The sequence below is a fragment of the Lampetra planeri genome, chromosome 47 (assembly GCF_965212315.1).
Source record: "Lampetra planeri chromosome 47, kcLamPlan1.2.h2, whole genome shotgun sequence".
NCBI lineage: Eukaryota > Metazoa > Chordata > Hyperoartia > Petromyzontiformes > Petromyzontidae > Lampetra > Lampetra planeri.
The window spans coordinates 8948716-9020804 of NC_136153.1; the positions used below are offsets into that span (position 1 = coordinate 8948716).

The 72089-nt window shown below is 53.5% G+C and overlaps 1 protein-coding gene and 1 long non-coding RNA gene across 2 annotated transcripts; both read right to left on the minus strand.

The window, feature by feature from the left end:
• Positions 1–18220: 18220 nt before the first annotated feature.
• Positions 18221–50325, minus strand: LOC144733451 (syntaxin-binding protein 5-like). The gene is given in 30 exon segments (XM_078615359.1): positions 18221–19448; positions 20169–20471; positions 22475–22586; positions 22727–22895; positions 23170–23542; positions 24262–24492; positions 24956–25006; positions 25330–25368; positions 25892–25951; positions 27372–27493; positions 28364–28483; positions 29237–29373; positions 29531–29745; positions 29890–29930; positions 30889–30953; positions 31396–31546; positions 32775–32847; positions 34654–34805; positions 35127–35181; positions 35957–36080; positions 36578–36661; positions 37673–37730; positions 37969–38100; positions 39337–39440; positions 40196–40277; positions 42312–42409; positions 48744–48870; positions 48872–49312; positions 49314–49426; positions 50218–50325. Coding segments are annotated over 30 exon segments (4182 nt in total). The 3' UTR covers positions 18221–19206.
• A 19402-nt stretch (positions 50326–69727) lies between these two features.
• LOC144733588 (uncharacterized) lies at positions 69728–72077 on the minus strand. The gene is made up of 2 exons (XR_013588379.1): positions 71570–72077; positions 69728–71383 (listed from the first exon to the last, which is right to left on the minus strand). It is a non-coding gene; the product is annotated as an uncharacterized LOC144733588 (long non-coding RNA).
• Between the last annotated feature and the right edge of the window lie 12 nt (positions 72078–72089).

Here is a 72089-nt window from a genome sequence, read left to right on the forward strand (position 1 = left end):
CCTGTCAAGTAGCGCAGACACACCGAGACGTTTGGCTCCTTGTCCGTAGGCCCGGCGAGGAGAGGGCTCGCTCTGGGGTCAGCCGGACACGTCGAGTCGAGATCAAGGTACGGCCCCAGCAATTGCCTTCTGACGATGGCGTGAACAGATCGCAATTGCCTTCTCGCGCCACTGCTCATAGATGATGACAACTATAATCATCATCATAAACGATGCGAGTCATAACGCGCACGATATTTCACGGAGATATTTGATATCTCAGCGTGGCGAGAGAGAGAGTAGGGAGGAGGGGGCATTGAGCGTCTGGCGATGGTGATGATGCCCGAGTGGCGATGGTGATGATGATAATGGTGATTATGATGGTGATGATGGTAATGATGGTGATAATGATGGTGATTATAATGGTGATTGTGATGGTGATGATGGTAATGATGGTGATAATGATGGTGATTATAATGGTGATTATGATGATGATGGTGATTATGATGGTGATGATGGTGATTATGATGGTGATGATGATGATGGTGATTATAATGGTGATGATGATGATGGTGATTATGATGGTGATGATGGTGATTATGATGGTGATGATGATGATGATGGTGATTATAATGGTGATTATGATGATGATTATGATGGTGATGATGGTGATTATGATGGTGATGATGGTGATTATGATGGTGATTATAATGGTGATTATGATGATGGTGATTACGATGGTGATGATGATGATGGTGATTATGATGGTGATGATGGTGATAATGATGATGGTGATTATGATGGTGATGATGGTGATGATGGTGATGATGATGGTGATTGCAGGACGATCCGCACTGCATCTGTGCAGGCGAACGCCACGCGGCACGACGCGTCTTCGCCAACAGTCGCGCCGTGAATTCACGCCTTTGCGGCCTGACAGAAGGAGAAGAAGAAGCAATCTGCTGTTGTTTAAGTGGTGCCATCTCCACCCATTGTATGTACGTTGAACTTCTTTCGCACCGTACGTAGCCGACCGTGCTAATCGCACTGCCCGGCGAGATTTGTCCGTGACGGCGACCCCGGCGGCCGATCGCAAAAAAATCAAAGCGCACCACAGACGGGTTTTAAGAGGTACACAACATTCTTAAAACAACAGCAGCAGGATTCGTTGATGCTTCCCAGGATGCGGCACCACCGCCGCTGGTGGCATCACGGCGAGCGGCTCCCCGTGACTGTCCCAGCCGTGACCCCCCGCCCCCCTCGGCAATGCCCTCGTGAACTCCACCAACAGCAACGAGAGAGCGAGAGGTCAAGCGCGGTGCTAGAGACTCGAGTTGGTGCCAAAAGGTTGAGTAAGAAAACAAATTCAACACTTCAACAATTACAGCCGATAAATTACATGAGGACCTTTTAATGTTTTTTTGTTTTTCTTTGGGGGGTGGGGGTTTCTTCCTCCCATGGTTCTTTATTTAACCCGAGGGGGGGGGCTGGTGGTGGCTCTGTGTGTGGCCCCGGGCGAGCGTGAATGGCTGTCGTGTCGTGATTACCGCGCCGATTGTTGCGGCCCTTTGGGTCCCTCCCTTGCATCAGGAGGGTCGATTGTGCGGGCGAGAGATTGATGCCGGAACGATTCGATGGCTAACAAGTAAACTAACAAAACAGCGGACAGGAGCAAGGGAGGCGGACGGAGGAGGAGGATGGCTCGGAGGTGCTAAAGGATGCAGGATTTATGCCCGCGTCTGCCCGCGCGCTTCGGCATCTGCCAGCGAGTCAATCTGTCAAGCCCCATCACACCTGGCCCTGTCCAGCGGCCCGCAGTGCCGGTGGCCTCAAGGTGCACCTGGCCTGGCACAGGCACGGCGGTGGCCTGCCGGTGGTCGTGGTATGGAAATAGACGCGCGATACACAACTACTGCGTGGTGTGTGTGTGTGAACGTCTACGTGTTACACTGTGTGTGTGTGTGAACGTCTACGTGTTACACTGTGTGGTGTGTGTGTGAACGTCTACGTGTTGTGGTGTGTGTGTGTGAACGTCTACGTGTTACACTGTGTGGTGTGTGTGTGAACGTCTACGTGTTGTGGTGTGTGGTGTGTGTGTGTGAACGTCTACGTGTTACACTGTGTGTGTGTGTGAACGTCTACGTGTTACACTGTGTGGTGTGTGTGTGAACGTCTACGTGTTGTGGTGTGTGGTGTGTGTGTGTGAACGTCTACGTGTTACACTGTGTGTGTGTGTGAACGTCTACGTGTTACACTGTGTGGTGTGTGTCTTTGGCTTCATAGGTGCTCGCAAACAGTACTTGATCTGTCTTATTTTGAGTGTCTGTGCTCGTGTCGGTGTACGTGGGGAGCGGTGGTGTAGCGGTTAGCGCGCTGCGCTACGAACCTGGGTCCCGATTCCCTCTCACGGCCAACACCACTGACGATTATCTGAACCGGGCCTGGGCCTCCCCTAGATCGATTCAGGCTCAAATGGGTACCTGGTGCTGTGTCGCCACTGGGGAGACAAAGCCGGCCAACCCCACCCCTCGTGCGTTGTACTGGCCTCCATAGGTGCTCGCTGGACAGCACTTGCCCCAGCAGTCTAGTGAAGGCGACACGGGGGGATCTTGCGTGTTGTCTTTGTGCGCGCGAGCGTTAACTCATACACACACACGTGAGTGAACATTGACACACGTGGTCTCAATGCAGCTTGGTGATCGTCGGATGTCACAGGACAATGGCATTGGACATCTGACCCCGACGGCCTCCGATGTGTATATTTGTGTGTGTGTGTGTCTGTCTGAACGCATGAAGTCAACCAACTTCATTTGCCAGATGAATAATAACCCACCGCGGGAATGGAAACGTCCTTCCACCCTGCCTTGTCTCATCAGCTCAAGGTGTCTCAGCAAGTGCTGGACATTCTCCGTGACAGGGGCCGGAGTCTCTGGATAAGATGACAGCTGTTGACAAGAATGATGATGATGGTTGGGATGAGTCAAGCCCTGACCAGGATTTGAACTCCCACTTCCTGGTTATGAGACTGCAGAAAGCAAGGGCTGTCAGCAGCACAGACTGTGCAAATCACGGCACAAGAGGCGAGATGTGGCCAACGCCACGCACGGCCGCCTTCATATTTACAGTGCTGATGTGTACACACTATCACTAGCACTATCACTAGCACTATCACTAGCTCTATCACTATAGCTACCCCTATCACTAGCACTAGCACTGTCACTACCACTATCACTGGCCATGTCACTACCCCTATCACTACCACTATCACTATAACTACCCTTATCATTACCACTATCACTAGCACTATCACTATAACTACCCTTATCATTACCACTATCACTAGCACTATCACTATAGCTACCCCTATCATTACCACTATCACTACCACTATCACTATAGCTACCCCTATCATTACCACTATCACTATAGCTACCCTTATCATTACCACTATCACTAGCACTATCACTATAGCTACCCTTATCATTACCACTATCACTACCACTATCACTATAGCTACCCTTATCATTACCACTATCACTAGCACTATCACTATAGCTACCCCTATCATTACCACTATCACTAGCACTATCACTATAGCTAGCACTATCACTACCACTATCTCTACCATTACCTCTATAGCTACTCCTATCACTACTCCTACCTCTACCACTACCCCTCTCCCTATCCCTATCACGACCCCTGAACCCAATTAGGTGCAGAGATCAGAAGCGGAGGAGGGTGGGGGTATTGTAATTATATGATAGATTGGCAATCCGTTAATGAGTACGCGTGTACTCTATACGGGATTGTGGCTGTAAGAAGTGTGGCTGAATGGCGCGATCGGGTTCAGTGATGACGTCGTCCTGCTGATGCTGCTCGCGGATGGCTTCACGATTCTGGCGAATCGCCCGACGATGCTGGTTGTGATTACCAGCGAAACGTCGTACTACTCAAATTGTAAATGTTGTGCATTCACTCTCCAACACACCGCTGGGTTGAAGTAGTAAACTAATTGGCGCGTTTTACTCACGTGACAAATCCCTCACTAATTGGCTGTGTCGGGTGGTGGAGGGTTACGACACATTTCTACTTACGCGATCCATATTATGAATATATTCATTATAAAGGTCAACACAATCAACGAAACATAAACGTCAACGTGGACTCTTACGAGATTCGCACCAAATCCGCGCGTGTCAGTGAAGGGTCACGTGGCTCGCTGGGACCGAGCCGCGCGGGCCTCCCTCGGGGCACGGCGGCCCACGCGGCCCGGGGCGATGTCCGGGCTGGAAGTGGGAAGAGAGATCGAATGGTCAACGGGCCGCCCAAACTGGCCAGCTTCATTAATTCATTCTCAGTCGTTCACAATTAAGAATACAAAATAAATGGCCTCGTTTCACACGCACCCGCGATTCCAAATGTGGGGGACAAAGCGAACCCCCCCCCCTTGCCCCTCCCCCCAAATAAAGAAGTGAAACTCCGCCCACGCATTGATTGGATTGACAACACCCCCCCCCCCCCCAGAAAATTAACATAAACAGTGGACACAGTGTCGGGGTGTCCAGCAGGCGGGAGTGGGTGGGGGGAGGGGGTGAGTCGCCCCCCAGCCCCCCCCCAGCCCCCCACCCAATGCGAGGATGCTTCAGCCACCTCGTGATTGAACTTGTAAATGATCGTGACGACGGCTGTCGGGTGACCGGCACGAGGCACAGAGGCAATCCGGCATTAAGGTTAATACTGCTCGCGCAATGCGCATAGGTGCAAGGCGCAATGTCTATGCAATATGCAAAAAGCCCGCGCATTCAATCAGCTGCTTGTGTTAGCGGCTGTAAATCAAATGAGCACTTTTAATCTGCAGAGCACTCGCGCAAAGAGTCAGGGGTTCAACACGCACATGCATACAAGGCAAGGACAAAGACCCCCCGTATAGCCTGAACAGACTGTTGGGGCAAGTGCTGTTAGCGAGCACCTGTGAAGGCCGGAACGGCACACGAGGGGGTGGGTGGCCAGCACCACGCCCGGCCGCCTTTGTCTCCCCGGTGGCGATGTTTACACACCGTACCGGGTACTCATTTGAGGCTGAGTCGACCTAGGGGAGGCCCAGGACCGGTTCAGATAATCGTCACCGGTGTTGGCCGTGAGCGGGAATTGAATCCGGGTCGCCAGGTTCGTAGCGCAGCGTAGCGCTAACCGCGACACTACCGCGTTACGAACACAGACACATACACAGACACACACAGACAGACACAGACACACACACAGACACTCACACACACACAAACACACACACACAGACATTCTCCTCTCTACACAGACACACACACAGACACACACACACAGACACACAGACACATACACACACAGACAGACACACACACACAGACACACACACACAGACACTCACACAGACACTCACACAGACACTCACACACCTTAATAGACGAGCGCCTATTAAGGGCTAGTGACTGCGCGGCAAGGGGTTGATGTGCTTCGCAACAAGCCCGGCCGCCTTTGTCTCCCCATTGCTGACGTCTTCCGCGCTGCACTCGGCGCCCGTTTTGAGGCTGAGTCGACCTAGGGGAGGCCCAGAACCGGTTCAGAGTTTTGTTCCACGCGTGATGGTCGTTCGCTGGGAATCGAACCCAGGTGGCTGGGCTCGTAGCGTAGTGCGCTAACCACTGCACCACCGCTCCCACTATACCCCGACGTGCTTGCCACTGGATGTGTGTGTGCATATGGGGAGCAGTAGTGTCGAGTTGGATTTCCGCTCACGAACAACATCAATGACGATTATCTGAACCGATCATGGGCGTCCCCTAGATTGACTCAGCCTTAAATGACTACCTGGTGCGGTTTACAAATATCGGCACTGGGGAGACAAAGGCGGTCGGGCGTAATGCCGGCCACCCACCCCTTCGTGTGCCGTGCCGGCCTTCATAGACGCTCGCTAAACAGCACTTGCCCCCACAGTCTATTACAGGCCATTGCAGGCTGTACGGGGGATCTTTGTCTGTGTTGAGCGAGTGTCTACGTGGATGGATACAAATTGTATCCATTTCACGTTTACAGTTTTAATTCGCAAGACACGAATGCCTGAGGAGCAATGCCTCCTCCGTCTTCCTCGCCTTCTGCTGGCAATTTCATGGCACCTTGCAATCTCAACGTAGCCCTTATTATTATATACTTGTGAAGCCCTTTTGTGCTTGTTACTATTTTATATGAATGCAGCAGTTAGCATTGTTTCGGGTATTGGTGTTGTGGGCGCTTGCAATTGCCTTGCACACATGATGATTACAACCGGTGGGGAAATTAATCCATCAATCAATTCTTTATTTCATGTCCTGTAGATGTTGTTTATTACAGGGCACAATTGAATTCGTGAGAAACGTTGGGCTCTCGATGGATTGAAGTCGCTAACAGCAAACTCGACATAAGAACAACGTCCATGTTTTTTTTCCTGAAGAACAGTTTTTGAATCGGCATCGGAGCATTGCAAGGCTCCGATGCCGTGTGTGCGTTGAACTTCTTTCGCGCCGTACGAAGCCAACCGCGCTAATAGGAGGTGCGGGGGAAGGAGAACAAACTAACACACAAAAAGCGGTTCTAAAGAAATTGAGTTTGTCAATCGAGTTGATTTTAAAGTGCATCGCTCCAGTGGCTTCCTAATATCAGAAGGAAGGGCGTTCCGGGCAATCGTAGAAGCGCATCTGAAAGCGCGCGATGCGGTGAGCGTCTTTGTTTGACGGCTGCTGCGAGGATGATCTGAGTTGGCGTGATGATTTTATCCTCCTCGACGAGAGCAGCAGAGGTGTTGTGGCTCATTTGCGACAAGCGCTCTGTGTGCAACGAGTTGCGACCTTTGCTGTATTCGTTCAGCAACCCGAAGTCAATGCAGCTGAGCGAGCAGCGGACGCACGCGGTCGGATCTTGCAATTCCCCGTCACGACACGTGGCCAAATCATTGTGTGCACCCTGCAGCTTGGTCATGTTTGTGTTTGGCAGGCGTCCCATAGAGTGGCGAGTTGCAACCATGACCCGCAACGGCATGGGGGGAAGGCCCCCTGCCCCCCCCCATCATCCAGCAGTGGATGAACACAAAGGCCACCTATTGTAGAGATGGCAAGCTCGGGTGTTGGGGACGTTAAGCAGGCAATCGGGCAAGAGGGAGAGAGCCACGTGACCGTCTATAGGCGCGTGCGCCGCAGCAGCAACTGGTGCTGGCACCGCGGCAAGGCAGCGACAGCATCAGTCCGAGCGGTGTATTGAGACGGCGCGTGTGGGAGCGACTCACCTGACCACCGCCACTCATGTGCAGTGGCCATCGCACATTTCGCTGTCGTTGTGGTCACATAAAAGCAATCGGTACCACCACAGTGAGTCCCGTTGTTGTTGTTGTTCATTGTGCTTGTTGTTGTTGTTCATTGTGCTTGTTGTTGTTGTTCATTGTGCTTGTTGTTGTTGTTCATTGTGCTTGTTGTTGTTGTTCATTGTGTTGTTGTTGTTCATTGTGCTTGTTGTTGTTGTTCATTGTGTTGTTGTTGTTCATTGTGCTTGTTGTTGTTATTCATTGTGCTTGTTGTTGTTGTTCATTGTGTTGTTGTTGTTCATTGTGCTTGTTGTTGTTGTTCATTGTGCTTGTTGTTGTTGTTCATTGTGTTGTTGTTGTTGTTGTTCATTGTGCTTGTTGTTGTTGTTCATTGTGCTTGTTGTTGTTGTTCATTGTGTTGTTGTTGTTGTTCATTGTGCTTGTTGTTGTTGTTCATTGTGTTGTTGTTGTTGTTGTTCATTGTGCTTGTTGTTGTTGTTCATTGTGCTTGTTGTTGTTGTTCATTGTGCTTGTTGTTGTTGTTCATTGTGCTTGTTGTTGTTGTTCATTGTGCTTGTTGTTGTTCATTGTGCTTGTTGTTGTTGTTGTTGTTCATTGTGCTTGTGCATCACTGCCAACGCAGCGACAGCAGCAGCACCACCACGACCACAAAGTGAAACACCCACGGGGGATCTTTGTTGTTTTGTTGCTGCTGTTGCCCTCCCCGCCATCGGTGCGGATCAGCGAGTGTCTCCCCCGTGTGTAAACACTGACGACGCTGTTGGCGCTCGGTGGGATCGAGGTGGCTTAGGGAACGACAGCCGAAGGACTGCGGCGGTCTGGACTCAGCGTCCCGTGCGCCCTGGGCCGCGCTGCCCTCCGTGTCAGCGAGCTGCGGGGCGAGACGGGGGCGTTGACGCCGACCACGAACGATGCCCTCTGCTGGCGACTGCACCCGCCAAACAAACCGACCCAGCAGATGCCCCCCCCCCACCCCCCCGTCTCTCTCGACCAATTCTCTCTCCAAAATATTAATTGAAGTAATGTATTTATTTCATTGCCTGGGGGGAAGTGGGGGGATATATGAAAATATGTGCCTATACATATAGATGCGTGTGTACTTTCAAACAGCCGCTGAGCACAGAGCTCAAAAGCTCCAAAAGTTAAGCGGCCAGCAACAGGCAGCTCTATTATCAAAGTTGTAAACGACGAGGGTGCTACGCGTTTCGTGAATCTAGCAAAGTTCTTCTCGTTAGAACTTGGAAAGAGACACGTTTGGAATGACTTCATTCGGTCGTGGATGCTATCATTGTTGATTTGTGAAAAGGTACAACAGACCGCGTGTCTCTGCTTTAACGAGCGCGAGACGGTACTCACGCATCCATTGGTGGCGCCCCTGAGCGAATAGCCGCCAATTCCACGTTCCCGTGGCAGGGCCCAGTCAATCGATGCTGATTTCCCCACAATGTGGTGCTCGTTTTCTTTTATTGAACCTCGAAAGTCAATGGTAATGATGGGCTGGGGAAAAAATAATACGAATGAAAAAACATATTGAATAAAAATGCTTCCCGACTCAACGAATCATTGGGGTGACGCTCATTACCGGTGGCCCCAAGCCAGTGGTGGAAATTCCACATTCCTTTGGCGGTGTCAAGCACAACCATACAATTACCGCTATTACCACAGCCTGTAACCAGATCACCCAGAATGCAACTGATCTTGTCATATCTCGGAAGTTAAGCAGGCTGGAGCCTGGCGAGCGATCCGACTGGCTGCTTGTTACAGGCAGCCCCTGGGCTTCATTGTGAGTCGACCTAGGGGAGGCCCAGAACGGGTTTCAGATATTCCCCACTAACGTTGGGCCGCGCGCGGGGATCGAACTCGTCAAGGCGCGTCCCTCCGGGTTCCCAGACGCATTGCGCCGCCGCCGCTCGTTAGCGTGCAGACGCGAGCGGAGGCGAGCGCGCGCATCTCTGAATAAATAGACAAGATGCATGGGGCAATGATGGGGCAGATGGTGGCATTCAGACGACGGCGTTGGCGTGTGTCCCTTGTCCCGACCGGCCAGTCAAACACCACCGGTGAATCCAGAACGCATTCACTCTATTCCCGATTTTATGACTTTATTGCTCCCAGCCTCATTGTGGCGGTCTTGAATTGTCCTGCCCAGCGGTTGGCCAGGGCAGGTCTTGTTAGCAGCCGAATGTCGGCATTCATTAACCGGGGTTCAACTTTCCCCGGGCACAATGTTCATAATGGCCGGTTCAACGGAGAGAGAAAGTAGAGACATCTGTTCATTAACCACAGCAATAATTTAGGAGTCGATTGGTGTCATTGTCGGCGGGTGAAAGCGGGTAACAGGGGCGATACAAATGGTAATTAATGGGCAGGAAAGGAGCGATTCGGTGGCAACAAGAGGGGGGGAAATATACTTTAGGGTCATCGTCATTCATTCCGAGTGCTATAAACAAGAAAGAAAGCCGCTGTCGTTATGAATGCGGAGATGCACGAACATAAATGTTATTGTTAACACACAGTCGTCTTATGAAAGGGAAGTTATTGTAATATTAATGTAAAAAAAAACAAATGCTTCCCCGCGCTATCGTGGTCCACGTGGAACGGCGGGCCAACATTGGTCCACTGGTTCCAACTGCCAACGTTGGCGCGCAACGTTGGCATGTCTACTGGGATGTTGGTCATGTTTTTTTTCCCCATACTTCACCACGCTGGTCAACGCAGGTTAGTGACCGACAGGTAAGAGGCCAGAGAAGGTTCGGGTATCACTCGCCACTGATGTTAGCCGTGGCCGGGAATCGAACTCAGGTGGCCGGTGGTTCAGAGTGCGGCGCGCTAACCACCGTGTCACCCGATCCACCAATCATCGTTCACGCCGCTCACACGGCCACTCCGAGGTTCCCCTTGGGCTTCAGCGTTGACTACTCCGGGCTCGTAGAGGCAGACTAAGGCTGCATACGACCTGGTAAGGAAAGTTATTGTCATCATGAATACAATACACGATCTTATAGACAGATATTGTCATCATTAACAGATGCAGTCTAAATGTGATTTTATCATGAAGACAGAGAGTCTTGGTACATGAGCATTTATATATAGAGGCCGTTTGAGTAAATCCACTGCTGGATGAGGGCCTCCTGCCGTTTTCTGGACCTTGAGGAATATTTTGACCATACTTCACGCGGAAACTATGATGTCACTTCCTACAACCAACTAACCACAACTTCACTGACCTACCAACGAACCCACCTACTCACCCGCCCCCACCTTCAACCAATCGCCTACCCACCTATAACCCCGTTCACCCACAGGCGCGCACACCCACTCTCGAGATAACACCGAGGTGCGAAGGACACTGCTTTAGCTCCACCTCTTGGTGATCCATCCCAAACTAGCATCACAGGGTTTTTGCATATTCCTACAACCAATCACCTACCCACCCACCTACCTATTCACCTACACACCCACCTACTCAACCACCTCCCCACCTACCCATCCACCTACCTACCCACCCACATATTTACCTACCCACCTACTCACCCATATACTCACCCACCTACTCACTCACCCAACCACCTACCCACCCACCTACCTACCCACATACTCACCCACCTACTCGCTCACCCAACCATCTATCCACCCACTTACCTACCCACCCACCCTTCTACCTAGTCACCCACCTACTCACTCAACCAACCACCTACCCACCCACCTACCCACCCACGCAACTACCCACTCACCCAACCACCCACCTGGCGGCCACTCTCAACACGACACCGAGACCAGAACAGCGTCACAACTCCGCTGGACTCCTCGCATCAGCATCAGTCCGGAGTGGAGGGAGCCGGGGTGGGGGCAGGAGGGGGGGCGTGGAGGTGGTGGGGGTGGTGGTCAGACATGGGTGGGTGGTGGTGGCGAAGTAGCGAGACAAAGGCAGAGTTGGGTCGGCGTGCCTGACAGCTCAATGCATTCACACAGCACTCGTCTTCACGGGGGGCGGCATTGTCTCCTGGCCATAAACACCGCCCCCGCGTTAACGCGCCCGGCCGATGGGGTTCTGGCTGCTTCTCCCAGAGGGGCGGTGCCTTTGCGCGTGCTGCTGCTGATGCTGCTGCTGATGCTGCCGCCCTCCTCCCTCCCTCCCTCGACGATGATCCGTGCGCGCCGCGCGCTCCCTGCACTTTTTTTAAACCCGTGGGTAGCAATGAGCCGCGCGGTTTCGCACAAGAACAATCGGCGACACAAAAGGAGACAATTATTAACCCGGCGAAGGGCTTTGAAGAGGTGGGGTCCCTGCTCAACTACAAAGTAAACAGTGACCCTTTGAAAGGGGTCACTGCAGGCAGACGCCCCCCCCCCCCCCCCGAGTCCTGTCATTGCCCCGACTGTGGAGACTCACTCGCTCGCTCACACCGCCTCCTGCCATGGGAACGTGGAGTGTCTTGCCACCGCTCGCTCGGAGACGCTGCATGAAGGCGTCGCTGTCCAATGCTCGCGCTGAGCCGTGAGATGTTCGCTGCGGGCTATGATTGTGGATGTGTCTCTCTCTCCTTCTTCGTGTGTGTTGCTGTAGAGAGCGGCTTCTTCACCTGGGGGTGCGAGACAAGGCCAGATATTTCGAGAAGGTAAATCATTGAAAACACAAATTAAGCACGGTCACGTAAGTACAACAACCACCGTGTCCCATCAAACGTGTGGAGTTATGAACACAAGACATTGTTGCAGTAAACGGCGAGACAACCCCGCTGTTGTAGGGCACCTGCTGTGATGTTTAAACCGAGCTGCTCCAGTTGTTCAATCGCCGCTATCGATGACCGCTATCCCCGCCTCCGTGTTTGTGTCTCGGGCAAGGGCTCCTCGCTTCTGAGTTCCGTGCCTCCGTGCCTGGGTTGGTGGCCACGGTCTCCGCACGCTGCCGCGACTGCCTTGCGTCGTGTGCGGACGCAGCACAGAGGGTTGTGTCAATGAGCCTTGCGGAAGATTCTATATCAATATCATTATACTCTACTGATACGGTTAATAAAAACAGTCATCGTTCTGACGGCTCATCTTGTCATACGTCTATATTCGACTGGCACTGTTGTGTCACTGAAAATCTTCCGTCGATCTGCGTGTGAAAGGTCATGGACATGCGACCGTGTCTCAAGATGCGTCCCGAAGAACGACGCTGTACCACGTGCGTCACGTGACTGCGTAAGCAGCAGTCACTATCCCCCACACCACACTCATAACCATTATCCGGTGACGCTGCTGCTCCTGTTGCGTTGGCAGCGGCGCACAAACACAATCAACAACAATAACCCAACACACGTTCGCCAATTATACTTTTAGGGCCTTTAAAATAAAGCAAATATAATAGGCAACGTTGCGGGCAATGGCAATTATTCGGAGCACGTGAAAATATAAAATAATTTAATTCAATATTCTACAAATACGTTTAGTTTGCAGAACAAAATAACATAATAGTTGAAGAGCCACAACTTGAAAACACAGCAGAATGAGATTCATAATTCAACTTTTTTTGGGTCAGATCGCGTGAGTAACATGTGTGCCGTGTACCCTCCTCCACCCGACGCAGCCAATGACTGGTTGTCACGTGAACAACAATGCATGAGCACTGCGGCAGCGTCACCGGCGTCGTGTGGAGTCGGGGGAGCGATCCGCACACCGCTTGGCAAGCTGGACGTGGACGTCTCGCTGGGAGCGACCGCCAGCATCATCAGGCAGTGGCCAGAATTCTGAAAATCTCTTCGAGGCTCGGTGCACTTTGAGGCTATCACGTGAAGTGTCGAAGCCTCGCTGGACCCAGGTGCTCTGGCTTCACAGACTGAGACGACTCCCAGATGCATCGCCTCTGATCCACACTGCCACCGCGGGCGCGTTAAAGCTGCCCGGCCCTCCACTCATCATTGCTGTAGGTCCGACACGGCCATTATGCACCTCCCAAGGCACCTATACAATGTGGAGGTCTATCATTCACCACAAGTCATTGGCTCTTACGCTGGCAATCTAAAGCACGTTTCAAAGATTCGCCGCTTTCAGGGACGTTTAAGTTTATTTATATGCATAATCTGATTACTATTCTTTTTTTTAAGGATTAGGGGCGGGCGAGGGGGAGCTGCCTGCAATTGTGCTCGATGTGCATTGACGGAGGGGATTCGCAAGGCGGGCATGCTGCTATTGTGACGAGCGCTCTGCGTCGCACGCCCGAGGGGGGGGGGGCGGGCGGTGCGGCTCAACGCGCTCGCGGACAAAGCGGCGGCGGCGGCAGCGGCAGCAGCAGCGGCGTCGTCGGCCGCTGTCGCCACGCGCGTCTCCCGCGCCAAGCGTGCCCCGCGATGCACCCGGGGCCGCGTGCTCTGCCCAAAGTCAGTTACCACCCGTCCTGCTGTTTTCCAGGCTTGCGGCAGGACGGGGAAGTATGGTCTTCCACAAAGAGGGACCGCCGCTCCAAGAGGAACCACTCCAACAGGGGCCGCGTCAATAGTAGGGGCCGCCCCATTAGAGGCCGCTTCAATAGGCCTCTCTAACCCAAGACTAGCGGGCGGTCCTTCATACTCTCTGCGCGGTGGCTTGCCGTGTACCCGGTATTCTAAATGTATTTATAAACAGATTAGCCTCAGTGCTGGGCGAGACCATGTTAAATTGAAGACGAGATTTAATCATGGGGGGGGGGGGGGGTTTGTCCGTGCAATGATTGGGCAACCAGGCTGAGACGCCCAACGCGCTGCACCGACAGGTTCATCAGCGGGCGGCTGACACTCAGATTTCAACGCAACAGTTCAGCAATGCCAGCTCAGTGTGTCTGACGCCGCGGCCAATATGAGCCTCACGACAGAGGGAGACCCAGGCAATGGGCTTGAACATATGTTGTTAGGGGCACTGACTCCCTTGTGAACTTCCCCGATCCAACCAGGCACCTCCAATACATAATTCCCACTGCATTCCCATTACCTCGTGATGGCATTAGCATTCCTTTTTTTTCTTAACTCCTGCGGACAAATTTCACTCCGGAACCCGGCAACATTGTGTTCGCTCTCCACCGTGCTCCCCATCTGTGCGAGGAAACCTCCCCCACCCCACCCCGCACACCATTCAGGACAAGTTGCGACATTTTAGTCCTGAATGGGCGACAGTCAATGGCGCTATGAGTGCGCATACCGATTTAGGGATTTATCAGCCGATTTCTCTTGAGCAGGGCCTTCGAATGAGGGATTAGAGTGTGGGGGGGGGGGGGTGAGCTGCGTGTGGCCTCCACCGTGTGGGCCGTGGACACGCGCACACAGCGCCAATCCAGGCTAAGCCCTATGGTACACAGCCCTCATTGGGATGCAAACGGGACCGGCGGCGGATCCTAGGCATAGGGCGCCTCATGGCTCAGAGGGATTAGCATTAACATGACAAATCGAGAGCAGTTCCACTCTGATCTCTTTCTACCCGAGAAAGGGAACGGACGATAGAGAGAGAGAGAGCGCGCCAGAGACACACAGAGAGAGGATTACAATGATTTGCTTCGCTGAACTCGTAACGATTGCAAACCCGCGATTGGAAAAGTAAACTTTTTGAAACTAAGCGATGTTTGCGAAGGGAGGAATGGACGAGTGACAGAGAGAGAGACGTATCCACACGAAGTGCATCTGGAACGATGCTTCGCCTACAGCACTCGTTATCCATGCACTATGAGAGAAATGTCAGCGTGCAGGCTGGAGGACTGTTCGGCGAATTTGAATTGTAGCGCTTGTGAATAGTCGAAAGGAGGAAGCCGTGGACTGTTGGCTATGTCTGTAGCCCAGCGCGCTAACCGTTGCGCCGCCGCTCCCCCTGAAGCGTTAGAGCATTCACCTGGTGCCACATAACGAGTCATAGGCGCACGCGCACATCTCATTCGTAAATGGAAAATTAAAGACACGCCGCCGTTCGTGCTATCGTGGCCACGCAACCGAAAACTACGGACCACATCGTGAACTCAGAGAGATCCAGGGAGATCCAGGGAGATCCAGAGAGATTCGAGAAAGAAAAGCCGCAGTGATGTGACTGTGACCATGCGACCCAATAAGGCCACTGCAGTTGAAGTGTCTCCTGCAGCCCTCTCGTCGTAACCAGCGGACCTCACACGTTGGCAATGAGCTCCTGCACATCTCGCTGCCACACGCAGGAACAGAATAGAATAAGGAGTCAAATGTTTTCAAGAGTGGCGATTGAGTAACATGTTTTATTTCGGCTGCACGCTGGTAATTGGGCATATTTGGTGAAAAAGGAATGTATACACGAAACTCCCTGGGCATCAACTGGCACCACTTAAAGTACCAAGACTTGAACATTGTCAATAAGTGTGAGTTACCCGATAACCCCACGCATGTCACATGGTCATGGGTGAGGTTACTGGCCACGGAAAATCATTGGTACCAGTAAAGTTACTCCACTTCTGGTTGGTACCGACATGTTGAGACGTCTGCTCTGTGCTCATGGGGCTATGCTTCTCAAGCATCATTTTCAGAAGGGTCCTGCATTAAAAAAATCGGCCAATTCACGATGCATTTCTTACGCTCTCCAATTCAAGCTGAACGCATCGATGCGTTGCCTCCGTCCGTCGGTGTAAAGCGAATCGACGGCACCATCCGGCACGAGCGAAACTTGGGTGTGTAGTTGTGCGAAGTTGTGCGACTCGGGGTGGAGTTCTCCTCGAGAAAACTGCCCCCCGTGATCTCAGGGTTTCCCCAGGAGAGCCGCCGCCGCATCAAGAGGGTTGGTCTCTATGAAGAGGATGATCCCTGTCGTAGGAATATGGAATTTCCACCACTGGTTCAGAAGCACAAGTGCAGACGAACATTGCACATTTGAGCTGGGACAGGTTCACTTTAACATGAATATAATAGCTATGATGCAACTACTGTATGGATGTTTCTACACAAAGACAAAGATCCCCCGTATAGCCTGAACAGACCTTTGGGGTAAGTGCTGTGAGCACCTATGTGCTGTAAGTGACCACCACTACGCCAGGCCGCCTTTGTCTCCCTAGTGGCGACGGTATTACACACCGCAACAGGTACTCATTTGATCCCGAGTCGACTTAGGGGAGGCCCAGGATCGGTTCAAATAATCTTCATTTGTGTAGAACATGAGCGGGAATCGAACTCACGTACACACACACGTACACACAGAGGCATGCATGTGGAATTATGAAAATGCAGAGTGTGCACAAGCACTCGCCTGACACGACCCCCTTGCATACCGAGACAGGGAAGTCCTCACCCTCCTCCAGCCACCCAGCCACTCAGCCACTCAACCACTCAGCCACCCAACCACTCAACCACTTAGCCACCCAGCCACCCAACCACCCAACCACCCAGCCACCCAACCACCCAACCACCCAACCACCCAACCACCCAGCCACCCAACCACCCAGCCACCCAACCACCCAGCCACTTAGCCACCCAGCCACCCAACCACCCAGCCACCCAACCACCCAACCACCCAGCCACCCAACCACCCAGCCACCCAACCACCCAACCAACCACCCAGCCACCCAACCACCCAGCCACCCAACCACCCAAACAAACACCCAGCCACCCAACCACCCAGCCACCCAACCACGCAACCACTCAGCCACCCAGCCACCCAACCACTCAGCCACCCAGCCACCCAACCACCCAACCACTCAGCCACCCAGCCACCCAACCACCCAGCCACCCAACCACGCAACCACCCAGCCACCCAACCACGCAACCACCCAGCCACCCAACCACTCAGCCACCCAACCACCCAGAGCTATCCTCTTATTCCCTAAGAAACCGACAGAGCGTGCAATCCATGGTGCGACATACAGATGAGGTTCCCACTCAAGTAGTCGACTCGAGATCGCTTAAAACACCCAACACTCACCAACCTCCATGAGCGGGACCCGCAGTGAGGTTCTGCACGCATAGTGCGGCATCTCTAAACACCTTAACATCTCCACCTCGTGTCAACCATTACAATGCCCAACTGTAGATGTTTGTTTTGTTCTCAGCCGAGGGCGGCACCCCCCCCCCTGGTGACCGCTGTCCCCCTGTCCGGCACAACGCGAGACGCAACAACGACTCAGAGGAGGAGGAGCAGCCACGCGGCGGGGAGCCGGCGCTACCACCAATTGCCCGAGCTTTGCGCTCCTCTACGTGTTAAGGTGTTACCGGCCAATTAATGAGTTCTTACACGTGGGATGAAAAAAAACCGGAGCAGCTGGAGAAAACCCCCTTTCATGCGAGGAAGCAACACTCTATCGGTCTCTATCCCATATACCGTTGGCACAAGGTGGGGCTCCACACGCCTGCTGCACCGCCGCCTTCTGGCGAGCCCGGCGTTGTTCCTCCTCTGGAGGGCCGCGAAGTTCGTTGCGTTGATGGTGGCATTAGTCGCTTGATTTCTCACTTTCACAGAGAGGGTGGGGGGGGGGGTGTGGGAGTTGCTTGCTGTCTTCCACTCCAGAGCCAGGGATAAAAGAAGCCGAGCCAAGGGATATCCCAAACACCCACCCCTTCCCACGCCCCCATTCGCCCCTATCGAGTCGCACGCTGGTCGAAACGCGAAGAGATTAAGTGTGGAGGAATGTCATCAATGCAATTGTGCCCACCGTAATCATAACACCTTCAAGCCGAGGCTTAGACGCCAGGATTCGAACAGCGCTGGGCTCAGTGCCCAGCCGTGGTCGCCAGGCCCTGCCCATTGCAGCTCACGAGCGGCGTGAGGATTGTCCTGTAGTGACACCTAGCGCGGCAGTGCGAGTGTGCACACGCAAACCCAACAGCGCGTGCGCCCCGCAGCAGCAAGGCGACACCTCTGGGGAGGGGGGGGGGATCCACTTTCTATAAAACTTTTTAGATGCAAGCCTTCTAAAAGGCTCTCATTTAGTTGACGCACAAGCAGACACACATAACGCCGAGCTTTTACAATCGATTTATTAGGCAGCCACACACCCTGCGTTCACATTGCACGCAATCACGAATACTCGGCACTTTTTTAACAACAATTTTTGTGTGACGAACTCGGGGCCAGAGTGCCACGACTGCCCCGAGTCCCTCGGAGGACGCTCGCTGGACAGCGCCCGCCTCCACAGTCGTCTTGTACGGCTCCCCGCCTCACGACACGTGGAGTTGACGTTGTCTGTTCGTCTTGTACGGCTGCCCGCCTCACGACACGTGGAGTTGACGTTGTCTGTTCGTCTTGTACGGCTGCCCGCCTCACGACACGTGGAGTTGACGTTGTCTGTTCGTCTTGTACGGCTGCCCGCCTCACGACACGTGGAGTTGACGTTGTCTGTTCGTCTTGTACGGCTGCCCGCCTCACGAGACGTGGAGTTGACGTGCGTGCAATAAAAACTTGCGTCGAGGTGCACCTAGCCTGGCACAAAGCGCCGCGGTGGCGTCAACGCCACTCAAGCAGCAAATCGCCGTGTTCTGTGTTGTGTGGCGTGCTGTGCTGTGCAGTATATTCAGGCTGGGCAGTGCTTTCGCAACAAACGTTGTCAGCGATCTGTGCGCACGCTTGCTAGTCGGGAAAAGCCAATCGATTTACACTCGCCACCGTTTTCTGTATTTGTTGTGATTATGTTGACACTTGTTCACCCAGCAAAAACTTTTTTTCAGGAAGGGAAGAAGGGGTGCAATGTGGTTACTGCTGCCGCTGCTGTGTTGAACCCAGTTGAGTCATTTCCAGGAACATTGTTCAGCATTTGAGGCACGGCTTGTTGGCCAACACCACTTACATTTGTTGCTGCTGCTGTTGTGTTTGCTACGAGAGGAGACCGAGCTGACCCAGCGGAAGCCCCGTGCGGAACAAGCGGGGAGAGAACTCGACTTGGACACGTGGACAAGCCCCACGAATCGGAGGAATCAAACCCAGCGTGGCCTCTCCTGGCCGCGAGAGCCGATTTACCACTTGCGCTGCCAGTCCATCGAACAACACGCAGGGGGTGATGGGGGAGGGCCCCGCAGGCCACACACAGGCGGCACGTCTGCTGGACACGCTGCTACCGCTGCTGGGCCGGCTCCCTCCCCGTGGCCGCCGCGGCCACCACAACGGCGGCGGCGGAGCGCCCCACGTCGCGGGTTGTGTCGTGGCCCAGCTTTCTTCACTTGTGGGAGAATCGCCTGCCCTGGCGCTCCCTCATAAGCTGGCGGAGAAAAAACAACAGGAAGGCAACCGTGTTGTGTTTTACCACAGCGGTACAATTACTGTTCTTGTTGTTGTTGATTTAATTTCTTTTTTTCTTTTCTTTTTTACCTAAGTGACTTTACCGAAAAAACCAAAGAGTATCTTAACCCCTGTTTTATTTCCAGAAAGGGTAAAACCTATTTTTATTTTTCATTCGACATACCTTCCCACACGCAATGCATTGTGTTGGTGTGATGCATTGTGGGTCACGAAATAATCAAATAATACACAAGGGTTTCTTTCACCACGGAAAAATATCGCAATTTATTCCATCAGCCTACAGAGCTTTTGGGATTGTTAAAGACAGGTGTACAGGTGAGGAGGTGGTAGGCAGACGTACAGGCAATAGAGGAAAACAAACAAGATGGGCAGACATGGAGACACGAACGGGCAGGTAGAAACACAGGCAGGTAGACAGACAAACGCACAAAGAGCGACAGATCCAAAGACAGGTGGGTGGGTGGATATGTGGGTGGATATGTGGGTGGACGTCTGGGTGGGCGGGCAGGTGGATAGGTGGGCAGGCAGATGAACAGGTGAGCAGGTGGGAAAACTCACAGGTAAAGCAGACACAAGGCAAAAGGCTCGTTGGACAGGTAGGTGGAGAGGAGTCCCACTCCTTGATGAAACAAAATCATTATTTCACTCTCGTGCGGTGAAACAGGGCCCCCCTGCACACCTGTGAATCTGGTCAGCAACAACCTCCTCACCTGCTCGCTTAGCTGCAGCAGTTTTCCAGCACTGCTCTCCATCTCCGCGGTTTTGATCACCGTGTCTTGCAGCACATCCCCGCGTTCCGCGATGCTCTTGCACAGACGTTCAAAGGGCGACGTCTCGCCCTTGATGAGCGACGGCGACCCAGGCCCCGGCCCGAGATCCCGGGCGGTATTCCGGGATCCCCCGTCGGAGCAGAGGGGGCGCCGAGGCTGGCTGCCAGGGCTCGGGCGCGACGGGGCGGGGTGGCTGGGTATCGTGTCGCCGACTGGGGAGGCGCGCCAGAGACAGAGACACGCGGCGGACGTTACGGTTGGCCCCTCGGCGAGCGCTATTCGTTGGTTCCGCGAAAACCAACGCCGTTCATTGAAATGATCGTCAATCGGATAGAGGACATGCACGTTTAAAGGGGCTTCATTCGTTACAAGGCGATCGGAAGTTGACCTTTTTCACCCTACAAACATAGTTTATAACACTTAAACACGCAATTTTAGTAAGTAAACGTTATACGAACATATTAATAGAAACATGGATAAATAATGAATAAATTGAGCATACAATTGTAATTCTTACCTTAGGCTAAGAATAAGGATGGCTTAAGGGGCTAGGGGAGAAGTTGGGATTGGGAGAAAATAGATTTTTTGAAGGAATCTCCTCTTCAATTCGAACCTCTGGCAGGTTCAGGAGCGGAGGTCTGCTGTCAAGTTGACTTAGGAGCCCTCCGATTGGCCGAAATTGGCGGCCACGTGGTATCGTTAAACATCGTTAATCGCAAATGTATCGTGAATATAAACAATGGGGACCCTATGGGAGGCGGATCATTGCTTCTAGATATTGTTAATTCGATGGCATCGCAAACCGAGGGACCACCGTACTATTATTATTATGACTCGTGTAATTGCCCGTCATATGATGGGTTCATAAAAATAACATTTAATGATAACGTCTAAAATTTTAAGATTATTTTGAATTTATTTAATCTAAAATGTCTCGATCACATTTGGTGTAAAATTGATGATCATCTCCCAAAATATTTCCTTGAGATTAATTTTGTTGAATCGGCACTTTGATGTTGGTTGGATTTTTGCATCTTGACAAAGCAACAAATTAATAATTAGTTACGATTTTAATAAGCCCTTCATGAATTTTTTTTTAAATTGCATTAAAAATCCATGTAGCCTGCCGAGCAGCATTACACACAGCGTCGAGTGTCAGGCGTTAGGCACAGATCACCAAAACGACATGTCTAATAGGGACTACCAGGGCATCCTTATAATCCTATATCATTATTGGATTGCTTGCTTTCCCATGAAAGCTTCAACCGAGTCTCGCGAGTTATTTTCAGGAGGGTCCTAATAAGTTTCCGCTATAAGAATAATTAACATTTGCTTGTAAGGCGACTTTAACTAATGTCTCAAGGCGCCTTGTAAGAAAAATGGTAAAGAAAGGCCAAGAGAGAAGGAGTAAGGGTGGGGGTACCATGTTGTTGCTGCTGCTACTGCTGCTGCTGCGGAATCCCAATTTGTGTTAATTTGCAGGTCACTTTTCAGCAGTGGGAAGATTTGGCCAATACCGGTGACGCTCGGTGGGTGTGTTGTCTTTTTAGGGAGGGAAACCGGAGGAGCCGGAGGAAACTCCCACACGGCACAGGGCGGTGACGCGGCCCAGCAAGTCGCGAGGGCTCGCCGATTGCTGCAGAGATCTGCCGTTCGAATTCAGCGGCCGCTCCGGTCAATACTGCGGCGCGCACTAAACCGTGGCCCTGCGACGTGACGTCCACTTCGCGAACGACGTCAAAGATCCCGTGACCCAAAATAGGACATTTTTTTGCCAGCATTAATAAAACAGCTGTGTCAAGATGTTAAAACACCAAACAGAATCCTTATCCAAGGAATCCTGTCTGCACTAACCACACGTACCTGTGGTGAACATGCAAAAAACATGCTCTGATAATATGTGTGCATTGTCTTTGGAACTGATTAGTCTACACTGAAGACAGCCTTCTTCATGGCCTCGTCTCACCAGTGTCAGACCAGAGAACGCCAAAATGCGAACAGTACAAAGACAACGGCACTATCAGAGCATTGATCCCGTGACGCAATTCGTGAGAGGAGGCCACCGCAGACTGCCGTGGACTGCGTCTGTGAAACACCACGGCGCCCTCCTTCACGACGACAGAGCCTCGCGCTACGAGGATGGCGTGAACGCTGAAAACTCTCAACTGGAGCAATGATGATGATGATTATTTACGAATATGTTTAAACCACTTACAGAGCTCCCTCTTGTCCAGTGAGAAGCCCCAGGATTTGAAGAGCTTCTTGAAGAACTGGTTATTCGTGGGCTCGGGATGCGGCACGGAAATGAAAAGGTCTCCTCTGTACTCCTGAGACAATAAGAAAAATTAAAGAACCATTCGGCAAAAGGCCCACGTGTACCTGTGCATGTATATGTGTGCGTATGTGTGCGTATCTGTGTCTGTCTCCACGCGTGTCTCTGCGTCCCCGCGTGACGCTGCCGCCGCACCGCATCAATAGCGCCTTGCTCCGCGCCCACCAGCGCCGCCCTGCACATCTCCCCGGGGCCGTCCATGTAGAGCACGTGCCCGCCGTCGGCGAAGCAGGCGGTGCGAGCGGCCCTCAGGCCCAGCACGGGCAGCAGGGACACGCAGAGCAGCTGCGCCAGCGCTGGCAACCTGCCGGGGGGGGGGGGGGGGGGGGGGGGGGGGGGGGGGTCATGCCGTCACCAACTTCGCCGGTACCGTCCGCGTCGTCACCGCCACGTCCATCATCGTGGGCAGCGGAAACACCGAGAGCAAGGAGACCGGGGGGCGGGGGGGGGATTTACCAACGTCATCATAATCCGTGCCATCGCTACGGACATCATCACTACCGACATCATCACTACCGTCACCGCCGCCGCCGTCAGCCTCCACTACCGCCACCGTCACCGCCGCCGCCACCACTCACTGGAACACGGCGACGTTGCCGTCCACGCGCAGGCAGGCGAGGCGCGTCTCCCCATCCACGTCCACCGCGCTGGCCCTTATCGCCACCGGCGCGCCCGCGTCGCACAGCGAGCGTTTGTACGACGCCTTGGCGCCCCACACGCGCGCCTGCCGCTCGGCGCATGCCAGCACCAGCCCAGCGCCGCCCGGCGCGCCCACGGCCTCCGCCGCCGCGCCGGCAAACTCGGCGAAGGATCCGGTGGAGCCGGAGCGACGCTGCGCGGTGAAGGCCCTGGCGGGACCCTGCCACGATGAGCCGCCGGGCTCCAGTAGCCGGGCGTCGCGGTCCAGGAGAGCGAGGCACAGCACGGGGCCACCCAGGGTCTTCACCTTCCCTGCAGCGGCGGTGGGAAGGTGACGATGAGGAGGAGGGGGGGAGGAGGAGGAGGACGAGGATGAGGAGCTCCTGCGTCACACTCTCTCACTGCGGCGGAGTCACTCTGCGGAGCGTCGATGTTCAAACGACGTTCGGAAGCGCATCGGCCTCGACGGCCCAAGCCGGCTTCTGCTTCTGCTTCTGCTGCTGCTGCGATGTGAAGCTGACCAGTTGTCAATGCCCTTCACAACCGTCACACTTTTCTGTGACTTCTATAACAAATAAAAAGTGTGAAAACGGAGGAAATCCTATACACCCGCGCCGGTTCCCATCGGCTTGATACACGATGTACGTAGCATTTTATATTCATTCACGCAATTTTTATATATATACTTTATAAATTTAGGATTCAGAGGGAAAAATGAAGGTTGTGAAAGAATTCACCAGCGAGCGGGCTTCACGTAGCAGTTGGTTTGGTAAGCCTGGGTGACGCAGCTGTGAACACCGAGTTGATACTGAACTTCAGACTGCCGTCGGTCACTCGCTTGGCAATGGAATTAAAAAAACAATGTTATTGCAAATACTCGGTCTGCCGCTTACGAGTGCGGCACCGAGCAGTGGCGAACGACGCTTGACGTTCCGTCGTGCGTGGCCGTGGTGGACCGTGGGCTTGAAACTAAAAAATCTACTCGCACCGCCGTCCGACGAGACGACAAAAACAAACGACAGCCAACTCACGGTTTAGGCCGAGGACGGCCGGCTGGCTGGAACGCCGATCCCCCCGCGGCGACTTCAGCGCGAGGCTGGTGACCGTGCCCCTGCCGGTCGCCGCCCACACGTGGCCGGGGCGGGCGGCGCCGTTGGACTCGCCGAAGCAAAGGCGGCTCACGGCCAGCGGCTCGCGGTCGGCCGTGGCCTCCGACGACGGCGGCGGGCGCTCCTCCACGGCGGCGGCGGCGGGGCCCTCCGCTGTGGAGACCGGGGGGTGCGTGAAGAAGCTGTGCGCGCGTTACGCGATTCTGATTTTCAGAAGTACTAAGTAAAAAGCGTGGCAACGTTATTGTGCGACGAATCTTGCAGAATTTACCGGCGAGGTGTGCGGAAAGAGAAACTATAATTTTGCGGGATAAGACAAGGCAGTCGCCCCTTCCCTTCCCACCCCCGACGCGCACGTGTATAGCCGAAAGCATTTGGGCAAGCGCTGGCCCAGACGCCAGCTACAATCGACGCTCCCGAAGTCGTGATTCGAGAAAGCGTGCGAGAGACGTCGAGCGAGAGGCTATCGCTGCGACAGCTTGCGGGGGGGGGACGAGGAGCAAGGCGCACGAGCAGCGCCACGTCTCGCGCGTTTGTGCCATCGAGTCCGAGGCTTCACTTGCTTCAGAGTCACGGAGAGCGGCAATGTTATCCGATAGGGGTAGAGTGGGCGTACCTTTAGGGGACTCCTGGTCTGCAGAAGTACTTTTTCTCCTCCCCTTCATGACTGCAAACCATCAGCACAGTGGGCGGCGGGGGGGGGGAGAGAGGATCCGCGGCACTTTATGTACCGCTAACGTTTGTATGTAAGCTAACGTTTGTATGTAATCTGAAGTTATGTAAGATAACATTTTATATACGCTAAAGTTGTTATGTACACTAAAGTTGTTATGTAGGCAAGAGAAGGGGAGCTGTAAACTTTGAAACAAAAACGTCCCAATCATTTAAAAAGTGAATTAATGGGAACCACTTCAAATGCGTGTTAATACAAATTAAATGACCCCACGCATCCCGATTGTTTTGGCCCACCCTGCGTGTAACGGGTTGTACCTTTCTCCATCATCACGCTCAGACGCCGCGGGGAGTACACTGGAAAGACACGCAGGGTCACGAGGGTCACGCTGCGGGTCGCGAGGGTCACACTGCGGGTCGCGAGGGTCACACTGCGGGTCGCGAGGGTCACACTGCGGGTCGCGAGGGTCACACTGCGGGTCGCGAGGGTCACACTGCAGGTCGCGAGGGTCACACTGCGGGTCGCGAGGGTCACACTGCAGGTCGCGAGGGTCACACTGCGGGTCGTGAGGGTCACGCGGCGGGTCGCGAGGGTCACGCGGCGGGTCGCGACTCTGGCAAGGCGGAGGGGGGTCGGCAAAAGGCTCGTGGCCTGCCCTGGCTGGTGTGGTGCAGCCACGTGGTGGGATGGCGATGATGATGATGATGGTGCATTGATTACCATGGTGATGATGCCATGATTGATTAATGATGATTCATTGATTATAATCACGATGATGCAATGATGATGATTCTATGTCACGGTGATGATGGCATGATTGATGATGATAATGGTTACAATGCATCGATGGTGACGACGATAGAGTCTCTGGGCACAGACCTGGAGAAGATTTTGGATGGTCTTCTTCCAGTGAACCATCGGTGCTCTCTACAGAGCTCTCTGTAGGGAAATGTCAATCATTGTTAATGTATCGGCATCATCAGCAGCAGCAGCAGCAGGAGAATCAATAACATCACCCTGGCTAGTATTGTCACAACCATAACATGCATCGTCATCATCATTCAATGCTAAAGTGTCTCCCTCCTCAAATGACCATTGGTGGACATTCCACATTGCCATGGCAGTAGCGGTAGCCAGTCTGTTACCTGGAGAGTTGCTGTTGACTTCCTATTGGACAGAACGTATTTTAACTACCAGTGATTGCGTGCCGTGCTATGAACCCCGAATTCTGAGTTTGATTCCCGGCCATGGCTAACATCGGTGATTGTTTGTTTTCTTAACAATATTGCATGACACGTTTTATTCCAGTGCTGGTATTCTCGGTATTAATAATGTTCCCTTTCAGACGGTGGTTAGTCTTCTTCTTCTTAACCTGGGGGGTGCGAGATGCCCTTCCTGGGGGTGCAAGACATGGCCGGGTTTTTTTTAAGGTAAATCATCGAAACGAAAATTAAGCAACGGCAAAGTAAATACAACTACTTTGTTTCATCAAACCCTACTTATTTAGTAACATATATATGTTTAACGATTTAGAATCAAAGGGATGCAAGGCTGCAGAAACGGTTAAGAACCACAGCTCTAAAACATGACGATCACGGCGCACCATCACGAGTGGCACCACATGAAGTCACCAATTTTCGTGTCGCTCAAATTTCTGCTGCTGTTGCAAATGTCGTTGGCAAGTCGCCACTGCTTCTTCTTGCATGCTTCAGTGGTCATCATAGTGCAAGTGTAATATTGTTTCCGCATTTAAGTACACGGGCACATTTGCATTTTCTCGTGCTGTTATCTCCAAATGTATTTTAAGGTTTTTAACTTTACCGCTTTCATTTCACCGGTGGTGAGCGATTTCTGAACCGGGCCTGGGTTCCCTCCGCCCCACGCGGACCAGCGTGGTGAAGTATGGCACAACAATCCCCATGGCCGACGCGGCGTGGAGAAGCCTTCATCCGGCAGTGGATTGTGCATAATAAGCTGATCATTTATTTTAAATCGGCCGGGTGGCTCGGGAGCAGATGCGATCAGCTCGCAATCGGAAGGTTTCAAAGTAAAATTGCTGGTTTGGACGTTGACTCAGCCCTTCATCCAACCATGCGAGGGTTGATAAAATAAGTACAATTTTGTGGGGAAGCCAACAGTTTTTTCCTATGCAGAGACTCGCCCTCGCCATAGGAAGGTGAAATTTCCACCACTGGCTCTGCAGGGCTCCAGACGAGAGATGAGCGCCTACAGCTCGACGCTCATGAGCGGAAAATTACTCCGACTTTGTATTTATCGACTCCAGATGGATGGTGATGAGGTATTGAGTTGGCACTGCATGTGATTGGAACTCGCGGCTGTGCGTGTGATGGTTAATTACCTCTGTTGGTATTGATCGGGGCATCTGTGCCTCCCAGCACAACAGACATGCTGAAGCTGGCCAGCACACTCTTCTGTTTGAAGTCCACCACCGTCACTCCGAAGTTGTGGCCTATTGCCACACTGTGAAAACACACAACCCCAGGTCATTAATGTCAAATTACACTGGCAATAATTGAGTGAGTGAATACACACAAGTCTAACCTGAGTGCACACGTGACATTTACGATGATGATGATGATGATGCTTCTAATAATGATGCAACTCATGAATGATGATACGGTTCAAAGATGATGATGATGATGATGAGGAATCTCAAATATATGAGGATGATGTTGAAGATTTAGTCATAATAAGAGATTGATGACCATAATGATTCAGTCACACTGATGTCAGCTATCCGTAGAGGCTGATGATCTTCAAGGCGGTTGTGAAGATGATACATCTCAATGCATGAGGACGATGATCTATTCATGCCGAAGCTGATGATACTGATGGTGGTGGTGGTGGTTATGGTGGTGATGGTGGTGGTGATAGTGGTAATGGTAGTGATGGTGGTAATGGTAGTGATGGTGGTGATGGTGGTGGTAATGGCAGTGGTGGTGGTGATGGTGGTGATGGTGGTAATGGTGATGGTGGTGGTGATGGTGGTAATGGTAGTGGTGGTGGTGATGGTGGTGATGGTGATGGTGGTGGTGATGGTGGTAATGGTAGTGATGGTGGTGGTGATAGTGGTAATGGTAGTGATGGTGGTAATGGTAGTGATGGTGGTAATGGTAGTGATGGTGGTAATGGTAGTGATGGTGGTGGTAATGGCAGTGGTGGTGGTGATGGTGGTGATGGTGGTTGTGGTGATGGTGATGGTGGTAGTGGTAGTGATGGTGTTTGTGGTGATGGTGGTGATGGTGGTGATGGTGGTGATGGTGGTGGTGGTTATGGTAGTGATGGTGGTTGTGGTGATGGTGGTTGTGGTGATGGTGGTGGTCCACCCACAGGTTGTGCTCGGAGCACAGTCCCACGCTGGACACAGAAGCGGCGCTGCCGGCCCCAACGACTCGAACCATGGCCTCCAGCTGGTAGCCAGCGGCCTGGCGCAGTGCACCCCTGCAGAGCCTGCAGAGTCACTCACAGAGAGACACCCACAGAGACACACACAGAGAGACACACCAACAGCGTCACCCACAGAGACACCCACAGAGAGACACCAACAGCGTCACCCACAGAGACACCCACAGAGCCACCCACAGAGAGACACCAACAGAGTCACCAACAGCGTCACCCACAGAGACAAAAAAAAGACAAAAAAAAGACAAAGATCCCCCGTATAGCCTTAACAGACTGTAGGGGCAAGTGCTGTTAGCGAGCACCTATGAAGGCCGGAACAGTACACGAGGGGGTGGGTGGCCAGCACCACGCCCGACCGCCTTTGTCTCCCCAGTGGCGATGTTTACACACCGCACCAGGTACTCATTTAAGGCTGAGTCGACCTAGGGGAGGCCCAGGACCGGTTCAGATAATCGTCACTGGTGTTAGCCGTGAGCGGGAATCGAACCCGGGTCGCCAGGTTTATAGCGCAGCGCGCTAACCGCTACATTACCGCTCCCCACAGAGACACCCACAGAGTCACCCACAGAGTCACCCACAGAGTCACCCACAGAGCCACCCACAGAGACACCCACAGAGACACCCACAGAGACAGACACAGAGAGACACCCACAGAGACACCCACAGAGAGACACCCACAGCGTCACGCACACGGCGCCGCTCCGGACTCCCCCTAGCGTGAAGCCCGTGACGGTGACGTCCCCGCGAGCGACGCGCTCCCCGCTCTCCGTGTTGGTGCCACCGGCGGCGTTTGTTGCCGACCTGAGACCGTCGACTTCGGAGCTCGGCCCCTCGTTGGAGTCGCCGCACGGCGTGCCGTTCGGCCGCGGCGGCGGCGCGGGATCGGAGGCCGGCACGTCCGGGGAGTCGTTGCGGCCGGGCCTTCCGACGTCTACAACCTGCGTGGGTGGCCACAGACCGATCGGCGGTCAACACGCGCAAGCGGGGGCGGGCCGCCAGCTGTAGAAGCGACGTGGCGAGCGACGCCTCCGTTCTCGCGAGCACCATGGGAGGGAGGGAGGGGAGCACGAAGATGTTTTGCGGAGCAGCACTCACGCCGATGGCGCCGTGCGCCTCGCGGTCGCGGAGCGCGTAGAGGAGCACGTGGGCGCAGGCGAGCGCCACGCACACCACGTGGCTCCGGCGGCACAGACACAGGTGCCGGATCGCGAGGCCACCGTCGCCGCCGCCCCCGCCGGTATCGGAGAGCGTCGAGTCCTCTCGCTCGAACACAGCCCCCGCATCCACCTCCGCCAGCAGCGCCAGCGTGCCTGCTCCCCGGCGCGGACGACACCCGCGGAAGGAAGGCTACAGCGGCACCGTCGGGAACGCGGCTTTACAAATCAAGGGGAACGGCGGTTGAACGCGATCCACGCGGATGAGAGTGCACGGTCAGAGATCATCCCCCCACTTACCTCCCGATCCGTCCCAAATCTTCAAAGTTCCATCGGAGTGGCTTCGTGAGACATGTGGGACAGAGACAGGCGTGCAGTGTTATTGTTCTTGCGAGTGTTGTTATCACCATGCACCGATGCACAACTACACGGGAGGCTACTCCGGTGCGTTTCTCGCGAGGTTGACCCGCGTTGCTCGGAGCGAAGTCTGACGTTTCACTCCACGCACCGCTGGGAGCTTCTTCCGGGAGCCACACCCTGGCAGCATACCACGTGTGGCGTGCCGTGCACGGAAACATTTTCACGGGTCGAAATGAAGCCCCCAAGGTGAAGCAAAAAAATATCCAGACAGGCGCGATGCTGTCCCCATAGCTACGCCGACCACCGGTCCCACTGCCGGCTACCCTTGTCACGAGCGCCAACGACCCACGCAGCGAGTGCCGTCACGCTCCCAGTCGAGGTGCGGTTAATGCGGTCTCTACAGCAGGTGAGAGTGCAGCAAAATAAATCAAACGTTGTGCTGCACTTCTACGGTCTAGCCGTCTGTGCCACACCCTCCGCCCTCAACCGACCCACACCAGACAAGCGCTTGTCACGTGGGGTCAAGCTGACCCCTACGACCTGCACAGTCCGGGGGGGGGGCAGGCCCCTCGTCCAGCAGTAGAGTGGCAACAGTCCGTACGTACGTACCTACATGCGTGTGTGTGCGAGCGTGTTGTACTAGGCGAGCGGTAGTGTAGCGGTAAGCACGCTGCGCTATGAACCCGGCGACCCGAGTTTCATTCCCGCTCACGGCCACCACCCATTGAAGATTATCTGAATCGGCCCCGCGCCTCCCCTAGGTCGACTCAGCCTCAAACGAGTACCTGGTTGGGAGGATTGCTGGCCACCCCACCCCCCTCGTGCGCTCGATAACGCCACTTGCCCCAACAGTCGGTTAAGGCTATGTTGGGCGGTGGGGGGGGAGGTGATCTTTATCTCGAACAAACGGGGTGAAGGAGACCCGATGTCTCTTCTCACCCGGTGAGGATGGCCTCCGCAGAGTCCGGCTTCTCCAGGCTGGGCTTGCCCCCTCGTAGCGGCCACTGCAAGCGAAAAGAACGGCGCCCGTTTCATTCGGAGGCCTTTCACGAGATCGGTCGCATCTTGCGTCACGTCCAGTTTGGTTTTTGTTTTTTTAACGACAGCGTTCCACCACCACCACTCTTGCAAACGAGACTGCACCCCGATCCCTTGAGTTCTCAACGGGGGCAAAAAATTTAAATAAAAACTTTCCACTTCACATTTAAACTCTCACGCACATCGCGGTTGGGTCTGTGACGTTCGCAGCCGCCGCACGGAAGCGGCCAAAACCACGGACGAGCGGGAGGGGAGGAAGGCAGCCAGAAGCGTCGCAACCGACGATTGCCCCAAGCTCTGGGGTCCTATGTCCCCCCCCCCCCCCCCCAGTAATCTTGGAGCCCTGGGCCCGTTGGCACGCTCGCCGGGTTGGGGCGTCTGGCCAGCCCCACCGCCGCGGCGGCTCACCTGCCTGCCGACGCTCCTCTGCCGAGCCTTGGACCCACTGGCACCGCTAAGGGCGGCGAGGAAGTCCGGGGAGCAGGGGCAGCAGTACAGGCAGGAGGTGACGTCCGGCCGCTGCAGCCTCAGGGAAGCCGGGCTCTCCAACACGGGGCAGCTGTGGGCAGCAGGGTGGGAGGAGGCAGCGCTTGCGATTAGCGACGTACTCAACACGTCCGTCAACAACACTGCGTGTGCATGTGTGCGCGTGTGTGTGTGTGCATGTGTGCGCGTGTGTGTGCATGTGTGCGTGTGTGTGCGCGTGTGTGTGTGCGGGGTGGATGGAGGCAGCCGCACCGGGGGGGCGGGCGAGGGGGGAGGGGGGGGAGTTAACTGCCACGCCGGGAGGTTGAACCGACCCGCTGGGGTGCTGACCGCAGTTGACATTTACAGCCGGAGTTATTTCTTCATTTTCGTCTCTTCCCTGAACCTCGTCAACGTCGCCACGGCGTCGTCACCGGCCCAAGAGGAGTCCATTGAAAAAGCTCTCTCGCGCGGCGGTCGTGATCCCTCGCGTTCAGGGAACGCTCCACAGAAGTGGATATCACAGAGCTGCCTCGGGAATCCCTTTCCGAGTGACCTTTGGTCGACATCGTGGAGGGGCGGCACTTCACCACCCCGGCCCCCGCCATCAACAGCAGGAGCGTTCATCACGTGACGCACAACAATTATAAACAGATTTTTCTTTTTGTTCTCAAAGCTGAAATTTTTGCCAAATCAAAAGTGTCAAACGCTGCACTTGGGAATCGAACCCAGGATTTCAGCCCGATGACCCGAGTCTCCACAGCCACATCGGCGCATGTAGCATTGGTTTTTAGTCCATTCATCATTGCTGGCCAGGTGTGTATGATTACGTAACATTGTGTGTCGGTTATACAAATGTGTGTTTGCCTTAGTGGTATAGCTGTGCGTGCGCGGGCATGTGTATGAATGTGCGTGCGTACGTACGTGTGTTAATAGTTATCTGTGCACAACTGTACATATCTGGAAGTGCGTTCACGTGCATGTGTGGGGAGTGGTGGCCCACTGCGCGACCAACTCGGTGAACTGAATTTGATTCCCGCTCACGGCCAACACCAGTGACGATTATCGGAACAGGTCCTGGGCCTCCCCTGGGTCGACTCGGCCTCAATTGAGTACATGGTGCGGTGTGTAAACATCGCTACTCGGCAGACAAAGACCTAAGAGAAGACGGACCACGACTACTGTTGATGGATTTTTTTTTGTCGGCACAGCGCACGTTTCTGCCAATTGTTTTGAAAACGGATTGTGTCTCTGTCCCGAGCTGCGCATTCCCCATCAGCGAGAGCTGATCAGCGTAGCGCACGGGGGGGGGGGGGGTTCACCTTTCCTTCTCGAGATCGATCATCAGCAGCTCCTCCTCCAGGAGAACCGCCACCGCAAAGGGTTTCTGCAAATCTGCAACGCAAAGACGAACAACCCCCAGCGCAGCCTCCAGCGGACTGTTGGAGCAAGTGGGCAAGTGGGGTCCGTGAGAGCGGCACCCCGTGAAGACGTGGCACGGTTCGCGAGAGCGGCACCCCGTGAAGACGCGGCACGGCACGCACAGGGGGTGGGCCTTGGCCAGCACCACGCTCGGCCGCATTTTGTCTCTCCCGAGTGGCGACGTTCACTACACGCCACACCGGGTACTCATTTTTAGGCTGAGTCGACCTAGCGGTGAGGCCCAAGACTGGTTCAGATAATCGTCACTGGTGTTGACCGCGAGCGGTAACAGAAACCCGGGTCGCCGGGTTCACAGCGCGGCGTGCTCACACACGTGCACCCACACACACACAAACAACAACAACAACCACTGTTCACCATGGAGCGGCGGTGATGTCACCACAGCGCTTGCGCCGTGCAAGGTGCACTCTGAGGACACGTGAAGTGTTGAAGGAGGTCACAGAACGGACCCAGGTGCCATGGGTCGACTGACCGAGATGACTGGCATATGCACCACCTGTGCTCCCCACTGTGCCAACTCGCTGCGTTTTAGCCGCCCGGTTACACACACACACATGCACACAACAACAACAACAACAACCGCCATTCGCCACTAAGTGGCGGTGACGTCACCACGACGCTTGTGCCAGGCCATGTGCACCCTGAGGCCACGTGAAGTGTCGAACGCCCGCTGGCAGGAGGTCACGGGGCAGACCCAGGTGCCACGGGTCGACTGACCGAGATGACCGAGATGACTGGCTGATGCACCACCTGTGCCCCCTACTGTGCCAACTTGCTGTGCTTTAGCCACCCGGCGCTCCGCTCGTTGTTGTGAGCGTCGCTCCTCCGCCCTCCGTTGTTGTTGGAGGGCGACTGCCTCCAACTGCCCAGTAGCGTCCTTCACGAGCCTCCTCCACTGAGGCCGATCTTGACACCGCTGGTACCAGTCATCGGCAAGTCCACTCAGCTCCACGTCCTCCTGTACCACATCACTCCATCTCTTCTCTAGCCCGTGCCGCGCCCGTTTAGCCCCCTCGATCCGGCCGAACAAAAGCTGTTTAGGCATGCGGTGGCTGGGCATGCGGGCTACATGACCCAGCCAACGCAGCCTTGCCTGCCGGAGGAGCTCACTGATGGGACTTTGCCCAGATCTTTCAAGGACTTGTGAGCTCCTCACACAATCCAGCCTGGTTAAACCCAGGATGGATCGTAGGCAGGCCAGCCTAAATGTTTCCAACCGGCGAAGATGCTCCACTAGGGGGGTCCACGTTTCGCAAGCGTAGAGAAGGGAGGGAATGACCGTGGCCGAGAAGACCTGAAGCTTCGTGCGGAGCGACAGACCAGGTAGCTTCCACACAGCGTTACGCAACCGATGAAAAGATATTGCCGCTCGACTGATTCAGAGTGAGACCTCTGCTGATAAACTGGAGCCGGTCATGAGCACACTGCCCAGGTATGGGAAACTCTCTACTCTCTCCACAACTGCCCCATCACCGATTGGGAGTTGTGGGGGCGGAGTGCCCGATGGTACAAAATACCCAGGCAGGTGCTTAGTTTTGGTGGGGCTGATGGTAAGGCCCCACCTCTTAGTGGCACACTCCAGTCTCAGCAGCAGCGTCTCCAACTCCTCTTCTGAATGAGCAGCTATTACCAAATCATCGGCATACATAACGTGGTTGACCAATAGGGAGCCATCCCTTGATCGCACCCGGGCGCGCACACACACACGCGCACACACACACGTGCACACACACGTGCACACACACGTGGCGACCTCACCGCCAGCGTACGGGGAGTTGCTGAGCATCACAAAGTCCACGATGTCCGAATCCATGTCGGTGGTGTGGACGTTGCTGCCGCAGACGATGAAGATGCTCCTCTGGGCACCGCTGGTCTCTGCCGAACTCCCCGTGAACACGACCACCGACTCCCTGTGAACACGACCATCAACTCCCCGGTGAACACGACCAGACTCCCTGGTGAACACAATCACAGACTCCCGGCGAACACGAACGTTCGCCTCCCGAACGCTCGTTAGGCAAAGCGGCCGCGGCCGGCAGCCATGGAACCCCAAGTGCGATCCACACACGGAGACTCGGCCTCGAAGCGCTCCTCTGCCGATGATTTGTTGATGAAGCAGCCACGTCCACGGAGGGAGTTACGCGCGCGGTATTGAGCCGGCGCACCTGAGCTGGAGCCAAGCCCGAGCCGAGCCGCGGCTACAATGAGAGACTCCGGGTGTGGTGACTCACCCAGACGCACAGCTCCTGTGGTCAACCTTCATGATAGGGCCGCTCCACTCGGCATCTTGACGGAAGGGAGACAAACGAAGCAACGGCCAGTTCACTCACTCCCCTGTAGCGACTTAGACAGACGCACAACACGCAGTGATTTAACACACCGTGATTTAACACACCGTGATTTAACACACCGTGATTTAACACACACATGCACAGTCTAACACATGGGCTTTCGCGACACACCGGTGGGCTGAAGCAGTAAACTAATTGGCGCGTTGTTTACATGACAAACCTTACTGGCTGTGTTGGGTGGTGGAGGGTTACGACACATTTATACTTACGCGATCTAACCCCACAACCTGTATTATGCACAAAGATCCCCCGTGTAGCCTTAACAGACTGTTGGGGCAAGTGCTGTTAGCGAGCACCTATGAAGGCCGGCACGGCACACGAGGGGGTGGGTGGCCAGCACCACGTCCGTCCGCCTTTGTCTCCTCAGTAGCGATGTTCACTACACACCACACCAGGTACTAATTTGAGGCTGAATCGACCTAGAGGAGGCCCATGAGCAGTTCAGATAATCGTCACTGGTGTTGGCCATGAGCAGGAATCGAACCCAGGTCGCCGGGTTCATAGCGCAGCGTAGCGCAAGTCCACTCAGCTCCACATCCTCCTGTACCACATCACTCCATCTCTTCTCTAGCCCGTGCCGCGCCCGTTTAGCCCCCTCGATCCGGCCGAACAAAAGCTGTTTAGGCATGCGGTGGCTGGGCATTATTATGAACACACACACATGCACATGCACCCACATGCATGCACGCAAAGACACCGGGGGCATGTACCATGTGGCATGGTTAGGCAGCCGAGTTTTCTGGGATTCCGCAAGCTCCAGGTGCCAACGGTGCCATCCTCCAACCCGCACACCACCTGCTCCCCATTGCTCTGCCAAGCCATCGAGTGCAGGTCCTGTGGCACAGGTGAACACACGCAGGTGGAACGAACCGCACGCAGGACGAGCCGCACTCACTCGTAGAAGGCATCTCGAGTCCACTCCACGCTGGTTTCCATCTCCACGTTTTGGAGCCAACCTTTCAAATCAATGGTTGTTAACCTGGGGTGCACGCACCCGCTGGATAACGTGAGATGCCCTTTCTGGGGGTACGAGACATACAGAAAGGTAATCAATAAAACTAAATTGGCAGCCTTCACACGGACTCACACTATTATGTGAGCAATCGCGACTAATGCCATCAACCCGGCCATTGAACATTGGGATCAATGGTCTCCAGAACAACAACTTAAGAAGCCACCACAACGGTCCCCTCCAGGGCCAGGCGACACGCCAGATAGATCCTCTAACTCAGTGCTTCTGAACCTGGGATGCGTGCACCCCCTGGGGTCGCGAGATGCTCTCTGCGCCTCTGCCCCACCACCTTGTGTATAACCGGCGCTGTAGAGGGTACCTGGTCACAGTCGTATCTGTAGTGAGGCTTCCGTGACTTGATATCCCACAGCACAATGATCCCGGTCTCATAGCCTACGAGAAGCTGAACACGCACTGAGGTTAGCAACGCGGCCGCCTTTGCTGCTGCGACTTCTCACGGCCGCCACCGCCGCTCTGGTGTTTGCCTCCCACGCGCGTCGCTCGGCACGGCGATGCCCGACGTTTCGCTCCGCGTGCCGCTTTTGTGGCAGTTTCTTCTGGAAGCGAGAGTGGCCGTTCTGCCCCGTTCGATTCCTGGAAGGAGCCCCCAGCACGTGCCGGCAAAACGTCGGGACACCGTGCCGAAGAGCCAGCGCAGTGCGACAGGAAAATGCAACGGAGCGCTATTGAGGGTGGCGACTCCACATTCGGGTCAACAAGTAGCTGTATGTCCAGTAACAACGACAACTTACGTGTGTAACGTAACTAACATCTCTCAGTGTAGAGTTACGCGCGTAGGCCATTCTGTCGCCGGCGTCACGGCCTAAATTCGTCAAGTTTCGAAAATGTCACCCGCGAAAAGATATTCAGTGGCAATAACCACAGCGATCATCGGCCCCCTGCTGTGCACGCACCTCCTGAAAAAGAGCCGTGGGACTCGTCGAGACCTTTCTGGGTAACCAAGCGGAGTGAAGCAAGCGAGGAGCCGGAGGGAGCAACGGCACTCCGATTCAAATGCAAACCCGTTCAATGTCCAACGTGAACTCAACGCTAAAGATCGCGACTCGTCGTGTGGGGTGAGGCTGCGCACGATGATCTGGGAGACCCTCCACCACCCGACACGGCCAGAGCCGTTGAGTTGTCGCAAACCAGTTTCACGAATCACACGGCACGGCGTTTCGCTGGAAGCTACGCTGAGCCACTTTAGAGGGGGGATCCAGGAAAGTCGGAATAAAATCCAGGAAGTAAAATGATGATTGGCACGTTGTTAAATGCTTGTGCACCGCGCGACAATTTCGTTTCTCTGGCTGTGTAGGGTGGCGGAGGGCCTTACAACACAAATCTGGTCGGATCATTACCTGGCCCTAACCTGACACTCGATTACTCGATGTCATCCATGCGTAACGACGATTACCTTGTCTTCATCGAGAGGATTCTCGCTGATGTGAATCACGTCTCCAGGATGGGAAGGCCTGAAATTAAAGACGATCTTATTAAGATGTTATTGTCAACAACAGCCATCATCTACCCACTGCTGGATGAAGATCTCCCCGCCCACCCCACACCATCGCCATCACCATCTCTCACAGTCCCACGATGCCACCACCACCACCACCACCCTGTGGCTGTATGCCGAGCGACGCGCGCATCACTCCGCCACAACCACTTCGGGCAAACGACGACGAGCCCGCGAGCGGACGTTGCACTCACCCCGCGGCGTCGTTCCACATGATGCTGTACTGGGACTGCGCGAAGCTCTCCACGGCGACCACGTGCACGTTGCCCTTGGCTGTGCCCACGTACAGCCACTTGCTCCGGAACGGCAGGTGGCTGCTCGTGATGCTGAAACGCAACGAGACGGACGCGGCCGCTGTCAGGGTCGTGCGGACAAGCTTCCAAGTGAATCCATGGTCGTTGAAAATACATCTCTGGAATGGTCTCGGGTAGGCTCTCTCCCGGACACGAGGGGACGAGCCGCGTGTGACGCGGTGGGTCCAGCGGGAGCGCGTTCGCCGCTCGTTGCAGAGGGTATGCGGTGCGACTCTGGCAGGCTGCCCCGGTTAATGCTGCCTGTTAAAGTGCCCGACGGCCATCTTCAATTCGCAGTGGACGTTACAAAGATCCCGTGACCGTCGTTCTGAGAAGAGTAGGCCATTGCTTGTCGGGGCGTCAGGGTCCAGGTATTTTTACGAATTAGAAAATGACACCACAAATTACTCAGTTGTGATTTAGATAAAGATTCCCCCATATAGCCTTAACAGACTGTTGGGGCGAGTGCTGTTAGTAACCACCTATGAAGGCCGGCATGGCGCACGAGGGGGTGTGGGTGGCCAACACCATTCCCGACCGTACCAGGTACTCATTTAAGGGCCGAGTCGACCTGGGGGAGGCCCAGGACTGGTTCAAATAATCGTCACCGGTGTTGGCCATGAGCGGGAATCAAACTCTGGTCGCCAGGTTCGTAGCACAGCGCGCTAACCACTCCACGACACACATTAGCAGCAGCAATCATTGCCTCCGAACTGGCAGAATAATTCCCGATTGTAGGGCCTGGTGCCAAGTCATCATGTGCTGCCACTGGGGGGTACCCTTAGAAATGTTTAAACTATAAAAACTATAAAAAAAAAACTATAAACTGTTCTTTATTTTACCCGGTAAGGCCCTACTGATCTATGTAGCTCTGTTTCAGAAGCGACCGGGCTCTCACAAATGACAGCTCAATGAGGTGGCTCACCATCGCGTGGACATTTATAGCAGCCAAATGTTCTAAACGCGTCACGTTGATTCCAATTGTGGAGGGGAAAAACCGGAGGACCCAGAGAAAAAGTCCTCGCGACCACGGGCAAATATACAGCAGGCGTCAGGGTCGGGATCGAACCCACGATCCCCTGTACACCAGGCGAGGTAGTCAACGTCTCACCACCGTTTGAGATGCGATGTAAGTTGCTCTGAGGACACCACAGCACGTGCCATGCCCCGGCCTTCATAGGTGCCCGCCAACAGGACTTGTCCCGATAGTCTGTTTAGAGGCTACCTGGGGTATCGTTGTCCGTGTTACCCGTCGGTGTTGAGCCTCACCTTGCCTTGGGCTCCAGCGTGAGCGAGTGGACCAGGACCGGATTGTGTTGTCGCAGACTCCACATGTGCAGCTTGTCATCGGAACACACGCTAACCAGCACTCCCTGAGACACACAACACAGATCCCCCGTATACCCTCAAGAGACTGTTGGGGCAAGTGCTGTTAGCGAGCAGCACCTATGAAGGCCAGCACGGCACAAGACGGGGTGGGTGGCCACACAAACACAGCAACTGCACACAGAGATACAAACACAGCCATATGATGTACACACACAGATACAAACATAGCCACATGATGTACACACACAGATACAAACAAAGCCACATGATGTACACACACAGATACAAACACAGTCACATGGTGTACACACACAGATACAAACACAGCCACATGGTGTACACACACAGATACAAACACAGCCACATGATGTACACACACAGTCACATGATGTATACACACAGATACAAACACAGACACATGGTGTACCCGCGGGACCAGAAGTTTAACCTTGCGCCCTGCGAATGGTCGCACCGTTCATGAACCGCCGGTCCGAGCCGGATCCTGATGCGCCGAGCGAGACCGGCACTCGACGGTTTGGTTTTCTGGCTCGGCACGGCAAAAAGAACAGGTCGGTGGAAAAAAATAAACACCCGACCCGTAGTAGGCAGTACCGGATTATCCTAGTAGCAAAAGTAGCTACATATGCAACAGGCCCCGCACTAGCATCATCCGCCACTGGGAGTAGGGCGAGGGTGCCGCGCGGGCACGGCTCGGCACGGCTCGGACGCGGCGGTGGGGAAGGGGCGCGTGTGCGAGGTGGCCGCCACGGCTCGGCTCGCATGCGGCAGAGGGGCTCACCTCGTTGACGAGGAAGTGCAGCTGAAGGACCCCGGCCTGCGACTCGTGCTCGCAGAACCTCTCCACGCCTGGCTGGCCGAAGCTGAGTAAGCGGTCAAGGCGGCAAGCATCATGATCAGCAGCAGCATCATCATGATCAGCAGCATCATCATAAGAAGCAGCATCACCATCATCAGCACCATCAGCATCATCATCATAATGGGTATGGCGGTGATGCGGCCTAAAGGTTGCAGAGCGTCCCAGTGGGTGTGAAGGATGAATGGCGAGAGTCGGCCGTCGTATGACGGCGTCAGGGTCAACTGATTTTCTTTTTCTCCACCACTCGGTGGTGGATTGCTTCCAGCTCTGGCTAGCATTACACCCACGCGGCCTGCCTCCCACCCCAACCCTGCCCCTCGCAATAAACCTCTCACCCTCACAGAGACCCGTTGTGAAGCGTTTCGTTGGTGAAAGCCTCCGTATGAAATGAGCGACCAAGAGGCGGACGGGTTTGTCGTTTTTGTTCAGAACAGCGCTGATCTCCCTTTGTGAACAGAAGAACCATGGACGGCTCTTGATTCCACGCTCGAGGGATTTCGTTCATGCACCTGGCGCGAGACATGAAGGACGAGCTTGTGGCGGTGATCGACCTCTCTCGCGACGATGCTCAACAAGTTGCCAAGGACAGGAAGAAGTGGAGAGGAACTCATTGTGGCTTTACATCCCATAGAGGATGAATAGGATTCACCAACGAACTAATAAAAGTTGAGTGAATGTTGTCGCAACAGCTGGTCCCCGCTTCCTTTGATGGTGTCCGGAATCATCCCGTCTGGTCCGGGAGGCTTCTTCCCCCATTGTATCCCTCTGTCGAAGGGCAGAGTTGACGACTTCTGCACATCTCACGTCTGCAGCCTTCCTCCTCCTCTCCCGAGTCCGTGTGGGTCGCTCCCAGTTTTCTGGCTGCGTTCGCTTTGTTGGGCGACATCGGTTTTGTTCATCCCTTCATCTATTTTCAGTCTGTTCGTCAAGCGATGCGGCCGTGGGTGTTTCGCGCGTTGCCGACCGGCTCCCCGATTCCAGTAGTGGGCGACGCACATGGTACCGACACTCGTGGAACGCCTCGCGCACGGCGCGACTGTGATCGTAGCGAAGAGCCGTCGTGGACGCCCGTGGAATAGCAGAGACGGGCAGCTCTTCGGGCACCTTCCCGCCGAAACAAACCGAATTCAATCTTTGGGTCTACGTATCGCGAGAACCAACGGCAACACGGGCCCCGACCGGCAGACGGCGAACGCCCGCTCGCAGGCCAGGGCGGCGCGGCCACCTGGCGCCCGTGCCGCTCCGTGCGCACCGCGAGGCCTCCTGCCAATCCACCGCCGGGACGAGGATCTTCCACATGCCGCGTCGCTCACGAGGGTCGTTCCGCCACGCTCCGCCACGCGGGTCAACGCGGGACGCCCAGGGCCCGTTGGGAGACCGCTCGCTCCGGCCTCCCAAGTGCGGAGCGACTCGGGCTGCCGCCTCCGGCGTCACCGCCCCCCGCCAGCCACGCGGCTCTTTGGTAGAGCGAGCAGCTCGCAATCGGAAGGTCACGAGATAAAGTCCCAGTTGCGGGGGTTAACTAAGCCCATCATACCTCCCGGGGTCAATAAACATAGTACCACTTTGTGGGAAAGTCAACAGCGGTAGTCGGGCTATAAGCTGGCCAACCAACCACAAGAATTTGGAATTTGCTCAATTGAGCAAGAAATCTCATGGACGCCTCTGCTTTGCGCCGTGACCCCGTCTCACACGCACCCCACCCCTCCCCCCTCACCTCAACCGCGGAGTCAGGTAGCCACCCTGCCTGTGGTAAATGTTGGTCATTCTTCTTTCGTAATGCACGGTGATATTTGCAACGTTATCTGTGTGGATATCGAGGATACCCAGGCATTTGGTAGCCTCTGTGGAGGCTGGGTGGACGTCCGTGAAATTGCCGACGAATCGGTAGTGCGGTGGGCAGGGTGGGGTCACGCGACCAGCAGTGTGGGTGCCGTGGGCAGGGTGGGGTCACGCGACCCGCGGTGTGGGTGCCGTGGGCAGGGGTGGGGTCACGCGGTCCCTGGTGTTTGCGCCGTGGTGGCGCGTGCGAGGATACACGCAGAGCGAGCCGGAGCGAGTGCCCACCGCGAGCAGCCGCTGCACCGGGTCGTACGCCATGCACGACGGGTGGCATGGGAAGCCGCTGCGCAGCGTCTGTGGGGAGCCATGGCAAAAACCGTGAGCACGGCGGCGCCGGCGATCGCGACGATCGTGGTGGTGGTGGTGGTGGTGCTCACTGTGTCATGGCGACTGTTGGTGCAAGGGAGTTACGACGAGGAACCACGGACGAGCGGGAAAGGTGGTAGCAGCAGCCAGTTGGTGAGCCGCCGCCAACAATTTCCCGAGCTCTGCGGTCCTCAATATATTATGATGGTTTTCAGCCACTTAATGAGTGTTCACATGTGGGAGGAAAGCCGAGCACCGAGAGAATTCCCACACGTGCGAGGGGACGACACTCTCTCCCACACATTGACAGTCCCCTGTGTCGACCGAGCCTCAAATGAGTAGCTGGTGCGGTGTGTAAACATCGCGGCCGGGCGTGGTGCAGGCCACCCACCCCCCTCGTGCATGCCGTGCCACCCTTCACAGGTGCTACTCGCCAACAGCACTCTCGCCGAAGGTCTGTTGAGGCTACACGGGGGATCTTAGTTCATAACGACGGTGAGGATGGTGCCGCTCTGCAGTTGGGCGCGTGAGTCAGCGATTGCGGACCGGGACCTTTATCTTTGGCTCACGAGAAAAAAGCAAACAAACCAGAGATTAAGTCATTTATATGCAAAATCATGAGCACTCGCTCATTTCTGATTGCAGGAGGAGCTGATCTTATTTTTAAATGCCCACGGTTATCACGATTTACAGTTGTATTGCTCATGTGTGGCCGGGTTCAAGTGTGTTTGGAGATCATAAATCACACACGGCCATTTCTCACTCTAGGGCTGTTCGTGTCTCTCTCTCTGCTGCTGCTGTTTACTCGGCAAACATGGAACAACGGACCCCTTAAATCATGGCGCATGCCATAAACCAAAACACGATCGCCGATAGAGCTGATTTCATGCACCTACCACTCACTCGCACACGCACACGGATAACGCACAGATCGTCGAGGACCCGACGCCTTCCCTTTGGCACGATCACGTTTGTGCCCGCCGCCTATTTTAAAAGGGGGCCTTGCAATATATTTGAAGCCCACAAAGTACCGCAGTCGATCGACGGAGCGTCCCGCATCTCCGCTGAGCTCATCCCGCTGTCCGCGTTTGTCGCGCGATTAGTCGCACAGAAGCCATTGCTGCAGGCGCCCCATCGTCATCGTCATCATCATTGTCATCATCATCATCGTCACCATCATCATCGTCACCATCGTCATCGTCATCATCATTGTCATCATCATCATCACCATCATCATCGTCACCATCGTCATCGTCACCATCGTCATCGTCATCATCATTGTCATCACCGTTGGCTTTTATCGCGCTTTGTCTGCATTCTATGTATGGTGCGAGTGCAGTTGTTAATGTTGTATGTTGGACTTCTTTCGCACCATACATAGCCATACACGAGCTACTATATTTATATTGGACACCCAGACCCAGGGCTTGAATCCAGCTTCTCAGCAATGCTGTCTCAGTCGTCCTGACATGGCCATTATGAACTCCTGTAACGTGCACATTTCACAGCACCGAAATCGCTCGGCTTGTAATAGCTGCCCCCCGGATGAGGCAGCTGAATGTTTATAGAAAGTGACGCGGGCCCCGTGAGCGGCGCGAATCCCTCGCACGTCGCTCGCAGCAATACCCACGGCAGCTCGTCACGCGCATCGGCGGCCCAACAGGTCGCCGTCGGTTTTCCTTACGAAGGTCTGTTTCAACAGGTTACCGTGGCAGCCCACTTAAATACAGGTCCGGTGACATTTAACAACATTAACATTTAATTATATGCCTCGGATTTCGGCGTCAGGATTGTTCATAATGGGCCATGTCACCGGCGACTGGGCTAAGAGCATCCACATTCGCCGACTCCACGGGGGAAACGAAGCTGGTGTCCAACTTCTTGGGACCGACCAAAGGCGACTCTCGGCGTTACTTGATTGGTGGCTCCGACACGGCCATTGTGACACCTCCCCCACCCTCTCCCAGATCACTTCAATGGAATTTCAGTGAGGAGTCATCGGATTCATCTTGCCAGTCCACCATCAACACCACAACCACATCAACACCACCACCACAAACACCATCAACACCATCACCACCATCAACAACCACCACCCCAACCATCGTCACCACCACCACAACCGCTGTTACCATCAAAACCATCTTCACCACCATCAACACCACAACCATAATCACCACCACCATCGTCACCACCACCAACACCACAACCACAATCACTACCATCGTCACCACCACCGCCACCACCAAGACCGCCGCCACCACCACAACCACTGCCACCATCATCATCGCCATTGCCAACCCCATCGCCAACACCATCAACACCACCATCATCACCACTCCAGAGCTAATGGAATGAACAGTAGTAGTATTTTGTGGGAAATCAACATTGCTTTTCTTCTGCATGTACTGACCCCTGCCGTGGTAATGTGTAATTTTCTCCCCTACGCAGATCAGCACTGCCCCATTGCACGGTTGAATGGGGAGTTACTTTGATGCAATGTTCTCATGATCACCACCATCACCATCGGCCATCATCTATCCACTGTTGGATGAAGGACTGACCCGAAGCAGCTGCCACCTCCCACAATGGTCAACACTGCGGACTTACAATAAATATATATATAACCAGCGACGTTTCGGGCAATGGCCCTCTATTTCTCAAAACGTCACTAATTATATATACTTATTGTTTTAAGGCAGTGTTGTTGTTAATTGCGTAGGGGTGTAGTGGGTGACGTCACGTCACGCTCGTCCTCGGAGAGTGGCGTCAGAACGTGACGTCCTTGGGGGACGGTGACGTCATGCCCCCGGGGGGGGGGGATTTAAAGGGCGACCCGGGATGTAACCGGGGTTGGTCGGGGGTGGGAGTGGAGACTCGGGTAGTTGATCCTCACACGAGGCTAGGGGAGGCTACTCCGCCCGACCGGCCGAGGTTGGGGTAGTACCGGCCCGGGGTAGTACCGGCCCGGGGCAGGGAGGAGAGAGCCGAGTTAGTCCGGGTTGTAGGGATCACAGTCCCCTGTCCCTTGGGGAGTTATCGGCTAGGGGGGGAGGGGGGTTCGGCGTAAGCCCTTAACAACGTGGCGTGAGCCCCTAACCGCAACCTGCCCCGGAGTCGTGAATTGCGCCACAACATTTGTGCACCGATCTCAACGCAGCAGCAGCGGCATCACCAGAATAATTTGTGGGATTTAATAAAACCAACTGACACTGGCTAGCGAACCGATTTCACCGCTCCATCTCCTCTGGAACGCGTTCCACTCTCTTGGCTGTCTCCCCGTCAATTATTATTCATCACTTCCAGTCCGAACACTTTTAATTACACTTTAAATCATCAAACTCAGCACATTCCCCAAAAACACTGTAGCCTTGAAACGGAATATATATATTTTCCTAAACTAAATTATGTTTTATTTTACCAGGTAAGGCTCACGGACATATCTAGCTCCTTTTCAGAAGCGACCTGGCGATCACAAATGATAGCTCAACGAGGTGGGTCACCATCGCGTCAGGGTCGGGATTGAACCCGCGACCTCCTGTGTACCAGACGAGGTAGGTAACATCTCGCCTGCGTGGCTCCCATAAATATTAGACATTCATGTGTCACGTTTTGTGGCAATGGCCCTGCGATAACGCCCCACTGCCCACGCAGTACAAACCAATTACTACTATTATTTTTATTACACGCTTTTATTTAACTCACTCCGTCTGTTGTATCCGCAAAAAAGAAATCTTGTAACTCTATTTTTACCCACTTTCCAATGTGCTATCGACTGCTAACTTGAAATACCGATGTCATACTGATGACAACACGATATTCTATCATAAAAAAATCCAAAACATATGTTGTTTTACATTTTACACGCTTTTATTTAACTTACTGTGTGTTGTCGTATCCTAAAATCTTGTAACTCAATTTCAACCGTATTCCCAATGTCGTATCGACTGCAAACTTGGTATAGGTATGTCATACTGATGACAAGACTATAATCTATCATTGAAAAAAAAATTAACGATCTTTTTTACGGCTCTTAATTGTAGACGCTCAACTCACGTTGCCTGTCAATCACCACGTGGTCCCTGACGTCACGACCAGCCTCGGGGAGCCACGCCGAGGGGCGGGGGATGTGGAAGGAGGGGAGGGGCGATGGGGGAAGGGGGCAGGGGGAGGGGCAGCTCGGACAGTACATTTCATTAAAGCGTGTTTTTTTAAAAAGTATTTTTAAATATTTTACTTGTTTAACATCACCATATAATATCATTAAGGCAAATGCATGCGCCTACGCGAGTAGTCATAAATGGGTAACATTTACATTAATTACGCAAACATATCCCTCTTCAAACAAGGGTGGCGCTGTGCTCATCTCCATTGACAGTGGTGGAAATTCCTCATTCCTATGGCGGTCGCCACTCTTCACGTAGAACAACTGGAACTTCGCCCGAAAATACTGGTTGATGTAATTAATTACCAGCGAAACGTCGCACTACTCAAATTGTAATTGTTGTGGATTCACTCTCCAACACACCCGTGGGCTGAAGTAGTAAACTAATTGGCGCGTGTTGCTCACGTGACAAACCCTAATGGCTGTGTCGGGTGGTGGAGGGTTACGACACATTAACACTTACACGATCTAATCCCACACCCTTCATTATGAATAACAACTGCTGTAGACTTGCCACAGTGCAGTGATAAAGTTACCAATCGCCCTTCGGTAGCCATGGTGGGGTTGAAATAATCGCACGCGCTGCATGCCTGTGTGCATACACATCATGCATTTTGACGAATATACAAGCATTGTTAAGCTCTCAATAAGGATTTGGACAATCATCTCAATGCAGGACGCTCCTGAAAATACATCTTTAGACTTTAGTGAGGATTTCCTGTATAAAAAAAGGGGTTAAGGTGCAGCCCTGCAATGTCTTGCTCACGCCACTGCTGGCAGAAGGGTCTGCACTGAAGGGAGCCCTTTAGAGATCCCCTCTGGAGGGTATTTGACCTGCTCTTCCACGCCGGGCGGTTAATTGGTCAGGGCGGATATGTGACGGTCGCATTGCTTTGCAACAATTGGGAGGTCGGCGTCGTCTGCTGGAATGTTGCTAACCGTCCACAGCGAACACGCCTCCACGCATGTCCCCCCCCCCCCCCTTGGTGTGGCCGCACTGCAACACAGCTCTTGCTCAACTTGTCAACATTGCTCGACTTAACGTGGCGCCTACACAAGGAACCCGGACCCCCCCCCCCCCGTCTCGTACCCTGGCGATCGTCTGTAGCAGTGCCGGACTAAGCTCGTGCGGGGCCTGTAGCACATGTTGTTATAAAGGGGCCCTAAATATATTTTTCAAAACGTAAATATTGAAACGCATAAATGTTTAACTTGAATAGTAAAGTAATTGTATTTTTTATTTGCTATGCAGCCAGATAATACGACAAATAGCTAACATTAAACACCCGGTCGTTCATAAAAGTTGAAGGCGGTATAGTACTATAGTAATAGAGCAAGTGCAGAATCACTGAACATTCAGCGCGGGGCACTTGAAAGTGCGGGGCCCGTAGCTACATGTGTAGCTACTTTTGCTACAGGATAATCCGGCACTAGTCCCGTGGACGTCATTAACGAGTCGATCTCCGGGCGCGGCAGCTGAAACAATTAGACGTCATTAAGTCCCCCAGCCCACATTGTCCGCCCTGGCCACGGCAGCGTGACAACAACATTGCCACGGCAAACCAGCGCAGGTGACGGCGATCGGGAGGCTCGAGTGGGTGGGGTAAAATGTGGGTACGCAGACCTCTTTTTTCCCCAAGAAGAGTCGGGCAACCTTGATTTTAGGAGGGCAAAAGCTAGAGAGGGGCTGGCTCTCTTAAGAGCCGCTTCGATGGTGCAGCTCTTCCACCAGCAGTGGCCTTGCTGTGCACACAAAGATGCCCCGTATAGCCTGTACAGACTGTTGGGGCAAACGCTGTTAGCGAGTAGCACACCTATGAAGCCGGCATGGCACACGAGGGGGGTGGGTGGTCAGCACCACGCCCGCCCGCCTTTGTCTCCCCAGTGGCGATGTTTACACACCTCACCAGGTACTCATTTGAGGCTGAGTCGACCTAGGGGAGGCCCAGGACCGGTTCAGATAATCGTCACTGGGTGTTCGCCGTGAGCGGGAATCGAACTCGGGTAGCCGGGGTCCGTAGCGCGGCGCGCGAACCGCGACACCACCGCTCCCCCCACTCGCACACAGACGCAGAGCGAGAGGGTGCAGCGGGCAGGAGCAGATGTACAGGCAGCGGCACTTGGAACAAACACGACTTAGCCCCCTCCCCCCCTCACCTTGAACGCGCGGAGCTCCTCGGCCTTCGCTCCCTGCTCCTTCGCTCCCTGCTCCTTGGCTCCCCGGGTCTTCGTCACGAACTCGAAATAAGAAGTGCGGCGAGCAGCCATCGCGGCGGGGGGGGGGGGCGCGCAGCGCTGCGGATAACCGCGACCTCAGCTCGCGACCGAACTCATGCGCTTCGCAAGTGGCGCGGCGCCGGGCGGTTGCTGGTTCAGTCGCCACAGCGAGGCAGGGGCCACAGCGAGGCAGTCGCCACAGCGAGGCAGGGGCCACAGCGAGGCAGGGGCCACAGCGAGGCAGGGGCCGGCAGCGAGGCAGGGGCCACAGCGAGGCAGGGGCCACAGCGAGGCAGGGGCCGGCAGCGAGGCAGGGGCCACAGCGAGGCAGGGGCCACAGCGAGGCAGTCGCCACAGCGAGGCAGGGGCCGGCAGCGAGGCAGGGGCCACAGCGAGGCAGGGGCCACAGCGAGGCAGTCGCCACAGCGAGGCAGGGGCCGGCAGCGAGGCAGTCACGGGCTGTCAGCTGCAAATATATCCCCGGGTAGCGCCAACCCACCCTCTTCCACGGGGGGGGGGGTCTCAGGAGCAACAAAAATCCGGTTTGTCAAAAAACCGGCACCAACACCACACCCTTTAACGTAAATATATAAATAACTGGGCGTTTTGTTGTGTGTGTGGATCTAAAAACACGTTTTGTTTTATTTAAGCTGTCAGGTGCGTACGCTCGTTTGCGATCCACCAAGAATGTCGCGTCTCTGTGCTACTGACTGGTCTCTGCTGCTTCGACACACAGAGAGAGAGAGAGTTCGTGTCTTTCTGTTCCTGTTCCTCCTCTATTGAAGCAGCGGAGACCGACAGTGGCTTTACAATATGGTCCAGAGTGAGATAAAAAAGAAAATGCAAGAGCTAAAAAAACAACTTCCTGCTGCTGCTGCATGCTTGATTGCCAGAATTGTAAAATGTGCTATCACGTGGCGCAATGTCAATAAGATTTCATGGGAAAGGCTTTGCTTTATTATTGGCTCTAAGGCTTGTGTGATTCATTGAAGCCCAGGGTCCATTTATCCAATTCCTGGGTGTAGTCAGTGACCTATCTTGCCGTTGCTATGCGCTCAAAACATGCCCTTAAATCTGTCACAGACGGCACCTTGGTAGGCACACGGCGTGGAGGGTTACATGGTCGAGAGATTTGATTTCGTGCGTTGTGTGGGTTTTTATCGATGTGCCAGTTGTGTTGTTATGGGAGTCATCTCGCTGTCGTGAGCCTACAAGACCCGTCTCTCTATCAACTCCTACAGTCGCCAGAGCTCCTTTCCAGGCAGGGGACGGCTCTGTAAATATGACGCCACAGAACCAATTCAATAGGGGGCCGCTCCAATAAGGGGTCGTTCCAATAGGGGCACTCCAACATGGGACCACTCCAATAGGGCCGCTCCTATAGGGGCCGCTCCAATGGGCCACCCGCCCCCACCGCGAGAGGGCGCTGCTTGACGCTCTTGGGGAGCGCCTCGCCGCCCGTCAGCCGTCCCGATGGAAAAGCAAAAAATCCATTCGACCTGGAGTCACCATCGGCGGCCATGTATCTATCCACTGCTGGATGGAGATCTCCCCCCCACGCGAAACCCTCACGCTCCGGCGCTGCCGCCGTCCGTCTCATTCCTGCACGCGAGCAGATCCCATCGCTCCGTCTCCGCGGCGGTCGACCCTTCGGAGTGGCCGGCACTCCATCGCCGCGCCTGTGCCCATGGGCGATCGTCCCTCTTTCTTCTGTCGATGCTTCTCCTTCGAGCCCATTCAACTCTTACGGATTGTCAACAGGAGGTCGCTGATGACGAGGTGTCGTTCCCTGATACCCGCGTGTCGCCTTTGTCTCCCTCTCGGTGTGACGGGGTTACGGTCATAACGAATCGTGCATCACTGCACGCTGTTGTCGTGCACTTTTTGTTGTTGTCAGTCTCAGTGAATCATAAACACGGACATTCATGTATGACTGGATTAAGCAGAAGTTAATTAAACATTTTACATCTTAAAAAATTAACAGGTATTTTAGTGCAGTCATTGGTGACCTGGCAGAGACCACCAATGCGCTAAACCTGAGAACCCGGTTTGATCACAGGCGGCAACTCTAAATTCAAACCCAGGGTCTCAGTGATGCTGGCTCAGTGGCTCCGACATGACCCCCCCCCCCCCCCCAGAGCCATAGAGGCCCCGTCTACATTGTACGAGCTGCCGTGGAGCATTATGGGTAAAAGAAAATAGAGCAAAAGTGACGTCTCCATGAATAAATAAAATTCGTCCATCAAACTGTTGGCTTTTGATGCCAATATTCGCCACTATTCTGGACTAATTTCGACCTTCCGGGTCTCATAAAATACGTTCTGTGCTAGATGTGTTTCTACCCACGATGATCCACAATAATGCACGAGTTTGGCTACAATTATTATTTGGTTCTTTCGGTTAAGTCACGTCTAAAGATAAAATAATAAATTAAATAATAGAATACGACGTTTCGATTGCAACACACGCAATCATCATCAGGTATAATTGCAATCGAAACGTCGTATTCTATTATTTAATTTAATTTATTATTTTATCTTTAGACGTGACTTAACCGAAAGAACCAAATAATAATTCCTGCAGTCACGAAAGTTCTAAAATTAAGATTTGGCTACAATGTCGCTTTTAGTCTAGACGGAGTGCTCCTGCCGATAACGTCTGGGAACGCAGTAATGTATGTTGCACAAGCTCTGACTCTGCTGATGAGACGCATAAAGGTCGGCACTGATACAGAGTTTGTTTGATTAAACAAATGCCGCTAGGTAATATCGGTCTGGAAAGCCAATTAGGCTAGTAGGCTAAAGACAATATTTATATGCGGAGACACAGAAGGAAGTTCTGCTTTTATCTAAATGTATATGTGTACCTTTACCTCCGAATGTTGACTTTGCAGGTCGTGCAACCGTGTGCCCTGGAAATGCTCACTCGGCAAATCGGAATGCATTAATTCGGCTTAAACAGCGGACTGTTTGTGGGCGTTGTAATTAGAAAGGAGGTCCACGGCTGCTGCGTCTCGCTTTTTCGGGAGGGGAGGGGGTTAGTGGACACTTTTAATTGCGTAGCCTCCAGCGGTGCCGAAGTCAGAACTCTTTATTGGCTTACTGTGTGTGCCTCTTCGCATCTCGCTTGTGGAATCGCGTGGGTGCTCTGCGCGTAGTCGCCATGAACTTTTTTGAAGCTGACGAGCGACGTTCTTAACTCTCTTAACAGCCACAGTCGTGCTCCTGGGGCCTTGCGAACCAAACCTTTGGAACACATCGGGAAGCCACATTCGGCTGCGCTCCTTCAACGGAGGAGTAGGAGCGGCAACACTGCGCGGACTCTCTCTCTCTCTGCAGTCGTGCCGTGGGGAAGTCTTCAGTGGCCAGAGAGACTCACGCCCGCCCCGGGGTGATGTGGAACTTCCACCGCTGGCTCAGGGCTGTAACCAGGAGACGAGCGCTGCCTCGGTGCTCATTTGAGCAAGAAATTTACTTTTGTGAAGACGCCGCCCAAACTGTGGAGAAAAGCGAGTTGACTTGGACAGGGCGATGACCGATGGTCAAGAATGATGACGGGGGGCGGCTGCCAAGGAATGGAATGTTTCCTCGAGGCGTCCACGGACGAGAGAGATGGTGGTGGTGGTGGACCCAATGGTATGGGCGTGCGCAAGTGCTGGGCGGATTGGTAGATCGCTGGATCGCGGGAGGTGGTGGCGGCTTGGGGAGGCCTTCATCCAGCAGTGTGTCGACCACGGCTGATGATGTTGATATGTTGGTCCAGTCGTCATGGATATCTCTAATGTCACGTGCAATGCGCCGCCGCTGCGCTGCATTTGCTCGTCGCTCTCGAACAGAGAGAGGTCGACTCGGAGACGCGAGTATGGTCCCCAGAAAAACAGGGAAGCAGGAGGAGCCACGCGGGTGAGCCGGTGCCATGTACTCCCCAAGCTCTGCGATCCTCCATACGTGTTGAGATGTAGTCGGCCAATGAATGAGTGGTTTGAGTAGTTTACGTGTGCGAGAAAAACCGGAGCGCCCGGAGAAGACCCACGCGTGTGAGGAGGGGGGGACACTCGATCCCATACAGGCGGAGCGGATGGAGTGCACGTGTGCTGCACCGTCTTCTCCTGGCGAGCCAGGGCAGGGCTCCTCCTCGACACCCTGCGCGTGTGATCCACCAGCCCTCGCCGCTGCCTCCACAGCGTGGGATTAGAGGCGTGTCTGGGTTGGTATTGGTCGCGAACAGCACTTGCCCCAACAGCATGTTAAGGCTACACGGGGGGTGTTTGTCTTTGTTTTGGTGGCGTCTGAGCTGACACCATCGGATCACTGCAATTGCGAGCCAAGTTAATGTCTCAAGTGGCGGAAAGCTGAGACCTGGTTTCGAACTCAGAAGGTCAGTGGTGCCAGGTTTGTCTCAGACACGGTATTTAATCACGTCAGACACTGTATTAATCACCTCAGACACGGTATTAATCATCTCAGACACTCGGCCACCTCATAGTCAAAAATATCTTCAGGCTGTGCTCAAAATATCAATCAAATTTTACAGCAGAATACCTCCTCCTCAAGAAGCAATTCGAGGCATTCGGTGAAGAATGTAATTACGTATGATGTCATTCGACTCTCCACAGGAGCCTCGCTGAGATTAAAGATTTATGTTTTTGGCAAATTATTTCAGTTTCCGATAAAGCTCCCAGGCACGTGGAGCGAAACGTCAGACATCGCGCCGTACAACATGGTTTTAGTGTAGCCTTGTTGTTGTTGTTGGGTGTTTATGTTCGCTGTTCCTGCCACATGCACAGCCCGTGCCGAGGCCCGCTGTGTTTGCCGTGAACCGTGCAACCCGATTGTGACTTCGATCTCCTATGTTACTGCTGCTGCTGTTGTTGTTGTGTTTTTGATGATACCACGTAAGACCCACTGAGCTCTACAGCTCTTTTTCAGAGGCGACCTGGCCACAAATGATCGCTAATTTCGTGGTCTATCACGTGGCAATGGATGGCAGCAGCCAAGCACTCTAAACGCGCGTTGTTCAATGTGGAGGAGGGGGGGATGACACAGAAAACAAATCCACGCTGCCACGGGGAGAGAAACATGCCAACACCAAATATACAGCAGCAGGCGCCAGGGTCGCGATCGAAGCGACGACCTCCTGCGTACCAGGCGAGGTAGTCAACATCTCACAGCCACCGCGGCGCCCTGCCGTGCGGTGAGGGTCCTGTTCCGTAGCAGGACGCCCACGAGACGCAGCCGACTTCACGGCTCGGCCAGGCAGCCGCAGGCTGATGCCACCGTGGCGGGCTGGCTTAGCAGGCAGCCGCAGGCTGATGCCACCGTGGCGGGCTGGCTTAGCAGGCAGCCGCAGGCTGATGCCACCGTGGCGGGCTGGCTTAGCAGGCAGCCGCAGGCTGATGCCACCGTGGCGGGCTGGCTTAGCAGGCAGCCGCAGGCTGATGCCACCGTGGCGGGCTGGCTTAGCAGGCAGCCGCAGGCTGATGCCACCGTGGCGGGCTGGCTTAGCAGGCAGCCGCAGGCTGATGCCACCGTGGCGGGCTGGCTTAGCAGGCAGCCGCAGGCTGATGCCACCGTGGCGGGCTGGCTTAGCAGGCAGCCGCAGGCTGATGCCACCGTGGCGGGCTGGCTTAGCAGGCAGCCGCAGGCTGATGCCACCGTGGCGGGCTGGCTTAGCAGGCAGCCGCAGGCTGATGCCACCGTGGCGGGCTGGCTTAGCAGGCAGCCGCAGGCTGATGCCACCGTGGCGGGCTGGCTTAGCAGGCAGCCGCAGGCTGATGCCACCGTGGCGGGCTGGCTTATTGTTGTCGCGTGCCGTGCGAGTGTGTCTCTCATGACGAGGAGGTCTCAGGCGGTGTCCCTGGCAGGCGGCCACCTCGAGATCCCGAGTAAAGCAATACATCACTCAAGACAAGAACACTCCTGTTCAGACTCGACCGCTACACCCACTGGTGCAATTAACGACACACATTAAACACGTTTTTCGTATCTTGGGGCAGAATTATTAAAATGCAGAAATGTCAGTGGCAGTCGAAAAGAGGGAACGTGGCCTACAATTCGATACCGTGGGTCCTAGTCAATTATTACCTCGAGTTATTTATTGTGTTAATTTGCGTCGACCTGGGAGGGTCCGTCGTAGAGAGACCCCCCACCCCTACCGGTAAGATCGGCAAGTTCATCGGCGCCGATTCAAGCAACACCCGTCCGCCGGCGAGACGCGGCGTGTCGGAACCGACCCCGTGTCCATGCTGCTGGGACGAGGCAACTCCCAGAGGTTCCGCGTGGCTGACGAGGCGCGTGAACACCCACGTGGCTTCTGTGTCACGTGGCTGACGAGGCGCGTGAACATCCACGTGGCTTCTGTGCCGCGTGAAGCGGGACAGGCGTGTCAATGAGACGCGCTCCCCGCTGAATTTGTACATGTCATCGCTCGGTTTCTGAGTTCATGACATTTTATATTAGGCAAAGGTGAGTCGATTTAATGTGGTCATTGGGAGTCTGAACAGCCGAGTTACAGAGTCATCCATTTTAATCACCTCCATCCCCACTGAAGCAATATAAATGTACTTTTAACGAATCAACATTTTAACGTGAAAGCGTGAACAAAGAAGAATATGTGTGACCCTTTCTGGCAATAAAACAGGAGGTGTTAAGATGTTCAAACACCAAATAGAAACCTTTTTTTGCAAGGAATCAAGTTCAGCATTAACCACACACAGTACGTGAGGTGACCATGCAGACACACACGACAATATGTGGGCATTGTCTTTGAAACTAATTTGTCTACACCAGAGGCAGTCCCGTGCGGTCCATTACCTCCCGCGTGACACGCTCCAGGGAACTCTTTGTCCAGCAGAGCCGCGGTGATCCTCCTCCTCCCAGCGCCGACTGCCACGTATCCTAAGCCGAGGTCATTGGTGCCTCGCCCGTGTCGTGAGCACGGGGGGCAGTGGGGGGACGTTGACGTGAACACCCCGTCAAGAGACGGACTCATTCTGTCGGGTGAACCTCTCCCGGTCCGCACGAGCGGAACCTAGTCTCGGAGGAGCCCGGCCACAGAGGAGATGGAGCGATTCAAATCGGTTCCTCTCGTGTGCACGTCGGTGCCGGGTGGATTGCTGCATCGTGGGATCGTGCGAGGTGGCAACGGCGTCTCGGAGGAGGCCTTCATCCAGCAGTGCATTGGTCTTGGCTGATGATGATTGATGCTCAATGGGGGTAGTGTTATTGCCATTATCATCATCGTCTGTCAATCATCACCAGAATCATCAATTTCAAACAATATCTGCCAAAGCATAAGGGCACTTGTGCCAGGCTAAGTGCACTTCAAAGCCAAGTTAAGTGGTCAGCGCTCCCTGTGGAGGAGGTAACATGATTCAGGTGTCACGAGTTCACAAAACAAAAACTTTACAAAGATGCTCCGTTTAGCCGTACAGGCTTTTGTGGAAAGTGATGTTGGGAAGCAGTAATTATGGACTGCACGGCGTAACAGGGAGTGATGTGGCCAGGACCACACCCGACCGCCTTTATACCCCCAGTGCTGATGTTTATACACCATAGCATTTGCTCATTTAGGGTTAAGTCAACCTAGGGGGAGGGCCAGGACGAGTTTCAGATATCATTCGATGCTTATCTCTAACCACTGGGCCACCGCTCCCAATGCACACAGAGACACACACACACGCATCGTTATTGAATCTGCTCCAGGAAATGTTTGCACAACTTTCTCTGTACAACTATTTGCGTTTGACGATTCGCTCCCATCTCACTGTTGGCTGAAGCAAGTGGACTGACAGTTTTTATTTTTCAACTGCTACCGATCATCGCCTTGTTGATTTGCTCCAAAGGTGGGTCTCGACTGTCGAATCAACCCAGGGGTCTCTCTCTCTCTCTCGCTTTTGTCCGAGTTGACTGCACCACTGAAACTTAAATATCTCCACCCCACTGAGCAAACGTTGCTGTCCATGCTGCATTGAAACGAGAGACGTAGCCGAGGGGCCAAAGTGTAATACGACTGTCAGGGGTTTGGAGCGGTGGCGCAGTGGTTAGCGTGCTACGCTTCCAAACCCGGCCACGGCTAGCATCAGTGGCGTGCGATAACAGCAAGTAGAGAACGTGGCACGTGAGCGATGGTCGTCCTGCGGATGCCGTTGGTCCCCGGCATGGGAATGTGGAAGTTTCGTGAGTGGTTCTGGCCTACCGAATCGCCCAGACTGCACCGGGGCCCGTCAGATCTCAGAAGCTAAGCAGGTTTGAGCCTGGACAGTGCTTGGATGGGCGACAATCTTAGCACCAACCCGTAATGACCAGCGTGGTGAAGTATGGTCAAACAACTCTAATGACGGACACGATGTAGGGGAGGCCTTTATCCAGCAGTGGATTGACAAAGGAAGTAATTTCTCCTGGTGGTCCTGAGCCGGCGCCGTAAATTCCACATTCATCTGATAGGGGCCAGCACAGGCAACGTGAGGAGCCATGTTGACATTCTACACAGTGCTGCAAAGTTTTTCCACCACCTGGAAAGATGGTTGGCCAGCGCTCAATTCAGATCGCGGCTCCCTAGGCTGTTTGAAATTCCACATTCCTATGGCAGGACGCACTCTTCTTTATGTTCGGTGACACGCCCCAGCGGGTAGCGCCCTTGTCGCTTTGTTGCGTTGGTTCGCGGTTCGATTCATGCGCCCATCCTGGTTAATACTGCGGTGTCTTCTTCACAGTTGGCGTCCGAGATCCCGTGACGTGAATTGGCAAGAGTAGGCCATCGCGTGTGCCAGTGGCGTCAAGGTCCAAGTGCGAACATCGCAACGCAAACGACTCAACTTTGATGACACACACACAGGGTGCCCTTGCGAACGCGTTCAATTGATATGTTATGTAAGTCGCTCTGATACGCCTGGGAGGAGGGCACTCGATCAAACGACACATAAAACTTACATCAGTATCATGAAAAATACTTTATTTACCAGAGCAAAGACTACTGAGCTATTAGCTCCAGATTAAAGGCGACCCGGCCGCACGTGATGATAAAGCTCATCAAAGTGGCTGATATCATCACCATCACACCTGGGTATTTATAGGAACAGCCACGTACTGCCACCTAAACGCGTGTTTCTCAATGTGGAGGGAAACCCGGAGAAACCCGGAGAACAATCCACGCAGCCACCACGGGCAGAGAGAACACGCAGACTCCACTCACTCACACACAACACACTCGCTCACACTCTGTAGAACAGGGGGAAGAACACGCCAACTCCAAATATTCAACAGGCATTATACCAGGGTCGGGATCGAACCCACTCAATTCTGCGTCCAAGGCGAGGGAGATAAGATCTTGCCATCCATAGCATTCCCAATAACGCGGTACCCGTTTTATCGGCCACTGAGAAACGATGGGCTCATGATATACAGAATTTAGAAAACCTGAAGACAAATGCATTGCGTGCACATCCGGTGGCTCTTCTCTGTAAATCCAGCACAGGGGGCCTTTTGCTGCCCCCTGCTGCCCACCACGTACCCCGCGCGTGGTGCACACACGCTGAATCTCATAATATGGGGGGGGGTTTAGATCGCGTACAGTACATACAAATGTGCCGTTAAACCCGCCACCACCCGACGCAGCCAATTAGCAAGATTTGGCCATGGCGGGCGGTGGCCGGTTTAACGGCACATTTATATTTACGCGATCTAACCCCCCCCCCCCCCCAAAAAAAAAAAAACCTCGGTTATGAATAATATTGGTCGCTAAAGGCTGCCACGTGTCCAACTCTTCGTTGGACTTCTTTGGTCACCCAACCACGAGGGCCGAATCGCGAATCTCGAGACGTCAGCGATGCCACCTCGCCGCCCACTCCCCCCCTACCCCCCTCTGCTCCTGCTGTTTGTCACAATCCTGGGACTCTCACACCCCCCGGAGAGAAGGCGAGCGTCCAGAATTGACGCCTCCCAATCGAGGCCCCAAAAAACATCGCCACCGCTTGACTCTGACTCCCCCGACATCTCCTACTCAGAGACTCCGGTGGAAACCACGAACAGCCGCATCATAAACAAGCCACAAATCAACGGGCCGACTGTGGCCACGGTGCGACTGTGGCCATGCAACCCATGAATCACAAAGTGAAACCCACTGCGGTAGGCTGCGGCAGGCTGTGTTAGTTCAACGGAGGCGGAGGAGCGGCAAACGACACGAACTCTCCCTCTCTGTGCTAAAGCCCTCTCGTGGCTACCAGACCTCGACACCGATTGGCATTTGGCTGCGGCACGCATGGCCACGCGCGCGACCCAGGCTCAAGCTGGGCAGCTTCCGAGATCTGACAATCGGGCGCATAGCGAGCGGTCACAGCCTTAGACACACACACACATCACATACCCAATATCAGGAATTGACTAATGCATCCCAGGCAAGACCACCAAAAGGGGGGTCTTGAGACTCAGAGAATGCTGTCCTGAATAAATTGGTATTACGGTGCGAAAGAAGTTCAACCAACACAGGTGAACATACATGACATGATTTGGCACTCTGTGAGCAATCAGCAAGACACGAGTAGACGTTTAAAGCGACACGTTGGTCGCCTCGTTGATTGGGCACACTCAGAGGCACTCTCTCTCCGCCTGTCTGGGTGCGACTGTGAACTACACCCTAGAGACCACACAACAACAACCACCTCCCTCTGCCTGTGTGCGACTGTTAACTACAACTACACCCTATGAACGAACAGTCATGAGTACAACGCGGCTGTCTCTCTCTCTCTCTCCCTGGACTGCAGCAAGTAGTATTGTAGTGGAAGGGATACATTGTTTGTGTGAGGCGGTTAGTACGGAAATAGTTATCGCGTGAATTGTGGCTACCATTTGAACACTTTATATTTTTTCAATGTATTTTATGAACATTTAGGTACGTCTAAATATTCAGAACTTTCGGTGAATGTTTATTCTGTGTCCGTACAAAGTTGTTTTTATCAACAAGTCCTGGACGAGTTTGTGCTGTACTGATCCAGCGATGAGGTTACAAAACAAAAGGGGTCGTTAAGGACACTTTGTTGTTTTCTCGGGGAACGATGCATTCTTGGCATCGGAATGAGAATCGATGCCATCGGTACTTCGTCTCTGCAATGGACTTCGAAGAATCCTGGAAGTTGTTGACGTTTAGAGGTTGTCGCTGCATTTTTATTTTGCTACTCAAACGCTCTTTTAATCGCTTAAACATTCTATGGCCAACGTCGTCATACCTACACAAAAGCTTTTACCCTTTATTCTCTAACACTGGTTGAGACTCGGCCCTAAAGAAGGCTGTCTCTGGTGTGAACCAATCAGTTTCAAAGACGATGCACATATTATATTTTTATCAGAGCATGTTTTTTGCATGTTCACCACAAGTACGTGTGGTTAGTGCAGACAGGATTCCTTGAATACGGATTCTGTTTGGTGTTTTAACATCTTGACACAACTGTTTTATTGGCAGAAAGGGTAAAACCTATTGCTCTATACGGCCAAGAAATGCCCCATATTGTAGTCATACCTGCCAGAGCCACGTGGTCATACCTGTCAACCCCTGATCAGTGCCCTACCTTATTACAGACCAATTCAGACCTCATTGGTCACCCCGTGCCACTTATAAATCTCAGCGTTCATCCTACAAAGTCCCATCACAAGGGAGAAACACAAATATATTCGTTTTGTTGTTGCCTGTATTGAAACGGCTGTACGCCGTTTGGACCTGAAAACTCAATTTCCCTGTACAGGAACACGGGGTGAAACCGTGTGGGTTGGCAGCTATGTGTAGTCGGATTTCGCGACCAATATAATCCATAAGAGTTTGTTTTGCGGTTAGATCGCGTAAATATAAATGTGTCGTTAAACCCGGCACCACCCGACACAGCCAATTAGTAAGACTTGTCGCGTGAAACAGAACGTGCCCAATTCGTTACTTAGTTCAGCACTCGCCGGTCGTGTGTTCGAGAGTTGACCCACTACAACATTTACAATTCGCCGGTAATTAGGACAACAACAATAACCAGCATCATCAGGCAACGTCCAGAGTTGTTGGATAAATCCTCCTCCCTCGCTCTCGAATATCGATTTCCTGACAGATCACTCACAAGCGGATCTTAAATAGAGTGCAGTAAAGCCCGACCGCCTTTGTCTCCCCCCCCTACAGTGGTGATGTTTACACGCCATACCAGGTACTCATTTAAGGCCGAGTCCACATAGGACAGTGCCCAGGACCGGTTTCAGATCATCGTCACTGATGTTGGCCGTGTCGCCGGGTTAGTGTGCGCGGCGCGCTAACCGCTGCCCCACCGCTCCCCACCACCGTCTTCTAGACGCGCCATGCAGACGTCCAGACGACTCCGGATCCGTTGAACGTTCAAAGCGCGCCACGACGTGTTTTGTTGTTGGCGTAAATACAACGTCTGAATTTCGTAAGATCATTTATTGGTATTTAGTTCAGTTTCGTCGTATTGTGTTACCAATATTCGTATCGCTGTACAATTTTATTAAGTACACGCATGCTGTTTATGCGTGAATGCAGGGTTCGTGTCAGCAAACATGTTTTATGTTCTCTCATTACGTCCAGTCGGACACGGGAGGCTAACAACCCTTTATTGTCCCACGTAGACGTTTAGCGTCAATATGCGACCGCTAATTGCGCCGTGACAGACGTTCGAGAAACCGAAGCCTCCCCTCGCCCCGCACGCGGCAGGCGGGTGAACGGGCTCGACGCGGTGTAGATGCAGGGCACAAGAAGTCTTCACAAGCCCACGGTAGAAAGGTGGTCAAGCCAGACAACCGCGTCAGAAGGCGGCCGAATTATATATCGCAGTGGCAAGATGTTGACTACCTCGCCCGGTGTACAGGAGGTTCGGGGGTTCGATCCTGACTCTGACGCCTGCTGCTGTATATTTGGAGTTTGCGTGTCTCTCTTTCTCCCCCCGTGGTCAAGTATATTTTTCTCCGGGTCCTCCCGTTTTTTCCCTCCACATTTAGAATGAACATGATGCGTTTAGGGTAGTTGGCAGCTGTACAGTTCCACGTGATGATGATAAGCCACTTCGTTGAGCTATCATTGAGCTACATCGCTCAGTGGGCCTTACCTGGTAACATACTAAATCGTTACTTTCAATCGTTTAGTCTCCGTATTTGTGAATCGGGCCATTGCCTCGTTACTCCGTTGTACGTGCTGTTCTGGATGACCGAAGTCACACAGTGACTTGGGAGTTTTCCATGTTTCCATTTGCGCACCGGCAATCCGCATCTACAGCCGTGGCTTGTGCAGTGGGTGCGGCTTCGGGTGGCCCGTGCATTGAGCTGTCGTGGAAGATCAAACCTCCAGGGATCCGTCTGCTTCGGGATATCGTCACGAGAACGCTGCTCTTGCCCCAGACTCGCCACGAGGTGGCGGGCGCAGGCCGTCTGCACATCAATCGACGGGAAGCGTGAGGTTCCGAAAGGAAATGACGACGTGTACAGCGAGAGAGGAGAGTCGAGACTTGTTTAAGGCGTCATATTTGTTGTTACGTTTGATTTTGTTGTTGTTGTTGTTATAGATGTGTCCAAAGTCGACAAGATAACTCATTTCGATTTAAAGCTTTCGTGACTGCAGGGATTCATCTTCTTGGTTCTTTCGGTAAAGTCACACAGAAGGGAAGTAATAACATAATAAAAATAAAACATAATAAAATAATTCTCACGACGTTTCGGCCACAACGCAAGCAACCGTCCTCAGGTGAAAACCAGGTCCGTCAAGGCGACAGAGTCTGAATGAAACAGCACACGAGCTTGGAGCATATATATATAAGCTGGGCGCCTTGACAAAGGAATTTGCATATCAAGAGGAATTTAGCATATTTATGGGAAATGCAGGAATGTGATTAGTACTACATATGGATGTGCATTATGCAGGATTAACAGCATCAAAGGGAGCTGCAGTTGCTGCTGCTGCTGCAGTTGCTGCTGCTGCAGTTGCTGCTGCTGCAGTTGCTGCTGCTGCAGTTGCTGCTGCTGCAGTTGCTGCTGCTGCTGCAGTTGCTGCTGCTGCTGCAGTTGCTGCTGCTGCTGCAGTTGCTGCTGCTGCTGCAGTTGCTGCTGCTGCTGCAGTTGCTGCTGCTGCTGCAGTTGCTGCTGCTGCTGCAGTTGCTGCTGCTGCTGCAGTTGCTGCTGCTGCTGCAGTTGCTGCTGCTGCTGCAGTTTCTGCTGCTGCTGCTGCAGTTGCTGCTGCTGCAGTTGCTGCCTTATCCATTTTAATATAACACTATGTATTATTCTACCCACCCTAATGTGTATCACACTGCTATATATTTACTATACAATTACGACACCATACATTACTCTGCACACTGCACCATGCCAGTGAGTGGAACGCGGTCTGAAAGTCACCGTAAACGTGAACACAATCAGTTAAGATCCGAAATGGTTTATTACGTTCTTCCAATGATTGCTAAGCCAGAATCCATCTTCTCCGTTGAAATTGTCCCCCACCTATAAACTGGCTCGTTTTTTGTCTGAAATCCTACAGCCTTTCACTGGAAAAACCACCTCTGCGGTACTAAACTCTACTGACCTGGTATCGACAATCAAGGGGATTTCCCTGTCCCCAGACGACCTGCTTGTCAGTTTTGATGTGGTTTCCTTATTCACCAAGGTTGCTGTACCTGACACCATCGCAATCATTGAAGACTTGGTTCATCAAGGACTGAATGCTGGGGTACCCCCCCTGGTGAGACACTGCTTAACCAATACATACTTCACCTGGAATGGAACTTTCTACAAGCAAATTGAGGGCACCCCAATGGGCTCCCCCCTATCTCCGGTTGTAGCCAACATCTTCATGGAGAAATTTGAGACTGACGCCATCAAGACTGCCACTCTACGCCCGACCTTATGGAAGAGGTACGTAGATGACACTTTTGTCATCTGGCCACATGGCCGGCCTGCTCTAGACCAATTTCTCGACCACATCAATTCCATACACCCAGCCATCAGATTCACCATGGTAGTCGAAAAAGATGGCAAGCTACCCTTTTTGGATGTCCTAATTAAAAGGAGACCTGATGGTTCAATCACTAATCAGCCACTTAGCATGTGACTCACCTGTAATGAATTGCAATATGTGTTGTGTGTACTCTTATATAAGCGCACATCTTTATCTATCTGTGATGAACGCTGCATTTTCCGTCGTTTTCATGCAGGGGGCGCTGCAAACCCACGGGCCCCCTGCATGGACGACGGAGGCGCAGGGACAGACGTTCGATCACGTTGGAATCGATCTGCAGACGGCGGTCTTCTGGCACGGCCAGCAGCTCTGTGTCGCCTCATCTCAATCCCGCGATCCCAAACAGGTGAACGTCCGCATCGAACCGAACCCCCAGCAAGGACGAGAGAAAATTCACACGAAATGTCGTTTTCAATTAAGTCTTCCAGATGTAAAATGATATGAGCTTATAATGAAGAAATACAATAATCTAATTCAAAACATAATACAATTCAAAGATGTTTCATTTTAAAACTTCAAAACGGAGCATCGGGTGCTTGCGTGAATGCGTCGTTCGTGTGCAACTCCTTTGTGACTTTCCTGGCCGAAGGCAGCACATTGTTACTTAATGATGCACTTGCAGGCTGCGCTGAATCTCTAGCTATCACAGAGATTGAAATTATTTGAATTCTACTCAATTTCAATTGATTAGTTAGCGCAGCCTGGAAGCGTATTATTAAGTAATACACAACACATATTCCAATTCCTTACAGGTGAGTCACATGCTAAGTGGCTGTTTACTGATCTATTACATAATTGCATAAACGACCACCCCCACACAACCGCCTCTGATCTCGAATCCTGATACGGTTCATTGACGATGACGCCATCCTGCACGATTTAAGACTCGGAGCTTCATTAGTCTGGCAAATCGCCCGAAGATGCTGGATGTAATTGCCAGCGAAACGTCGTACTACTCAAATTGTAAATGTTGTGGCTCCACTCTTCAACATACCGGTGGGCTGAAGTCGTGAACAATTTATCTTTTGTCAACGTGACACATTTTTTACTGATTGTCCGTGTCGGGTGGAGGAGGGTTGCCACACATAAATAACGCAAGCTACCCCAAAGACCCTTTATTATGAATAATACTGATCGCGAAAGCCGGCGTGTCTAACTTGTTTGCACGAGCGTACTCCCGCGTGATTGGTGCGTGTCAGCGATGGATGGCACTCGTGGTCCGAGTGCGCCATCGCAGCTGCTCGTCTTCTCACGACGCCGCAGTCCACGCTTTTTTGGCCAGAAATGGCTCGAGACGAGCCGTGCTTCACCTTGGCTGCAGCCTCGCACCCCTTCGCTTCTCAAGCGTTACAAAAATGTGCAATGTTAATAAATAACAAGGCTGGATGACAAAGTAAGTTGTACGTACGTGCCCCTGCTTAATTTGTGCTTTCGATGATTTACCTTAAAATGCAAATCTGGCCACGTCTCGCACCCCCAGCGGACACGTGCACACCCTGGGGGAGCGAGCGACGCCTCTCGGTGCTGTGAGTCGCTGTCCCCATGCGCCTTGTTGGGTGGTGCTGTGTGAGTCACTGTCACCACGCGCCTTGTTGGGTGGTGCTGTGTGAGTCACTGTCACCACGCGCCTTGTTGGTGCTGGTGCTGTGTGAGTCGCTGTCATCACGCGCCTTGTTGGGTGGTGCTGTGTGAGTCACTGTCACCACGCGCCTTGTTGGTGCTGGTGCTGTGTGAGTCGCTGTCACCACGCGCCTTGTTGGTGCTGGCGCTGTGTGAGTCACTGTCACCACGCGCCTTGTTGGTGCTGGTGCTGTGTGAGTCGCTGTCACCACGCGCCTTGTTGGTGCTGGTGCTTGTGAGTCACTGTCACCACGCGCCTTGTTGGTGCTGGCGCTGTGTGAGTCACTGTCACCACGCGCCTTGTTGGTGCTGGTGCTTGTGAGTCGCTGTCACCACGCGCCTTGTTGGTGCTGGTGCTTGTGAGTCACTGTCACCACGCGCCTTGTTGGTGCTGGTGCTGTGTGAGTCGCTGTCACCACGCGCCTTGTTGGTGCTGGTGCTTGTGAGTCGCTGTCACCACGCGCCTTGTTGGTGCTGGTGCTTGTGAGTCGCTGTCACCACGCGCCTTGTTGGTGCTGGTGCTGTGTGAGTCGCTGTCATCACGCGCCTTGTTGGTGCTGGTGCTTGTGAGTCGCTGTCACCACGCGCCTTGTTGGTGCTGGTGCTTGTGAGTCGCTGTCACCACGCGCCTTGTTGGTGCTGGTGCTGTGTGAGTCGCTGTCATCACGCGCCTTGTTGGTGCTGGTGCTTGTGAGTCGCTGTCACCACGCGCCTTGTTGGTGCTGGTGCTTGTGAGTCGCTGTCACCACGCGCCTTGTTGGTGCTGGTGCTTGTGAGTCGCTGTCACCACGCGCCTTGTTGGTGCTGGTGCTTGTGAGTCGCTGTCATCACGCGCCTTGTTGGTGCTGGTGCTTGTGAGTCACTGTCACCACGCGCCTTGTTGGGTGGTGCTGGTGCTGTGTGAGTCGCTGTCCCCACGCGCCTTGTTGGTGCTGGTGCTTGTGAGTCGCTGTCCCTACGCGCCTTGTTGGGTGGTGCTGGTGCTGTGTGAGTCGCTGTCCCCACGCGCCTTGTTGGGTGGTGCTGTGTGAGTCGCTGTCACCACGCGCCTTGTTGGTGCTGGTGCTGTGTGAGTCGCTGTCACCACGCGCCTTGTTGGGTGGTGCTGGTGCTTGTGAGTCGCTGTCCCTACGCGCCTTGTTGTTAGCTGCTGGTGCTGTGAGTCGGTGGTGTTCAGGCGGGCTGAGTGGACGCGCCTAAAGTCGTTGCGCTTTTTGTGAACTTTATTGGACCCGTCGGCTCACGTAAGCCGATAGCTGTTCTTTTTTGTTTTAATAATATCGATTGTTTTAATAATATAGTAACATATTGTGTGATTGAGGTGACAAATAAATTGACGCATCGCTAAAATGCGTAAACCGAAACAAATTGATAAATACGTGCGGAATGTTTTTTGGTTTGTGTTTTGTTGATTTGTTTGTTCTATGAAGGGCGGTGAGGAAATTTCAAACTTCGAGAATAGGGCCCGGCGTTCATCAAAATATAAATATATAAATAGCAACAAAATGCTGTTTGTGGGTTCTCAAGTTGAGGGTAGGGAATGGGGTCGGGGTGGGGGGCCATTGACCCCATGACCCCAGATCAATTGGTCATAAGTAGCAATCAATTGGTCATGAGTTGACCAGCAGATAGAGGTACAGCAAGCAGGCTGACCGCCCGCACCTCCACAGCCCGTGATCACTATACACGTCATTCGTAATAAAGGGTTTTGCGTCCGATCGCGTGTCGCTTCACTATTCTGGCAAATCGCCCGATGATGCTGGTTGTGATTACCAGCGAAACGTCGTACTACTCAAATTGTAAATGTTGTGGATTTACTCTCCAACACACCGCTGGGCTGAAGTAGTAAACTAATTGGCGCGTTGTATACATGACAAACCTTCCTGGCTGTGTCGAGTGGTGGAGGGTCACGACGCATTTATACTTACCCGATCTAACCCCACAACCTTTATTATGAATAGTATTGGTCGCGAAAGCCTGCCACGTGTTCAACTTGACACGCGATGACTTCACCCTGCGGCTCTGGGGGAGCGAGGACAACGCCTCGGAGAGACGGAGCCACGGGCCCCGGGGGGGGGGCAGCTCGAGGCAGCCGCGGGCGCACGCGGTCGACCGGGCGCCAAGCCACTGGGCCGCGCTGTACGACCCTCGACATCGACTGACGAGAAGAAGATCAACCCCCTCGGGCGCGCGAGGCGGGTGCGAGCGCTCCTCCTCCTCCTCGTCGTCGTGCAAGGGAAGAAAGGAGTCTTGGCAACTTCTGTGCGCGATCCCTCGTTGCTGCTGCTGCTGTTGCTGCTGCTGTTGCTGCTCCCTCCGCATTGCTGGAGCACAGGCCACGTGCAGCATTAGCCAAGTCGGCGCTGGAGACCCCGTCTCGTTAAAGTGGCCTTCCCTCTTCCGCGTGGTCGGTTGCCCCTGGTTCTGTGGTTCTCTTTCCTGCTTCTCAGGGCACTGCGCATTTGGAATCCTAGGATGTGATGCCGCATGACACAATTTAATTGTTGTTATATTAGCCCCCTACGAGTAGGATTGTCCTTGGCCACATGCAGGGCTGTCCACAGGGGAGGGGCGTGGGGACGTCGCCCCCCCCCCCATTGGCCGTACCCGAGGTACGGCTCTGGCCACTTGCACCATCACGCATTCTCAGTGACGGGCGTATTATGCAATCGTCGTGGATGTGAACGGTAAATATTTAGTTTCTCTCTCTCTCTCTGTGTGTACGTGCTCGTGTTGAAAATAGAATGCTCTTGCAGATGTCGGAGACGTTTATAACCATGAGTTGCGTCACTAAGGCAAAGGCAACCAGTGGAAAGGTGTGTGTATGTCGGTTTAACACGTAGGCTTTCGCGACCAATATTTCATAATCGAGGTTTTTGCGGTTAGATCGCGTCAATATAAATGTGTCGTTAAACACGCACCCACCCAACACAGCCAATTGGCAAATGTTCGTCAGGTAAACAAAACGTGGCAATTCGTTACCAGTGCAGCACACCGGTTTTTGTGCTGCAGAGTAAACCCACCACACCACTTACAATTCGGACACCGCGACGTTTCGCCGTTAATTACAAACAACAACCATCATCATCAGGCGGACAGCCAGAGCTGTCTGTGTGTGCGCGCGTACACTAGCGGTCGTGTAGCGGTTAGCGCTACGCTGCGCTACGAACCTGGCGACCCGGGTTCGATTCCCGCTCACGGCCAACACCGGTGACGATTATCTGAACCGGTCCTAGTCCTCCTCTAGGTCGACTCAGCCTCAAATGAGGGGAGACAAAGGCGGCCGGGCGTGGTGCTGGCCACCCACCCCCTCGTGTGCCGTGCCGGCTTTCATAGGTGCTCGCTAACAGCACTTGCCCCTACAGTCTGTTCAGGCTACACGGGGATCTTTCTCTTTGTACACTTTGCGAACTCGCGTTTTGCAATCAGGTGGCGGTGTGCGACGTGTGCTTGTGACGTGTCGGCTTGTGACCGCGATCGTCACCAAATCCCTGCAGACAGCCAACGCCACAGCTCGCTCTCAACCGCGGGGGACAGCAAAACGCCCCCCCCCCAAGCTGTGGGTCACGGGGGTTTCAATGTCGGACGCGGGTGACGGTATCACGATTTGATCCTCGCCGACATTTCGTGCCGTTGTTTTTCATTGCAGATGACACGCGCTATATAAAGAAGGGCCCCATTCCCGGCACGCCACACCTACATGTTGATGTAGTAATTTACACGCTTCGGCGGCCGTCTTCCTTCCGATATAGGAAGCCACCGGAGATGTGCAACTTGTAAAGTAGGTTGCGTGCAGTTTGTTGTCCTTCCCACGCACCTCCGATTAGTGGGGTTGGCGACATATAAAGAAGGGCCAATTCAAAACCTCACACCAGTTATATATTGATACGCTTCTGCGGCCGTCTGGACCGCTCTTCCTTCAGATATATAGGAAGTCACTGGAGCTGTGCACATTTAAATCTAGATTGAAAACTCATTTCTTTTTAAACCGCTTTTTGTGCTTAATTTGTCTGTTGTCCGCCTCCGTTTAGCGCGGTTGGCTACGTAGGGTACGAAGTTCAAGGCACCGGTGTTTGTTGACAAAGGTCTTTAGTTTGAAACGTGGCTGCGGAAATGTCCTTGCTTCTTCAGAACACACCGAGAGGGATGCCAGAGCAAAAGAGTGGATCCTACTACCACTGCTAATCAGAGTTTGAGACTGCACCTGACACCGTGGGGCACTCTTTAAATCGGCATGAATAGTTACACCATTAGTAGCTAGGGAGTAACAGACAGAATCCTTTGTATGCCGTTCCGTTTAAGGCCACGGCGTTCTTGGCTAAATGTTTCGAGTTAGTTTATTGTGCTTCTGCGACACTGCAGCAGCAGTTTCACCAAATAAATTGTCTTCTCGACGTTTGTCTGAATGGCAAGATAATTTTCAAGTTAAGCAATTTCCTAAATGGAATCTAAGCACTGTTCATGTGTGCTCAGCGATAAGGCCGCTGCAATTACACGTGCACACACAAATATAAAGATCCCCCATATAGCCTTGAGCAGACTGTTCGGGCAAGTGCTGTTAGCAAGCACACGAGGCCCTGATGTGGCCAACACCATGCCCGGCCGCCTTTGTCTCTCGAGTGCTGATGTTTACACATGCCACCAGGTGCTCGTTTGAGGCTGAGTCAACCTAGGGGAGGCCCATGACTGGGTCAAATATTCAGCACTGTAATATGATCGTGAGTGGAAATCGAACTCGGGTCGTTAGTTTCGTAGCACAGTGCACTAACCACTGGACTACCGCTCCCCAACATGCACACACAACACTAGTACCGAAACCCACATACAGGCCCCCAAATACTCGACAGCACACACGTAGCACACTTTCTGTGTTCCTCTGATTGGATACCTAAACCAGGGAGCGTATCTGTAATCCCGTGTGGAATCCCTGGAATCCCTGGAATCCCGTGTGTTTAGTTTGTAATCAGATTGCTCTTGAATCGAGCGATCCATTCGGAAGGTTGTGAATTCAAATGCGAGTTGGGAGGGTTGACTCAGTCACTCGTCCCCTTCGGAGTTGATAGAATAGGCAGTATCGCCATAGTAATGTGGAGTTTCCAGCGCTGGCTCAGCGGAGCTTAGAAACAGGAGATGAGCACCGCAGCAATGCTCCTTTCATCAGGAAATCGCTTTTTCGCAATCTCAAGGACAAGAAACGTGAATCCGAGTAAGGCCCTTACGGCACTGATCGCACGTGCAGTCTTCACAGCACGAGCACACACCGCCGCAGTCCCAGTCAACGTGCCAACATCGGGCCAAGGTTGGAACGAACGTTGACCCAACGTTGGCCTCAACGTTACAATTTTACCGCGGTGCTCATGAGGACACGAATACGGTGGGATGGACTTGCCAAGATAATTTCCCCAAACAGTGTGTGGACCTGATTGAGCACCGGTTGCGAGATTGACCCCAGGTCATTCAAAATACGAACACAATTCCGGCAGTGGAAAACATGTGTCATGTATTTTAACACGTGGGAAGGTTTCCACAGCAAATATTGTCAGTAAACGTGGAACGTTGGTCCAACGGTTCCAACCACAAGCCAACGTTGGTCCAACATTGCATGTTTACGAGGCAATAATTCATCGTTAGATTTTTTTGGGGGGTGGGGGAGGCCCCATAATGATCTGGCCTAATTTTTGGCGTTCAAGGCCCACCACCTGCCGACGTGGCCAAATTAGTGCAATTGTCACGTGTGCATTTAGCAACGCGCCGATTGTCATCGTTTACGGTCACGGTGGGTAAGTTGAAGAACAAATCTCATGACCAATTTCCACCTATTATATATGCGAGGTTTTTTTACTTGGCAAAAGGGCCAGATTTCATGGATTTTATGCCTGGATCTTGTCCTGGGAGTCAAGTTGCGTGACTGGTAAGCAGGTGTTGCAAGCACCACCCAGAAGGCACCGGCTTCATTATCGGAGCGGCCACACCACCTGACAGACAAAAAAAAGACACCCGTCACATGATTTCCAAACTCACAAATTGCGCAATCGGCAACAAATAAGTTGGTAGAATCGCTTTGGGTATTGTGACCAAATGAACATTTCTTTCTGCGGGGCGTTCATGAGACGCGATAAGCCCTTGAAAAGAATTCAGAAGTAGTGACGTTAAATATTCACCGGATGTGTGTGACACCGACACGGGATGAGGTCACTCTGCCCGCTCGGCAAGAGATGCCCTCTGTGTGATGGGAAGACAACCAGAAGATAAATAACAAGGCAAAGTGCAGTGATATATATATATAAACCTCAGCACGTTCGTCAATAATAACTGTGTGCGTATCTGGCCTAAAATAAAGTGATATCTATTTGGTGACATTTCGGACAACGGTTCTTGTTCGGAGCACAGAGAGGGCAGAGAGACGGAGCGAATAATAACAATAATACGAGTTGGAGACTGCACTTTGACACCATGGGGCCTGACGCGCATGATATAAACAAATCAATTTCTGATAACTGTTTGTGTATATTGGCTAACGAACAGAAGTGGTGGCGGCGGACGGTAACCTCCCCGTGAGACACGAGCGTGGCCGCGTGGGGAGTGGGGGGAGCCGTCAGCGAGACGAGTCCGGGCCGCTTCACCCAGCGCGTGTTGTCCACAGCGGAGTGGCGCAACAACCCCCGTCGTGTGCGCCCCCCC